General features: G+C 45.6%; 1 protein-coding gene across 1 annotated transcript; it reads right to left on the reverse strand.

Moving 5' to 3' along the window:
- Window positions 1-30,134: 30,134 nt before the first annotated feature.
- TFAP2C (transcription factor AP-2 gamma) lies at window positions 30,135-39,775 on the reverse strand. Its single transcript, XM_055814756.1, has 7 exons — window positions 39,134-39,775; window positions 37,261-37,737; window positions 36,973-37,024; window positions 35,229-35,451; window positions 34,438-34,556; window positions 32,858-32,999; window positions 30,135-31,025 (listed from the first exon to the last, which is right to left on the reverse strand). The coding sequence occupies exons 1-7, from the start codon at window positions 39,179-39,181 to the stop codon at window positions 30,740-30,742; spliced, it is 1,347 nt and encodes a 448-aa protein (XP_055670731.1). The 5' UTR covers window positions 39,182-39,775; the 3' UTR covers window positions 30,135-30,739.
- Between the last annotated feature and the right edge of the window lie 21,173 nt (window positions 39,776-60,948).

Raw genomic sequence — 60,948 nt, forward strand, 5'->3', positions numbered from 1 at the left:
CACTATGCTGTCCTCCATTTGTGGGAATTTTAACAATTTGCTGGTAAATCCAACTCTTAAAAAGTTGCAGTGATGACTAATCACTAACAGACATGTAGTCACAGCTGCTCAGGTAAATTTTTCTTGTCTAAACCCAACTCTGAATAACTTAAGCACCTTAATAGAAGTAGAATAATAAATACAGTCCAAATATAGGCAGCAATCCAACTCAACCATCACCGCTCTCTCTTAAATCCCCCATCTTTCAACAGTGCTCACTGCAATAGCTCTTACTATTGTATAACAAGAATGTAACAGAAAAGCAAACTAGGAAAGACTGGCATAGTTACCATATTTACTGCTTTCACCTAGGGTTTTTTGGGGGTTTTTTGTTTGTTTGTTTTTTTTTAACTGAGCACATTCAGGTTTGTCACAGATTCTTTCCCCATACAAAGCAATAACCTCCCTCTGCTCTAACAGACTTGCACAGAGATAAATCAAACATGTGAGTCTGCTGGACAGGATGGGGGAAGGGAACTTCACTGATTACCTGGGCTTTGGTTTTCATCTCGCTTTGAAGAGGAGAATCCCAACCATGTCTGCATTACTCGGGTTAGGACATACTGTCCAAGGTTTCCCAGGTGTGAAAGAGCCTAGCCAACATGCTCCCTGTGAGCAAAAGGCCTTGGAGCCAAGTACTCGCCCAAGGAACAGCCAGTACAGGCACCTGGGCTTCTTGTTCCCAAGGGAATTGCAGTGGGGAAAGAAAAAAAAAAAAAAAAATCAGCTGTTAAACAAACAGCTTTGGTTCAACTGGCAGGGTAACTGCTTCATTAATGATGGCATCAAGCATCAAAAATAAATATTGGTTGTGCATCCTAAGGATCCCAAGAATTACCCATAGGGAAATGAAAACAAAAAGAATATATTTTTAAGCTACATTTTAGGGTTTCTTATAGGCTTTTTCCATATACTTGGTCTGGTTTTTCCCTGCAACTACAACGTTTATAAACTCTTTTGAATTCAAAACGTTTTTTAGATAATCATTAGATTACAGCTTTACAAAGATGAAAAATCTACAAAATATCAGTCTCCAAGTTAAAAAAAAAACAACAAACAAGTTGACAGACTATTGATTTTACCTCATATGGCACCATTTATTTTGCTTAGGTTGAGTTTGCAAAGTATAAACTCAACAGAACCCAAATTATTTTGTCTCAATACCAACATCTATGTAGCAATTCCAGTAGCTATCTGCTTTGAGTTTTCTTTCACAAGGTATGGATTCTCAAAATGCAGAGTAGCACTTAGGTAATATTTGCAAACTTTGGGGGGAAAAAAAGGCTCGTACATACCACTATACATATAGTTAGATGTATCTGTGTGTATCAGTTGACTTCATTTAGAAATTCGGTATGAACTAAAAATCTGCCTTTCGGGGGTTTTCCGCTCTTTGGTTTACTTTGATAGACAAAACCCCTTGTTCTTGACCTGATGTCTCTCATAAAGGTTGGCTCTTTTCACTTAGACATACATAGAAGGTAAGTCCTGCTGTTGCAGTCCATCAAATAAGTTTCTGTCTCCTCTAACCTATAATTGAGGTTGTAACAGATGGCTTTGCATTTTGCAAGACCAAAGGTTGTGTAACAGCAGGAGCTTTATTTAAAGGGAAAGATTTATCAGAGCACAGAGTATGGTAGGATCTTGTAGAAAATAAAACTTCTTTCTTTGAAGGAAGACTCAGTGGTACAATGTTTAAAAGCTCATCTCCCTGCATCTTCTCCATTCTTGTTAGTGCTTTTAGTGAAAATAATAAAACATCCATGCACCCCTGTGTGATTAAGGACTTCCATCTTCTGCCGTAATATTGTCAACACCTCTGTTGCCAATGGCACAGGCGTTATTGTACTGTGTGTGGTCAGGTGGAACGGCTGTACAACCACCTGAGGTGAGGGCTGCTCTGATAGTCTCAAAACTTCATCAGGAGAAGCAACATTTTGTGTTATGATGCTCCTGGCTTACTGTGAGATTCTTTGTGCAGGACTAGAAAAGCAGGAGCAGAATATTTGGAGGCAAGACAACAGGAGGGCTCAGCAAGACAGCCTCCAGCAAACACCACCCGGTCTGGTACAAAACCCAGTCTTTGAGCCACAAAGCTCCTTCAAATCAGTGACAACCTGTGCTTTCCAGAGGGATCTCAGCTGTCAGTAGGCTCAAGCCCAACTATATTGGGATCACACCCAACAATTTGTCTGGGGACAGCTTCCTGAACCAGTTACTTGCCAAGGTTTTGTTTATTTGGTAACAGGGATAGGGAAGAGTCCCTTATGGCCCCAAGAGAGGTTATTTCAGTGCTGCACCTGGGCACGTCTCAGAGCAGCTCTGCTGTATCACTCACCCAGAGTGTTTCTCCCTGTTTTACATAGCTCCCTTGTTTTAAGCCTGTTAAGTGAGTCCAGCCCCCCAGGCAGAAGGGTGGTACCTTCCAACTTTCTGGCTTGCCATGGTCTGTTTATCAGATCTAATGAAGACATTTATGGGTTGATGGTCTGACAGCTGCTCAATTTTCTTGACTGGATGAGGAAGTCAAACTGTTATATAAGAAGCCAATAAGTACCATTCATTTCTAAAGCAATAAAAACCTGCTGCATTTCCAAGTTAATTGGCACAAGTAGCTAGTTTGCGGGGAGTGTATTTAATCAAATTTAATCTTTAGTTAGGGGCTTCTGTAGCACCCTGCACTATACTATCTGAGGATCTAGAACAGTGATGATTGCTATTACGATGCAATGCTTTCCGTAGCTGTTCCAGGGTCAAAACATATTGCTAACACAGCAAAACATTCTTAGAGACATTTACACCTTTCACCATTTGCATACATAGTAGGGGTTAACACAGAGGTTTGCTGACAAGTTGAAGTTCAGAAGGTTTTTCCTCTTCTTTACCCAGAACACTTCAGTATTCTTAAAAATTCTGAAAGTAGTTGAAGTTTATTAAAAAAAAAATCCATCCCCTAATAAGGTTCTTTCAGCACCAGCTAACCTAGATGTTTACTAGAGGCACCACTTGGCCATCCACCATACGTTAAATTCAAGTGTTTTGTGCTAAAGCATTAAGGCTTGATGGGGCACGTTTTATGGGTTCATTACAGTGTGCCTCTGGAGTATTGCAAGGCATGAGAGCAAAGGCTATGTCCCATTGGCTGCCTGAGTCATTTATTAATGGTCCCATTAAACACTCCCTCAAGCTTTCGATTGCATTTATCCAGTTTTCTTTTAAATTGTTTCTTTCCTTTTGTGTTATGCTTCCACAGCTGAAGAGTATCCTTAGAGTATCCAAGGCACCCAGGTCTGGTGTCTGAAAAGCCCTAAGCCCAGGACCTTGGTGTGGAGGTATCACAACTTCACTGTGGGGCTCGAGGCCTCCTGCCATCTGCCCTCCTGCCTTTGATCCTGGTCCACGAGCCACAAGAGGGGCACAGAGGCTTGCCCTGCCTTACAGAAACACACTATGTGGGTCAAGCAAGGGACAGCCAGGCCACCCTCCTCCTTCCAAAATCTCTCCCTTCAAAGACCAAGGAGCCTCCTTTTTTCTTGCTTAGCATCAGCATTCACACTCCCATGCACAGCAGAAATAAAACATGATTATTAATTGCTTTAAATGAGTGTATAGGAAATCCAGTTCAGGAGTAATTCACCTTTCTTACTGCCATGAACTAGCAATGCTGAGATGCACAGACACCAAGCCAAACTCCACCACACTGACCTTCAAGGCCAACTTCCCCTCCAGAAGATCTCCATGATCTCTGCCACTGGATTAATTACATTCAACGGACAAGAATTAATAGCAGTTCTGAGCTTTGTGCTACCTCAGGAGATAAACAACACTACTTGGAAGTGACAGAATAAAAGGAAAACTCATAGACCCCTAAATCACTCCCTCATCATTTACCCTGTTGCTGCTGCATTAGGAAATGTCAAGCTACATCTTTAAGAATGGACCTGTCTCTGCAGCAAAAGCACAGAAAGCTGGCAGTTGAGAAAGCAGAACGGACGACAGTTTTTGGCAGCGGCTTCAGCTGTCTTGTTGGGTTTTTCAGATTAATCAGCCCCTTTGGAACACTGAACAGATCATCAGGACAATCCCTCAATCCAAGATGTTTTGCAGTGGAAAAAAAAAAAAAGTCATAAACTGGGACAGCAGCATAACAGTGGCAGCTTTCTGAAAGGGACTCGGTCTTGGCTCTGAGAGGTCCTTATCAAGACAGTGTCTAAAGCCAATGGCATGTCTGCACCGTCATCCCTCTGCATGTGCTCACACACGGTATGGTTTTTTCAGTGTGAATCTCAGGAAGTCATGAACTGAAAAAAAGCTTCTCTCCATGCCCCCAGTCCTACCATTTCAAACTTTGTTAAACACATCTTGGTTTTGTCAAATGCCAAAAATATTGACCGTTTCCTTTCAAGGAAAAATCTTCCTTCCCAAATATCTAAGACTACGTGCATATGCTAAAAACATTTTGTTTGAAACATTCCGTTTTAGTTTATATAGGAGACAAATAATCAAGAACCATGTATTGTCTTAAAAATCCATTCACAACAGCAAAATTTAAGAGTCTTAGTTTCCCCCCCCATGAATTCCGAGTTAAAGATACTTACATGCTTAACCACCCCTGCCAAAAGGAAAAAAAAAATCCATTGGCATTAGGAGTTACTTTACATGTTCCACATTTTTACTTCTTCAGCACTACTGTTGCTGTTTAAACAGACTTCAGCTTTCCTCTCTCCTCAAAAGGCATCTGCATTTCAAACAAGGAACCCACATAGATAGGCCTTAGTTCTACTATTTACTTGTGCAAGTCCTTTGCACCTGGATGACTATCTACCAAAGCCAGTGAGTGTTAAGGGCTGCCTGTTCTTACCTGGATGCAGGACAAGGTCTACATTTTACAGATCAGAAAAGTTTATGCAATTAATTATCACATAAGCTATTTAATAGATAATGCAAACAATATTTTCTTGTCTGCCTTGCTGGCAGGAAGAGAATTCTGTAGTGTAAGAGTAGCAGAGTTTATTATATCAGTTGAAACCCTGGATAATCTGGTGTAGCACTTTATAGCACCTCACAGTGTTGGCCCACAGTATTTGAAGTTGGGGGGGGGGGGGGGGGGGGGGGGCGTGAAAGCAACTTTGCCAAAGAGTTTCACTCTTCTTCCATTACACAACAAACTAACAATTAGCTGTTATGCAAGTTTCTGCTCACCATGAAGCATGCACTGCTTTCAGTTTGCCTAAGATAGCAAGCATGCAGAAGCCAAGAGTGAAATTCTATTAATACATTGTGCTCTTGACCTGAAGGCTGAGCTCCCTGTACTGATCACCACTGATTCAACAAGGATTTTGTATCATCTGTGAAACTGCTGTACATCTGAAGATAATGCTTCAGTTTACCCCCATGTGTCTCTGTGGCTTTCACTTCCACACCACACCCACCGAGCGCTTTAACTCAGTTCAGAGTGGAGATGGCCAGGTCCGGGCCATGGTGCCTCCCAGCAGGATCTGCCTTCACCCTGACCCTGCGCAACTGCTTCCTGTATTACTGCGATAGGGGCAGCCAGGGCCAAATCCCCAGACATTCTCAAACCACACTGGCATTCTGCCTATAGAGCTGATTACCCCCCAAAAAATGGTTCCACAAGCTGTTTCAAGCTCTTTCACTGGAACGAGGGGTTTATTTCCAGTAGGAACAGGCACAAGTGACTCAAGTGTCAGCCCAATGAACCAGAACTACCAAACTGCCTTATTCTCTGTCAGACTTTCCTGGTGTGACTATAATCCCACTGCTCCCACCAATTCCATCTGCACATGCCCTCCGTTGAGTGCAGCAGTCTCTGCCCAGTGCAGTAGCTCACCAGCAGCAGGCTAAGCCACATAGGTTCTATTCCTATGCTAGTACAATTCTGCCACTTCTGCCTAATCAGTATGAGCTTGGCCTGCACACAGCTCCCCTGCAACCCATGGTGGTGGCTTAGTAAGATCATCAGGCAAAAGCAGGAGCTATGTCCAGTCACCCACCTGTAGTCTGTGATGCGCTGTGGCCACCGCCAGGGAGCTAGGTGATTCAAATAGGACATGCCAGGGTTGTAAAACACATTACCAGGAAGATGTTCTTATCACAAGCAGTTTTTACAGCAGTAGCCCTGAGAAATTCCATCAGAGAAGAAGAGATGACTCAGTCTCGTACAGACACTTTACACATCCAGACAGTCTTGCATATGAGAATCTACTGCATATAAAAAATGACCTCTGACTTTTTGTGCCTCTCCTCTACACTGTCATAAACAAGACTATCATTTCAAGAGATGCTGTCAACTTATGTTTAGCCCAGTTTTCTATTTTGTTTAAAAATAAAAGTCTTCCGTAAAGCGTAAGATGAATAGAATTAAGAAAACAGTTCCTTAAAACAAAATAAAAAATTGTGCTGTTGCCTTTCAAACCTTTACCCTGTAGCACTGAAAACTTGGAATTGTCCACAAATGAATATGAGACCGACATGATATTTATTATCCAAGCTTAAAATAGCACAGAACAAACAGAATACAAATCATGGCAAGTAAAAATTAATTTAAAAATTCAGTTTAATAATCTAACAGTTTAGAGGCAATATGTGGTTTCTATTGGCAGTGGCCTTTTAATCTTGCAAATCATATAATTAAGAAAATTTAATTAGTAAAAGCAGTGTTTGAATATTAGAGCTGTGAAAATATCTCGGGAAAAAAACTGCAAGTATTGGCTTGAACTTTTTTTAAGCCTCAGTTCTGTGTCTGCATGCACTGCTATTAATATAAATAAAAGGCAGGAATAAATAAATTGGAAGAAGTATTCAGGATACTGTGAAGTTAGAAAATTCACAAAAAACCAAAATTGTAATTGTTTGCGCAAGGACTCAAGGCAGAGCACAACGAGAAGCAGCAACGCAGCGTGTCCTGCTTCTCCACAAGATCTCCCCATCACAGCCAGGCCAGCAATAAGAACAGTGATTCCTTGAGCAAGCACAGGCCTTCCTCACTTCCCACCACTCATCTCAAAAAGCATGCAAACTACTCAGCCATGAAGAGAAACTAAATAAAGACAGCTGCCTGATTAAGAAAAGTTGCATGCATGTCTATTTAGAGAAAGACCTAACTTGTTTCATACACCCAAAGGAGAACAACAACAACAACAACAGAAAGGGAGGGGGGGAAGGTTTCTGGCAATTTTCAATCTTAGAAACCCAAGTTAGCTTCAGACCTGCATTTGAATTAAAAGGCACCAACATGCCATCATGCCTCAGCAGGGATACATGAGATTCTCCCAAGCTGCAAGTCCTCAGAGCAAAGACATTTATCTCCAGCCCAGCCCAGCCAGCTTTTAACAGTTAAAAAACAAACAAAACCAAAAAAACCCCACAACTATTAAACTCACATTTCCTTTCTCAGCCAGGTAGTCAAAGAGAATCTATACAACGTGGAAACTCCAAAGACTTTGTGCATGCAGATAATACAGGCACTGAAATAACATCCACAGGCAATATTGACGCCATCCTTGCAGCTTTAGACAGAAGGAAAAAAACAAAACAAGAAAATTGTAAGGCCGTTAAGGGCCAAAATATTCTCATTTATAAAATCCCAGGGAGATGTTTCTCTGCCTCAGAAAAAAAGAAGTCTGGTTCATTTACTACTGGGCCACTCTAACATTGCAGAAAAGTTAAGAGTTTGCAGCAAAACATTTACAAAAGATAGAGGGTTTGACTACATTTAAAGTTTCTTTTGCAATATTTGCTCAAAAGAGCTTTTATTGTTGCTCTTCTGCTTTGGGACATGCACTGTACTTTTCTGAAGAGATGATTTATCATTGCTTTCACAAAAAAAAAAAGAATCTTAAATTGATCCAATTGCTTTGTTTCTGGGGGACAATTCAGTGATTTTTATTTGCTTTATGGACAATTTCCAGTATGGGAACGAAGTTAGGAACCCAAAGCCAATCCAAGTTTTCCCCAAAAAGCCCCAGGACCTTAAAGTGTTTCAAGTCTCTCTTCTGCCCTTCAAGCTGCATACTACTTAGTTTGCACAGAACAAGGGTCCTCAAAACTCACATGTAATCCAGGGTTTTAACCCTGCACCTATCCTGCCCCATTCAAGTTCTTTTTATCTGCACCTTTGGAAGGAAATCAGCAGCAACTACAATAAACTGTATTTTTGTAAAAAAAATAAAGACAGAAAATAGTGTTCTTGGATGCCTGGTTTTTGTTCATGTAAACCAGAAGTCATTTCAAGTAAATGTAACGGAGACAAACTTCTGCTGTAAGTCATACCACTGGGTTATTAATTGTAGCAGAAATCAAGACTGACTGCTAGGTACCATTAGATATATTTACTGTACAATGTGGCATTTTTAGGTCTCTAACGGTTGTGGGATGTTCGTATATTGGTGGTTAAACCAGCACAGAGAAGCCCTTAGCTTTGCCACTCACTCAGCCCCCACGTGCCTTTGCAGCATGGGCACATCAGGGCTTTCCCACATATCTTACAACCCTCTCGCATAAGGAGCTAATCAGCAGCAGTTATTCTGTGTGTCAAACACACGTTTTCAATGAGCTCCTTTTTTTGATTTGTTATCTGAAGAGTGCAGTGGTACTTGGCAGTTGACATCCAGCCTTAAATAATGACATATTAAAGGTTTTAATCTCCTATAATTGGGAATGGTTTCCAAAGAAAACAGAGGTGTACAAATAGCACCTCCTCATCTTGAATGCATATTAGCCAAACAGATGTCACCAAGTTAATCCACCTGAGCCACTTTGTTCTGCAGCCAGAAAGCCAGGTAAAGTTGTCTGCTTCTCAGACAGACCCTGCTTTATCTATCTGTGCAGACATCTGTGCTAAAAGTGTATCCTGTTCACTTAACCTTTTTCTTTTCCTACAAGTGCACCACGTTTTACAAAGCAAACAAAAAAGTCTAGGTAGTTTTTAGCCTTTACACCCATGCAAGACACCCCAATATTAGCTGAAGTATAAACACCAGGTACATGCACAAATCTAGCAAGATTTAAGCATGGATTTATTCTGTCAGCTGCAAAACTATCCACATGCCAGGGAACACTACAGAAAGGAGAAGCATAGATCTGGTCCTTACTTGTACCTGTCTGAGGACTTGAGGAAGGAGGCTGACCAACAAAGGAAATTAACATTTGTTTCTGACAGGGATGTATGCAAAGCAACAGGGTTTTAATTTAGGGCTTTTTTCATCAGAATGATAACAGCTGTCATCTACTGTGTGAGTGCAGTAATTACTGAATCTCCTAGGTGGAAAATGAATACCTGATGTTTCATTTACACAATAATATCTCAATCTGCAGTCCCAGGGACAGCCAGCAACATTCCCGCAGAACGACACACATGTACCCCACCTCTAAATTCCTGCAATTTTACAACCAGCTCCCCCTCAAGACCTCAATAGTTTTCACGTTCCTTTCAAAGGGCAAAAGAGTCCGTGATAGTATTTATGACCCAAAAGTTTCAAAACCCAGCCTGATTTATCCTATTGTTTCACAAGCAAATTGAAAGAAATCAAATTTTATTAAGTAGCATAAATATCCTGTCTCACCTACTTATTATTTTGTCTTGTCTACCACACACATGGAGAAGGGATTTTTGTTCCATTTGCCATTACCACACCAGCACAAGAAAATAAATAGGAAGCCACAGACACAGAATTCAGACATCTTTTTGTTTTAAACAGAAACATTTGAATACATTTATCAATCCAATTGTAACTGACCTGAAAACAGAGCTTGGTTATAGATCCAATTTCTCCAAAATTGAGGAACTTCCTTTTTTGTCCTTTTTAAAAGGATCAGTTCTAATTCAGTTTCTTAATACACATGAAAATGGATTTTGAAAGCTAAGCAGCCTGACGAAAAATGCAATGCTTTTTTTTGCCTACTAATAGAACAGTCTAGCTAGCATCATTATGGGAATGAAACTAATTAAAAAAAGAAGTATTTCCATCAAAACACATGTAATTGCACAGTAGAGATCAGTTTAAAAGTATATGTTTCCTAATCATTAAAACAAGTGAAATAAAATTATATGTTTTGCAGAACTGCTTGTACCAGCCTGGGCTGTATTATGAGGCAGGGGGCCAAGAGCTAAGTGCTTCCAACCACTGAAAAGTACCAGTAATTCTTGTATAACCTCACACCTTGGAGAGCAAAATGGTTTCAGTGTATTGTGTTGGGTTTTTTCATCAGTTGAAGAGGATGTGGAAAATAACTTTGGATTAGATAAATCACTTGGAAACCTATTTCAATCAATCATTTCCCCCTTTCTAGCCATGCCCTGAAGATGTTTTGCCTACAACTGGTTTGCATTCAAATGAGTAAGCATGTATCTTGTTTGCATACACTACCATGCAGCAGCATGCTTCGATTTGACAAAAGGTACCTACCACTCCAAATTGCCATCATACAACTGCTTTCCTGCTTAAAACTATCATGTAGTAGTTTCTAATTTTAGAGTTTAATTAATTGTCAACACAAAAGCAAGGAGGTGGGACCATAAATGATCTTGTTTTGATAAAATCTAATTAGTTCCATGTTAGGCAGCAGATAAATATGAAGTGCCCAATTTATCTAAGTATTTTGGGGCATGTGCTTAAACCCTACTAATTCCAATGACTTTTCAGCCAGCTTTTCTCTGTCTTGGTTAACATACAGCTTGGGTTTTCAAAGCAGCAAAGGAATTGGGGGATTCATATTTTTCAGAAATCAAATGAAGCCTGGACGTGTAGAAAAGAGTTTCTATGAAGAACAGCCAAAAGTCAGCCTGAACGAGATGTTCAAAACAGACAGTCAGAAAAAGGTTTTCTGTTTGCAAAATAAACTCAAGGTTCAATAAGAGTGACTGAGAGACACAATTCTTTTCCATATCTGCATAATTCAAGATCTAATATTTTTTCTTCCCTCCTTCAGGACAGTGTGTTCTGTTGAAAGTTTTTTCTATTTACCAGTAGTTTTTCTGGAGAAGTTGCCAGGGAACTGCCAAAGAATTTCTTGACCATATTTTGTTTAAAGGAAGACGCTTCTGTAGAAGAAAAGCTTGCAATCCAAGACAGAAAAATTAAGCTGACAGGCTTGCTTGAAATAAGGAATAATTTTTCAGTAACTGAAGTTACAACCTTTTAAAACTACTTATTCTAACTCATGGTGCAAGAGTGCTTAGAGCAGTTACTAAAAAAATATAACCATAAAAATCAGAAGAACGGGGCTGAAAGGGATCTCAAGCAATCTTCCAGCTATTTTCTTTTGCATTCCAGACTGATGTTTGCCTAATTTTTTCTTCAGCAGAAACTCACAACCCATTACAAATATCCTCTTACTACTAAAAATGTTTTTCTGATGTCTAACTTTATATTCAAGAAATTGCGTCTTGTGGATGAATGGATGCCGAGAACAAATTGTCTTCCTCCTTTTGGAAGGTTTGTAATGCCTTCCTGGCCTTGCCTGCAAGCAAAGCAACCCCAAGATCAAGCTTTTTTTGTAAACCCTTTCCCAAAATGTATTTTTTCCCCTCATCTCTAGACACTTTTCATCTGGTCCATAACTTTCCCAAAGTGCAGCACCTAAATCTGGGTATAGTTCTTCCTACTAATGCTTTACTAGCACCAAGAGTGGAAGATTATCTTTGATCTCTTCTGCATGGTTTAGTCCATGTATAATGTTTTACTTTTTTCTTTTGGTAACAGCATAACATCAATTCATGTTCAGCAGGTACAGGTATAGCCATTGCATCTGTCTTTCAAAACACAGACACAGGTTTTCCTGCTGGGATCCCCCAAGAATAAGATCTGTACTTCAGAAAGCCTTGTCTCCAAAAACTAAGCTGAAAAGTCTGAATGGATAAAGAATATCTTTACAAATGAACATAAAACTATGCATCCACACCTAGAAGATGGTTTCCAAGTGTTCTGTAGAGATGCAGTTGAGAGGGTTGGTTTGTTTTAAATATAGCCCATAACTATTAACATTTTGTTCCATATTACCTGGTAGTTGCACTTTGAGTAAAACACGTGGTCAGTGTGCTGCTAAATCATCAGTCACTGCTGGTTGATTTAAGTCTGCACTGAGGTCTCAAACTTAATAAACAACGCCACACACTTCAAATACACAAAACAGTAATACAAGCGGGATACGATTTTCTAGATTAATTTGCAATGTTAAAAATAATATCTTTGCTATTACAAAACAGTGATTTAAGCAACTAAATTTAGATTGTCATCTATGTGCAAATTTACCTCTGAAAGCACACCTTAAGTACTAGTCATCCTTCAATTTGGAGACTTGGAACTATTTCATCAGCAAATGGTTTTGTTAGAAGCACCACTGAGTAACTGCTGAGCCTTCATAATGCTGTACCATGATACTTGGATATTGCCATGCAATTTATTTACTATCACACCTAGGTGATCTGCAAGATGGACATCTCAAAAGCAGAACTTTTGTCCTTTCTACAACCACAGTCAACACTGTCAATTCTGTCTCATTCACTCAAGATGTAAGATTAGGAAGGCTGATGGTAAAGAATGAAGAGTAAGCAGAAGAAATAAGCATGTTTGTCAGCTGCATGAGGAGTTCTATGCTCCACTTACTGTTTTGAAACCCAGGACAAAGGGTGTCCTGTGCAGTGTTGCATAGTCCATGTTATGCTCCTCCAAAACATAGAGTTCAGTTTAAACAAGAAAAAATTGACTTACGATGTCACATAAACATTAACAGCAAGTAGCAAGTGTTTTAAACAGTTACTCCTTCAGTTCTCCAAAACAGGAATTTTTATCGATGCAGATTTCTGAAGTTTAGAAAATGACACAGCCCTGCTTTGACACCTGTCCTCCCACACTACAGCACACAAGGGACATTCCCATGTCCTGTTGCCAAACCCACCACTACCAACATATTTACAAGCAAAAAAATTTTCAACATAAAACATAGCATATGACAAGTTGGTTCACTTGCTTAGGAAATGTCAATTTTCCCGTTTGACATACAGTTGAGGAATGATCCCACATGCAAAGAGAAGGCAATTGCTCAACTGCGCACGCACTGTGGCAATTTTTGCCTAATTAGCAGAATGCATTTAGTCTTAACCTTCTTCTGATGAATTCAGTCACACCTGTTTACGTGAAATCAATTAAGAGACCTTAATCTTCTTAGACAGTTTCCAGCACTCCATCCACAGGTTCAGGCCTGTTTCTTGTATTGCAAAGTTTAAATTATATTAAAAAGAAGCAATTATCCTATAAACGTGAAGACCTAAATTATGCTTTAATAATTAAAACCAGTTACACTCTTAGTCTGCAGCCTTTTGGTGGCCAGACACATATCAAACAGTGCTGTCCACTTAGACTCTATAGTGAGTGGATGGGCGAGTAGAATAACCCCAAAGCAAGGTCAGTACAAACGTGTCTATATACCTGCCCTGTGCGGGCGTGTGCCAGGATACACATTCCTGTGCCTGAATCTGCTGAGAACTTGCGGAGTGATGTAAGGGTAAAGTCTGGTAATGGGGTCATCCAAGGAAAGGGAGCCCAAACTGCCTCCCCACAGCATCCGAAATCCCCCTTCTTACAGAAGAATTTTTGGGAAAGGACTTGATTTCACCTTTAGGCATGTCCCTAAAATAGACATTGACAGCAAGTCAGATGAATCATACTTCAGAAGCACCTGTATTTCTTCACAATGAATGGAGCTTCCACAAGAAGCTCGGTTGGACATCTAGAGTTTGACGATACAAATCCAGCCTTTAGCGGGGATGTATAAACACCACCGACATCTAGTGAAAGAACAAGGTGTATGAATCCCTGCTCACCTGTGAAGTCAGAAGCTACCCGATTAGTTGAAGCTAAAAAAGGAATAGTTACTAGTCTGCACCGGGCATAGTTTGTGGTTTATAACATGAAGAGTCCTGGCAGTGTTTTATGCCAACAGAGAATTTAAATCTCCCATCTGTGTTTGTTTCTTGGATCTACTATGCCGGTAAGTGAGTCATGCTAAGAAACTTTAAATTACTTTTCATCATACAACTAACATTATAAAAACCATTGAATTAGTGTCCAGAAATAGTTCAAACTGAAATAGAAGTATGGTCTTAGGACACTCACAAGACTATCTAGGACGCACATGGAAGGTGCTTGGAGTACCTCAAAGATTTTGGAGCCAAACCTCTCCTTAACCTACAGAGCTGCACAAGACTGCATTGAGGTGAAACAAAAACAAGGAAGATAATGGCTTTAACTGAGGAAACCCTGCTGTTTAGTATGTGTCATGTGTGACAATGGACCCACTCCACTAGGCCTTCTTGGAAGCCGAGATCCTGCTCAGTGTAAATAAGGAATTTCTGTTCCACTAGCATACATGTTATCTTTCAAGCCATGTTCTTTACACTGTTTTTAGAAACATGAAAGAAAGATTTAGAAAAAAAATGAAAGAAAGGGGGAAGAAGAAGGAGGGGGAAAAGAGGCTCCTCACAGCCTCTGGAAAGGGAAAATATCAAGTAGCAGCTAAAATCTGTTTGAGATCAGCTTTTGTTTTATAAACTTTGGGTTTCATTCAAATTTTTAGGGAGACACATAATAACTGGCTTTAACATAATTTTCTTTGGACTATCTCCCCAAAGCCACAATTAATGTAAATACCAGTGTCTTGTTAGTAATTTCCTTTCATCGGTAAATGCTGAAATGCAATGATCCAACCACAAATCACAAAGCAAATAAGCTTGTAGTGCTGTTCAAGCTACATTGTTATTATGCAGTTTGTACATGAGACTTGATAAGGGAGATGTTTTGGGAACAGAATTCTTCAATTACTTGGAAGAGTTTCATTACCTGAGAATAGAGTAACTCTTGCACCCTTCCAAGCGATAGACATAGCAGCTTCTAGGGGCAATTACACATGAACTGGCTTGAAGGGGTAAAAGCAGAGTCAGGTCTCAGGAAGTAGAGAGAAACCTGGTAGAGATGTGGGATCAAAGACCAGACTGCAGTCTCCTCTGTTCACTGACCTGAAGGGATTACTCTTGTTCATGCATTTTCTTCAGTTGCTTTGAGGGGCCTCTAGTGATAGACAGTATACACCCACAGCAAGAATTGACTACAAGCCTTTCTGTCTCCCTTCAGTGTGCTGAGAAACTGAAAGCGGAGGAAGAAGGACCTCTGGCATGCATGTCTCATTCTTCCTAATTTTGCTATAATGCCCTATTTTCACTTTATAACTGGATACATGTTTAACAGCCAAAAACACACATCTCCAGTCAAACAAACAAAAGATTGGACATTCAAACAACTGAAATAGATTTCAGTCTCCCATCTCTGCCAAACAGCCACAGACAGAGAGAGATATGCTACTACAATATGCAACAGTAGAAGTTGTTTTCCAGGGGAAAAAAATGAAAATCTTTGCCTGAAATAATTGGCACACACAACTGGCAAAATAGAATCTGACTCCATGACCAGACTACCATACTTGGTGTGGCAAGACCATTCACAGCAATACATACCAGGAACGTGTTTCCAACACAGTTCCGCCTTTGTACAACTGCGGCCAACACCACTCTGATGAAGGAGTAATCCTTGGTTTTAGTTTAGCATTTTATAAAGGAACAGTTCTGTCCCTGTTCTTCCGTGCAGCTCTATCAGTCTCTCAAGAGTGGCTACAGAGCCATCACTTACCAGCAGAGCAGAGCTGTCATTCTCCCGACATGGCCTCAGGAGTCTGTTCCCAGGCAGGAAAAGCTGTCAATAATAGCTGTGAGGAAGAAGATGGAGGGATAAGGAAATTAATCCCTTTGCCTCTCTAAGCAACCTAAGCAATATCCTCCCATATCTGAGCATCTTGCAGTTCAGTCTACCTCTCTTCAGGGTAAGCATGCAAAATAGGCACGATACCTTGTTTTCAATGCTAAGGCTACATGCCAAGATGAGAAATAATTTGCTTGTGGCCATGCAAGACAATTGGACATGAGGCAATAAGGTGCACCGCCTGTATTGTAGGCTACAGTTTTCTACCAAGATACCTTCTGGACTCTCTAACATTGATCTCTGCATGAGTTAACTTATTCTGCTGGTGGAAGAGAAATTTGCTTCCCATGCCTCAAAGCGCAGAGCTAGGTTATTCTGCCAAATAAGCTAGTTACAACCAGCTCAGGTATCTCTGTGCTGCATTAGTCCGCAGTGTAGACGTTCATCACACCTGCTCAGGTCACAGATTAGCACCTAATTTCTTTGCCATGTTTCCCTGTAGGACCTTCACAGTACTAAAGCTTTACTCATCTCTACAGCCCCAACAGTTTTGCAAGGCCCAAACTACTTTGCAAGGATTGCAAAACATGTTTGAACTTGTACATTTTCCCAGTCACAACGGGTTGCTCCGCCCCTCCCCAAGTCCCACAGCAAGCTGGCACAAGGGCTGGAAAATAAGCCAATCCTCCTGCCTGCCCCAAACCCCACACCATCTTGGAGATCAACAGTGTCTCAAGAACTGATCAGATACGTGTGGATGCAGACACACAGAACATGAATTTATCATCCTCATGTATTCTTACATTCCCTTTCCCCTGTCACTTTTTCCTCTAGGCTATTTCTATATTCTAACTCTGCCTCTAATTTCTACTCTGGGTTTTCATTATGCTCCTGGTATAAGAGACACACATCCCTTTCCATCTTGTTCTTGCCACGTAGTTAGAAGTAACTATAGATGATTCCTAAAGGCTTGCGACCTTGCTGCAGTACATTTCTCAACATTAAGCTCCTCCAGCTCCCTGTTGATCCAAATCACTCTGAATTTTATTACCCTTCTCTGTATTGCCTGACTCCCTGACCCTGTACTTTATGGTTAGTCCAACCTTTGCATTCCCATCAGAAGACACTTCTCAGCTAACATTAGATTCAAGCCTTTTAGAGCTGCTGATACAAGAGAAACCCCTAAGAAGTCCTGAAGGGTGGAACCAGGGGTACTAACAGCACAGGAGCAATAAGCTTGCTCCCTAGCCAGCATGATCAAAATGATGGATCTTGCCAAAAGTGTCAGTTGCCCAATTTTTTTCTTACCAAAGCTATAGGGTTTCCTTCACGCCCTTTAATTACTCAAACCTTACTTAAGGAACGTGGTTCAAACAAACAAACATAAAAAAAAAAGTTACAACAACGTGGCATGATCTTGACATACAAGATGTCAGAACCATTATAAACCCCTTTATTCCAGAATGATGTCTTTTGTGCTTAGAGGCATGCTTGCTATTCATAGATCTACTGCTCAGCTGTTCCAGTTTTTAGTTCTGCATAAATGCCCACTCATTATGTCCAGAGGGTTTTGCCTGTAGCTTTGTGTTTGTAGCCTTGAGGCAAATGTCTTGATGGCTTAGGGAACTCATAGCGAATGACCAAATAACATCGGATTTTCCACAGCAACGAAGCCATTATGGGACAGCATTTCTATGTAACAGCACCCTTCAGTGTGCAATCATTATAACTAAGGATTTAACCAGGCTCTGGGGACACAACAAAATCACTTTGAAGCCAAAAATCCACAGTGAAATCTTAAGCATTAGATTTCTGAAATGCTTCTCAGAACTGTTTGAGTCAGGCAGCTTTGTCAGTTACAGTAAAACCAAGCAAAGGGGAAGGAGTTTTATGCACATCTTAAGAACAAATCCAAGCATTCAGACCGGTGTATGCAGAGCTGGGAGTGCAGCATGCATTCGCTGTACACAGGTTTTTTCAGTTGCATGCAGAGCCACCATAAGCGCACACACAAGTCCTAGTTAACATTAATATCAAGAACAGAATTTTAGCTGTTGCTAAAATGTAAGCATCTTGCTCACAATTTTAAGGAAAATCTGTAGTTAGGCTGCAGGAGATTACAACAAGCCTCTGTAAATCTTCATAGCCTAGGGAATCCAGAGCCTGAAACCTGTCCCATTTCAGCTGTGATACTCCCCACCGACTGACCAAAGAATTCATCTGGTGGGTTCCTGCTGAATTAGAGGTCTGTGCAGATCAGGTTTACGATGGAGAAGGGAGGAAAGTTTATGATAGAAAGGATCAAGGATACAGCATAAGCACTGGGTGAAAAAAAAGTGTGCAAGTATGGTGGGTTGACCTTGGACTGCAGCCAGGCAGCCACCCACCCAGCCGCTCTCTCAACCCCCTTCCTCAACAAGAGAGAAGGCAAGATGAAAATATTCATGGGCCAAGAAAAAAAAAAAAAAACACACCACAAAAAACAGTGAGATCCCATACCAAGTACTGTCATGAGAAAAACAGGCTTGATCTGAGGAAAACTAATTTAATTTATATCCAATTCAAATAGATATGGATAGTGAGAAACAAAGACAACATTAAAACACTGCTTCATTCCCTACTTCTTCCCAAGCTTAACCTTACTCCTTCATTCCCAACTCCTCTACCTCATACCCACCGCCACGGGCGGCAGGGAGGGCATGGGGAACAGGCATCCCACCCTGCAGCTGCCTCCCCTCACATCCCCTCCTGCTCCAGCCCGGCTCCGCCATGGGAGGCCTCTGCTCCAGCACTCTCAGCCCCTCGGGGACAGCAGGGCTGTTCCACACACTTTTTCCCCCTCACTCTTGGGCAGCATTTTGCCCTTTCTTACACCTGTGTGCCCAGGGATGGCCCCAGCGTCACTGACAGGCTCAGCTGTGGCTGCAGGGGGCCGCTGAGGAACCAGCTGGAACCAGCCAGAACCGGCTGGAGCTGGCACAGGGCAGCACCTCACCTCTCCTCACAGAGGCCCCTGCAGCCCCACCACCAGAGCCTGGGCACGGACACCCATACAGCAAGCAAAAAAACACACAAAAAAAATTTTTGAGAAGCCATAAAGGAAGCCTCCCGGGTCTCCAATGAGAGAATCTCTCAAACTAGAAACAAAATTACAGCTGAAACCTGTCAAAACTGCCTCCCCACTCTGCTCTGAGGGCCAGGCTGCACCTACAATACCTGCAGATTTGCAGCAGGAGAGTCCCAGTGCCATCGGGGTGGGTGCAGAGGGAGCTGGAAAAGGAGCTCATGTGGAAAAAGCAGCTGTTTTGATGGGGAAGGTGTGGAAATAACGATATGCAGAGCAATCTGTGTGAGGCAGCCTGCTCCCCTCACCCACAGGCCTCATGCAGGGCTGTAGTTAACGAGCTCCCTGTCGTGGCACATGAGAAACTCCACCGGTGCTTCAAGGAGAGAAGGCAGGACACCTGCCTGCTGCACATATGGCCACTTTCCCCCCCAACAAATAAATTCAGGCGAGGACAGAACATGGAGCGGTGTAGTTCAGAGAGCACAGTGCCCTGGTTCTGCTATTAGTGAGACAGCAAGAACAAGGCACAAGCTTCTGGCTGGTTCCTTCTACCCCTTAATAGAAAGCACCCCAAAAAGGCAGCATTTTACCCAGCACACATCTCCAAGGATGAAGCTGTGTTTTGGTAAATCTTCAGAGATGCTAAGGGTTGGATAAGGGCTGCATTGATGAGGCAGGAAGTTGAAGCATGGATCAGAAATGTATGACCGTATGGAAAAATCGGAGGTGTACTGAGACAAGTGACCCTCTTGTATAAAAAGGTGATGTGGTCCTGCACTGGAATGCCATGGAAAAGGGGCACCCAGTCACATCCCTCCCCAGTTTGTAACCCTTGCACACGAGGGCTATCGTATTTTGACGTGACTCAGAACAGCTAACTACAGAGCAGGGATTAGTCTGACTGTGCATCTCACTCCAGATACAGCATGATTTTTGCATCTCCAAGGAGGCTGGATTAATAGCAGCAGCTAGCAACATCACTGTCACAACAAGTTAGCGCTGCCAAAAGAAGTAACAGGAAGAATAACCTCTATATTACAAAGGCTTACAAAATGGTTCAACCCAGCAGTACTGCTAGACAGTGTTTTAGCCCAGCAGTGACTCACCATAAATGCTCTCATGCTCCTTGTGCTGGAAAACACTGTGGAAGTCTCCCCTTGGCAAGTCCTGCAACAGCCCCACCGTGGCCAGGCTGCAGTCAGCACAGCCTGGAAGAGTCGTGCCTTTTACCCTCACCTTCTTCCCTCTCCAGGGATGCAATTTCCTACCTGTCTGGTGGCTATGGATTTTAGCCCTGACGGAAGAGTTTGGGCCCCAGGAGTTTTTTTAGGTACATATTTTTGAGAAATATATACATTCTTTAATGCTTTTCCCTTGTATCATAAGGGTCAGCTGACACACGCCAGAGGGAACAGTCTCCATTCACAGTGATTCAAAACAAAACAAAAAAAGTTTAGTTCTTGCCATTATATGCCCACTTTGGACTTCACAAGTTTTCAGATTTCTTCCTCAGACACAAGAACCTTCTTTCCTTCAAACTGCTCTTTTGGATAAGCTAGGAACCACAACTTTTGTTGTGTATGAAGTACTTGGGACACAGCCCCAAAGTTGCCTGCATATGACAGTCTTTCAAGCCCTCTGAAATAAGTACAGGACACAAGAGTCCACTAAAGAGATTTTCAGCAGCCAGACATCAAATTACCAGCTCCAAGAATCAGCTCTCACACCCAGCAGCACGAACTGGTTTGCTTGACTTGTTATTGTAATGTGGCTCATTAAATTCTCAGGAGAGGATATTCCACAAGATCCCAGATCCAGCGCATCACATAATAACCGTTTCCACCTTTCTAAGTGGAAGGTATGTTGACACCCCAAAACACTGATCCAGGTCATATTTAGGGTTCAGGGGAAATGTGTGTAGGAACCATGAGAAGAATTAGCTTTTCTTGTGTCAACCTGGATCTGTGCAGGGATGCACTTATAAACCCTAGGGAAGAAGGGAAGAATGGGAGGAAAGAAGCAGAAAAACTTCCAGAGATGCAGGATGTTGCAAGTTAAATAAGCCATATTAGCACAGATACGGAGCTATTTCTCTGTGCAACCCTTTCTTTCAATATGTTTATTTCCTTTTTTTCCTGGTTTTAAATTTGCACCCTGGTACAAGGCAGGAAATTTCCCCCTCTCCCTGGCTAGTAATTTTATGAGGCTTATTTCATCAGAGATGTGAAAGGGGAGGGGGAGGAGAAAAAATACAGTAAAAAGTTTTAAAAGTTACAGTTTTTCACCAGACACAAGTCCATTTCCTTGTACAATCACTTCATATTGGCCATGCTGACAGTATAGATTGCCTGTCCAATGGCACTTTTCACCTCAGGACCACAGTGCAGGCCCATCCACACCCCTCACAACTCTCCTATGACAAGCAGCTATTTGCCTTTTTAGACGTGTCTTCTTGATCTGCAAAGAGCTTATTTCACTGCTGTTTATTTCAGTAACAGTAAGGGGCCTTAAATATGTGCCTGATCTGATCAGAGATACTTCAGATGTAGCTCACAGAAACAAGACGCAAGTTTATATTGCCTGCATCCAGAGCAAGCAGCTGCCACTGCCTTTCCCTCTGCACAAACAGATGAATGCACCCATGTACACGGGCATAGCCATGGACACCATTGCCAAGTCCTGGGGAAAAGCTGAAGACCACAACTTTGGGAGTCCTGCAGGGAGTGGTTGAGCGAGGGATTAGTAAACCAAACCCTGCTAAAACAAAGCCTCTCAGGAAATCCAATACTGCCTCTCATTCAAGTCTCTTCATCACCTACAAGTACAGGGCTGTGCTGGAAGCAGTTTGGTTGGTTCAGTTAAACCAACTATTAAAATTGTAGCCAGTTCCTTAAGCAACAGCTGAAAATAACTTCCAGCCAGCTCTGCTGCTCAGCCTAGCCATCCCATTCCCCGAGAGGGAACTGGGCATCTGTCCTACCACAGTCTGGGAGCCCCACGTGCCCCCAAGTTCCACACTCTTCTAGGAGCACAGATGAATGAATTTCAAGCCCACATTAGCATCCAGCCGGGCAGGACATTTTCCACTTTCTTCTATCCCCAAAGCAGCAGATTTCTCCACTCTTTTTTGGATGCAGCAGCTGTAGCTACAGAGGTTCATGGCCATAGCTACGCTTTGGGATGTTCATCAGACTTTCACAAGCACGAGCCAGCATTTCCTAATGCATCACACAGCAGACACAATGTCCAAACTTCACAATTTCCCAAGATATTTTCCCCTCACCTCCACATATTTTTCCACTAAGGAACTTGTGCAGGATTAGCCCCTACGGGAAGCAGTAAGCCCCGCACAGGAGGCATGTACAGCTGAGCAACAAGTCATTGGCAGCCTGATCCACACAGTGCCATTTGCATGAAACCCACTCACTCTCAGTGAGCCAGTACTGGCCAAGGCTGTAAGTAAGGTGCATTTCTGGAGATCATAGGCCACATACTGACCTCTGCATTAGCATCAGAGTCACCTACCGCAATTAAGCAAAGTAAGAACGCCTTGGTTTTGTGACTCGACAAGCTTTGGCAACCCTCTCCACACCACAGCCTTGCTGCAGAAGGAGGGGTTTCTCCTACGTGTGGCAGCCAACACATTTGGAGAAACAGCTCCTTCAGAAGGGATGAGTTTCCCCATCACTGGTCCAATATTCACTCTGTTTATGGCCCTACCTCTGGGTTGTTGTTTTCCCCATGTACAGTATGACAGATTTCCAAAATAGACAGTCACCCCTGAAATAATTTCAAGCCCAGTTACTGACACTGTCATTTTGGAAACCACAGGTTTCCGACAGCCCATTTTTGTAAAGCTCTTTCACCTATTTTCTTCCCTTTTATGCAAAAAGGAAACAAAATTTCTCAGTTTTAATCTTGTAAAACATATTATGCAAATGTATGGGGTTTATGTAAGATGATGGCCTGTGGCCATATCACCCCTGGCCCCGGCTGTGATCTCGTTAGATCTCCCAGCCCGAGCAGGCTGGGGCCTGCTCGGCGTTGGCTGCGAGACCTCCGGAGCAAGCCAGGTGCTGCCGCGGCCCGGGCGGCGGTTCAGTAGGTGGCCCCGCCGCTGTGAGTCAGCGCCCACGGGTGCTCAGCACCACCCACCCGGGCTACGCACGCAGTGGCCGAGGCACGGCCCGGGTCCCCACGCGAAGCTTTGGAGCATCCCCGCGCCCAGCACAGCCTGCACACACAGCTCAAAGCGCAAAGCGCTTTCCAGGGGAAAACCTCCAGGTTTTCGAGAAAGCGGCAAGGGAGAACACTTACGGGGTCCCGACCAACCCAGATAGACAGTGAGTAGTGTTTGAAGCAATCCGGAAGGCAGCTGATCATGCTTCCCCCACCCCCACCATGCCTTTAACTACCCGAAAAAAATGAATGGAAAGGAAATCCCGCAATTGATTTAACACGTTTCTCTCACCTTTTTAACTGGCACCCAACGACTCATTCTCATCTTTACCTTTCTGATGCAATTCGCTACACCGTGCTTTGCCAGCAAATATGAAAAAAAAGAATTGATTTTAGCTATGCTTATGTTACTTGTTAACATCACAATCACACAAGTCCTGAAGAATACCAGACAGAAATCGGTTTGACTTAGGCCGTTAACAAAGAACACTGACCACTCTGAATCCTTCCCCCAGTCTAACAGGTTTTCTGGAGTCAGTCCCTGGAAATACTCTCTGCAGGGAAGTTAACACGAGTACCTCACAACAGCATTACCAGGATCTTATCAACTTTTATCTTCCACCAGACAAAGCCACTAAGTACAAGACGTTTATTTGCCAGACAATACAAAGATTTCCTACTATTGGAGCTAGAAAACAGTACTTGAGGCTCTGAAGGGGAGACCCTACTGTTTACATAGAAGCATGCATACTTTTTCTCCTCCTTTTAACGTCTTCACAACGACCTCATACACATGCAGATGTTCCCTGCCTACAGCCACTGTACGCACTGTTACCAGACACTCAGCAGACAAAGAAGCCTTACCTTTGCTGAAGCGATGGTGCTGGCAAGTTCTAAGGAAGAAGCTGCAGCCCAGCAGTGCTGGAAGAGAAGTGTTTCTGATATCTGCTGCACAGCTGAAGTCACTCAGCCCAAACCCCAGCTGATTCCCCTCACTTAATCAGGCGACCTCATAGCCTAATTCCCAAACGTGCTTTAGTCTGGGCTTTTAGGAACTTGTGTGTGAGGTCTGGAAAACAGGAACCTCTGTAGTAAGGCAAAAATGGTAGCCCTAAGTAATGCCTCTGTCCACGTTACCTCTTTGTCTGCATCACATTAACTGGTTACAGCCTAGTTAAAAGCTATACATTTTTAACTTAATATAATAAGACCTCAACTGTAAAAGGCCTTTTCCCTCTTATGATTGCAGGGCCAGAACCCATCTGCACTGATGTTTTCAGTACTATCCACACTGGGGTTTCTTGTTCAAGGTTGTAAAGAACCAGAGCCTCATCCAATATGCTTCTGGTATAGAAAAGACCCAGACTTGGGCTTAAATGCCAAAGGTTACTTGGCTTTGGGTCTCTGAGGTAAGAACCACCTGCTGAGAGGTTTGGTGGTCATTTCTTTCTTAAGGACACAAGGACAGATGTCCAAATACTGGACAGTGGTTTCTGGCAATTTAGGACCTGCCCCAGGTCTCACTGACACATTGAGCCATCTGGCTTCCTTTGCACATTTGTGCACCTTGATCTCTGAAAACCCAGTTTCCTGGCATCTCCAGCTCTGAACATTCTCCAGCTTCTCATGTTTTCTCTGGATTTCACCACACCTTAACCTTAAATATAGAGCATCAGTTTGGGGTAATTGGAGATTCTTAATTAATTAGAGTTATAGATTTAAGGAGTCAAAGCTTGACAAATGAGCTCAGGTAAATTTTGCTGCAAGAGCTGGAGAAAATTACCAATCCCAGGTACCTGCCCTACCCTTCTGCTGGAGGTTAATTACTGTTTCTCTTGTACAGCCAAAAACACATGTGCCTCTATCCTAGCTGCTCCAGCTCACAGTCCAGCACCCAGCTCAGCTCAAGCATCATCCAGTGCCAGGCTACACCAAGGCACAGGCTGTGCTTTGCATCTGCCCCTGTCCTCCAGCAGGCATGGTGGAGGATGACCCTACACCTGCAGCCCTGGCAGCAGGGCTCATGGCTGCAGGTCTTTTCCTTCGCTCCTTGTGGCTTTTTCAGGTCTGTGGTCTTCCAGCAACAAGCAGAGGGTACAACAGCCTGACACAACATAAAGAGCATCTTACTACCTTACAGAGACAAAATAATGTTTCACTAAATACAACTTAAAACCTGCACTGTTCATGTGGTTTGGGCTCTGGTTTTGGTTGGGTTTTGTGTTTTTGGTTTTTTCTTTCTCTGTGGAATTGATGTGATGTAAAGGAGGAAGGACAGGAGGAGGACCTGACAGAAGTGATTTCCACCTGCCAGAGGGTTGCAATCAAACATTTTCCCTTATCTCTGCTTTAGCATCCCTGTCTATAACAAATGAGCTGGAATCATTTGAATCCATTTTCTGTTGTTAGTGAAGAACTCTTTCAATTAACTAGAAATCATTTTTTATTGCAGTGATCAGCTGAAGAACACTACCTTTCAGATCCTCCTAGTTTAAACTGATACTTTCCCCTCAGTTTTATGCTGAATGACCTGGAAATATAAGCTCTAAAACTCACCTAAAACAGGATTTCTGTTATTTTGTTTATTGTAGATCTCTGAACTTCTATATTCACAAACAAGTGTTTTAAGTTTTGTGGCAGAGAGTGTCTGTATGTTTATGTGGGTTTAATTTTAAATTGTGAGTAAAACTGTAGATCACATTCAGGGAACATGTCACGGAATAGTAGTAGCCTGTGAGCAAGGCCTTCACAAGAACCGGTTAAAAAGGGCTGTTTAGCCAAAAGAGAGGAAAAATGGAATATTTGTGGCCAGCCCTTACACAACAAGGACACACGGAATCCAGCTGGAACATACTTGTAAGACATGCAAGAGCACCCAATGAGTGTGAAATGGCATCTGAAACTGGGAGAAAGCTTATTTTATATCACCCTATGAAAGTGAAAATGAAAGAGGGAGAAGGCCACAAATGATACAGAACAGAATTTAACAATTTGTTAAAAATATGGTCCCAGCATAGACCCCATGTAATTTTGACAGAGATGGTCATCCATGCAGCTACATGGATAATGTGTCATTAGGCAACAGGCAGCAGCAATAGCCAGGCACCATAGAAATGTTACAACAGACCACAACTGGTTTGGACAACACACAGATTTTGCAAAGACATGGTATCTCTGGCTGTGGCCAGGGTTTAGGAACAAATTCTCATTTGCATGGTTCCATCTGCATTTCCTGTGGCTCACCACCAAGCCTCGGGTCACAACCCCAACAGGACCCCAGAGCACTCAGCAAAACTGGCCTCAGGTTTCCTGTACAAAAACCTGCAAATATCAATAAACAGAAACATTATAGTTTGGAGATTTATTTTAGTGAGAGGGAAGCATCTTTGTCCCCAGCCTTATAATGTTCTTTTAGTGGAGTAACGGTTCTGGGACAAAACCTTAACAGCACTCTATTTTTTTCATTAAAAAAATTTAAAATTTAGAAAATAATCAAGCTCTTATTGCAGAACGTGTCCCAGAAGGCAGCCCAAGCCCACTGCCAGGACCATGGCTGCACACCAATAGGACAAAATAGCTACAAAGATGTACATAAACATCACGTGGGGCAAAACAGAGAAGAAAGGGCTACAGCAAATAAGCACAGCAGGCTGTCACCATAAGTTAGACCCATTTCAAGATCCAACACTGGGTTTATGCGTATTGCAAAAGTCTGAGGGAGCAGAGGGATAGACAGTAGTAAGGCTGCAGCCAAAAGTGACAAGGTGGGACAAACCATTTGTAAATAACAGTGAAACAAGTGAAAAGTAAAAACTAAGTTAAAAAATGAAGTTAACTGTAACCAGTTACTAAATTAAGACAGAAGCTAATTCTTTTTCCTTATTTTCTTATAAATTACTAGCTTTTCACTCTGAAGCTGTGAACACTAGAAAAAAAAAAATCTTTAAACTGAAAACAACACAGCCATGAATGAAGTCAGATTATTTCCTGAGCAAGGGTCTTGAATAATCATCAGGTTTGCAATTAACAATCTGTAACAATCAGGTTGCCTGTCAGGTAGTAGCGTTGCAAAGGTCATGCTCTCAGCTGCTGCAGGTGAAAGCAGCAGTGTTGATGCCTGCCGTGGCTCTAACACTGCTGGGAAAGATCCCAGCATCCTCCAATGCCCAGCTGCTGCTGATGGCCAAGTGAAAGATGGTTGAGATTTTTCCTTTTTCCACAAGCTATTTTTATATTGAGTGACATGAATTCAACTATTTTGTGGGTATGTGTCAAAAAACATTTTTGCAGAAGGGCAATACTTAAACCTGTCCATTTCAGCTTCAGAGTTTTTACTTTCAGATCCTAATAGTTTTAAGTAATTTCCCATTATAAAAAGACCAAACCCATTATTTTTCTGGGAGAATGACAAGGGACAAGATTGGACAGAGTCATTTGAACATCCATTTTCAAAGGACATGACAAATGAAACTTCGGAAGAGTTTTACATTAGAACTTTTATTTTCTTCTAGCCAGCCTGGAAATATAGTATGTAAAAGCAGCAAAAAGCATGAAACATTGAGGATCAGAAAAAACAATTAAATACTTTCCTGCGTGTTCAGATAACTTTGTGCTTTTTAGATTTCCCAAGAAGTTACTAGCCTATTGACATCTACCTTAAGATTAATAATTTTGGATGACAGACAAGTTCAGGTCAGAGTTTAACCGTTCTCTTCAGTGAATGGAGCAGAAGACATTGTTCTTGTTGCGTATTACTGACACAACTTATAAGGTAGTTGAGCCTTAGAATAATGCAACATCTAAAATACACAGTAGAGAAAAAGCATTAAGGTAATGGAAACTCAACATTTCTCATGTTCCAAACATATAAATAGAACCCGAGTCAGTACATTAAACAATTGACTGGCTTTGCTTGAATGCATGCAGGAATAAATGGAAACATCCTTATTTCCTATCCCAAGGGGCAATTATTTCAGAGCCTGGTTTTGTGCATTAATAAAAAGCAAGATTCCATTGTCTGGTAGCTAAAATATCTTACTATATATGCTGTATAAGCAGTCCAGCAGCAGAAACAGGAAAAAAAAATATCCCCAGAACCCTAGGACTGCATTCTCTAAACAAGTTGTGACCGCACCTAGCAAGTTTATGTTTGTATATATAAAAAATCAGTAAAAATATTATCAGAATGGTATATTGTTTTTCTATTTTAGAAGTTCTGTTAGTCATCACGTGTGCTGGCTGCACTGTGTCTACAGATGGTCCAAAATGCTTATTTCTCAAATGCTCTAACAAATGCAAAGGGTGGAATTTCACACCTCTTTAGGAGAGAGGGGAACTAGATTGCAACACAAAAACCAGCTTTCTCCCAGCTCACCACTGATACATCCATTTCTTTGAGCTTCCCTTTCTTCTCCCTGCAACCTTCAGTAGTTTGCCTTTATCCTTTAAAGGAAAAATAAGAACATAAAAATAAACTAAAAACAAAGTATTCCAAAATCATACATATTGCCTCTTCTGCACATCTGTGAAAGAAACAGATTGCCACGATGTGAACCAAATTCTTACTTGAGGTTATTGGCCGGTGTCACTGCTCACGTTTGCTCCGGCCACATGGCTGACTGATCAGGTGTTGAAAAGCCAAGGACAGACTAAAACCCAGGTGCATATTATTCCTTTTATCATTAAGCATTGGGAAAGGGTGGGGTGGGGTGGAGTTTCTCTTCAGGAAGGTTTGTTTGGCTGTTTGTGGCACCCAAGACACTGAATGCTACTGAAAGCCTGAGATCCTGCCTCACCCCTACCACACAGAATACATTGGGGACTTCCTGGAAAATGCTGTAAACTTCCTCAAATAAGTAAAACTGGGCTGAAGCCAGATGTGAGACCTATCAAATTTCACACACAAGGATTTTGCAAATATTTGTCATTAGAGACAGATTATTCTGATAAGGTCAGATTCACTAGAAGGCAAAGCTGGGGGGATTGATTTTTATTTTGAGGAAGACTGGCGCTTTGTGTTTAAGCTGCCTATGATAATGACATCTTAGGAAGAAAAAAAAAAAAAAAGATTCTTGGAGATACGTAACGTGTTTAATTGAAACCATTAGTTTTACTGGCAAACAGCTTCATATTTCTGTTCTGTTAATCCGAACAAAGTGCTGCAATTATGACTCAATACATAGTGTCCTCTAGTGCTACTCGCCCCACATTCCCGAAGTATAGAAAGAAAACAAAACTATTTTCAGTTAATAAAATATTCCATGCTTCTATCCAGAATACTTTTATTATATGGTTATCATATACATCAGCATTATATTGGGAACATTTACAAATATGTAAAGATAGTTCAGAACCTCCATTATTCACATACACACTAACTCACACACTCATTTTGCATGTCTAGTCAGTTATCAGGTGAATGATGCACAAAATTATTGCTTTGTGAACATACACCTCAGATTAAATCTAATCTTCAGTGGCAAGAATTGAGATATTTAAAACAAAACAAAAACAAACCAAGTCTTAAATACCCTGTATAACATACCTGTGCATAAACCTAAAGATATGTTTAGATTACCCATTACCTTTGACATACTTACCAAAATTAAAATTTGAAACCCATTTATAAAAAAAAAAGTATTAAAAAGTTCACCATTATTTACAAGTCCGATTAAATTACACATAAATAAATATTTACATTCAACAGACTGCTTCCCTTAATACACATAAAGCCTCCCTGGAAATATTTTTTGGCCTTAATAGGCCAAAAAAAAAAAAAAAAAATTATGTGCCTATTCTTTCAAGTTTCCCCCCAATTTAAAAAAAAAGACAATATAAATATGTGAACAAAGCTGCAATATCCTTAGACACAGAAAAGTGAATTTTCTAAAAGCAATTCCATTTTGAACTATCCCTTGTTTAAAAAAAAAAAATTCAAGGTAATATTTACTGTAGCCAACATTACTGCAGTTTGTGAAAGCCTGAACATTTCCATAAAAATAAGCATGTCAAATACCATCAGATAAGGTTCTAGTACTCTCTTATGGTAATCTGAGGGGGGGGGGGGGGGGGGGCGGGGAGAACACAAAAAACAACCCACACAATAATCTTACTATTTTGAGGTGTTTATAAAAAAATTTTAATGTATATAAATCTATAAATCATTGTTTAATACTGCTTTATTGTTACTGTTGCATTTAGAGAGAATAAAACCCTGAAACTGTACCAGAAAACAAATAGGCTTCCATCTAAAATCTGTATCTTAAAAACTATACATTAAGCTGGTCACCACTAGATACTTAGATATGGAAAAGAAATCTGTATCTCTGTGTATTTCCATCAAAACCCCTTTGTAGCACCACTTTCACAACAAAGTATTTCAGTACACTTGTACAAGTACTTATCTTCTGGTATTTGCTTCCACAGATAAGGGATACTGCAGCTTTTAGAGAGACTTGTCTCATGGATCCAGGAGGAGTGAAGATCCCGAATAAGATGATTTTTTTAATCCTTTTTCCCCCTCCTTTCTTTAAAGGAAAAAAAAAAAACCAAACCCCAAAACAGTAACAAACAAACAAAAAAAACCCACCCCAAACAAAAAAAAAACAAATTTCTATGTTCCCCCCAGCAAGAAGATCCCAGTCTGTGTTTAGGAGGAAGAGTTTAAAGTCTGGTTTCTCTCCTTTTACTTCCTGTGCTTATCCATTTTATCAATGGTTTTGTTGGTTTCTGCAGGGCTCTGGTCGCCAGCGTTCATGTATGTCTTGTCTGCTATTTTTAATGCTTCATTTAGGTAGTTCTGGACGGATGTCATGGCAGCACAGATGGCAGCACTCCCAAAGCCATGTGTGATCAGGCTAAAATGAGTCAAACAGCCCTGGATGCCAGGGTCCAAGATGGGACTAGGTCTCGTGTTTCCAAGAGGAGTTCTGTCCTGAGTGAGGAGGTCTGTGAATTCCTTACAAATCTGTCTGCAAGACACAAAGTGGATCACACTTTACACCATGGTGGGAATTTATGCAAAAGCAAATAAATAAATAAAAATAACATTAAAAGTCCGTATCAAATATTTAGCAGTTATGTGGGAATTAGAGTTTTCAGAAATCTATTACTCCAGCAGCAGCATCTAAAATTAAAGCCTATTTATTAGCACCAGTTTCCGATTAACTTTCTGTTAATATCTATGTCACAAAAACTCATACACATTCTGCAAAATGACCTCTCCACCTCTGGTGTCTGGCTGGCTCTGCATCATTTGCTCTGCATTTTAAGGGGAGAGTGGGAATTTTGAGCTAGTTTCTATGAGAACTTCCACAGCTGCAGTTAAGTGATTTAGAAAGACTAAAGCAGCTGAATAGACGATTCAGTTTAGTTGTGCATATTATATGTATATGCCCTCTTTAAGAGAGATTCAGGCCCTGATCCTGCAAACTAACACATATGCCTAGCAAAACATGAGTGGTTAATAATGCTCAAACATATGTTGTTTGCTGCTTGTAAATCTGTCCCATTGATGGGATTTCACGGGAGCTGAGGATATCTTAACAGAATCAATTTATCAGAATTTCTCGATCACACACATCTTCCAAAAAGATTATTGTTCTTAGTGCCCCTAACAATACCAATAGTGAAAACACTGAAGAGGGGCAGAGCAGTGCTCAGTAAAAAGCGTAAGGTTCCAGTTAAAGGAAAGAGAGACACTATATTTCTAGAAGATATATACTTGTAAAAGGAGGTCTCTCTCAGAAAGGCTGGATTAACAAGTAAGTAAGGAGTAAGTTTTGCATAACTGATCTGAGCCCAAAGTCAGGGCAACCCTTCTCAGCAGTTTAAACAGGATTTTGTCAGATCTTCTGCAGACTGAGGGTGCTTTCAAAAGCAAGGAATTACCTCGATCCCAAACCAGAAAACACCTCAGACCAGAACAGATCGTGAGGCTTTGTTAAATCTCAGCCTGGGAAGGGCAGGGCAGGGCAAAGGGGACAGCAAGCACTCCAGCCACCAGTTAAGTGTGACTCAACACAGGTATATCCTACCAAAGGCCTGTTCGGTACGTTGTTCATTTACAGGTACAAGTACAGGTCTGCAGAACACCCATTAACAAAGCTTCTCTTCTTTACCCTTCCTTTCTTATCAAGGTTTGTAATAGGAATTGAGTCAAGTACAGGGACTTTTCACATCTGCCAAAGGTTGGCTTTCACTGAAATATTAAAATCTTCACCCATAATAGTGAAAACGAACTACCCACAATTCTTGACTCCTAGTGTTCCACGGGGGAAACCTGTGTGCTGCTATTGCCAAAAGCAGTTACAAGGACATAGTGGCTGAGCTTCCCTTGCACTCAACATGCCCACCAGCAGCTCTTTTTGGAGATGGCCCCTCTGCATGTACACAGGGGTAGATGAATTATCTCCTGCTCAGAGTCCTGGCACTGGTTCACATTCACATTCCCAGGCCACACCTGCTCTCCGGGTCTTCAGCCCCATCAGACCTAGAGACATCTTTTTCTTAGAGATATAGCTGTCCCAGTATAGGACTTTTTTCTGAGTTTTTTACTACGGTATAAAAAACAGAACAAGTCTAAACTGCTTTAGAGCTATCATACAGGGTTGTTGATATTATTATTATTGGTTCAGACTAAAATAACTGCTGTCATATTTGGAATTTGAACCAAAACCAAATAAAAAGAATTGCTTCGTCTCTCTGATTAAAGTTATACATGAAAATGTACCAAACTGTCCCCAGCCAGATACTCATGGTCAGAAAAAAGAAGGAAAAAAAAAAATCCAAACCCAAAACTTACTTTGCAGCAAGAAGCATGTTCTTCCTGTTTGCCATTTCATTGCGGCCCATATGTGGTCTAGTTAAATATTCGGCCACTGCTTTGGAAGGAAACTCTGTCTCACATACATAGCCAAAGTCACGAGCAAGATGCACAGCTTCACCTGGCGCGGGTAAAAGGGAATGCTTATTAAATGTAGTAATACCAATTTGTTGTAAGGAGATCAGGGAAACGAAGGAAAGAGTTCTGAATTTTTGAAGTGTATTGCTGTTTCAGAAAGGGACACTGCTATGTTACCACTATACCACTCATTACCATGTTCTAATTGATAAATCAGGGTTTCTTTGCAAGTTTGCATCAAGAAAAAAAAAAAAGACCTACCTAGTGACTGCTACAAATAAAAAGTATTATCTTGGCTTTAAACTAGGAAGAAAAACTCCTGTCTCTATCTAGATGAACTGTGCAGCACAGACTTCAGTCTAGATAAACTGTCCACTGAAGATTTAAAAAAAAGCTGGCAACTAAATTCCACTTACACAATAAAGTGTTTATCAGTTTAGTATATTTTCAAATTGCTTTCTAATAAGCATTTTCATATAGAAAATAAAATTGCAAGGTACACTTTTTTTCATAAAGGCAATTTGATCAGGCTTTAAAAACATGGATTGGCATGATCAGTGTGTTACCTGTAACATACATGCATGCATGCATGTGCACACACGTAAGCTCTCTTAAACCCATATTCCAAAGGAAGGTTTTAAATGGAAGTTGCTGTATTATTTGAGCTGATATAGAATTGAAATAGCAGTAAGGTATCGTTAGATCATTTTTCACTTTTCAATTGCTACTTCTATGCCTATTAAACTGTACTACTACCAGGAGCTGCTTTAAACAGAAACACAAAACATAACCACACACATACAGATATATATACACACACCCTTCAAGTCAGCTCAACTGATAGAGGGTCCACGTAACATGTTACAGATTAAAGGGGCTCCAGTTTCCTATCAGGAAGTCAAAAGCTATAAATCTCACTTTATATGCTTGTTTATTAGAAAAGCTTCTGAGGATACCACTGAGGTAGGGCCAGGCACTGGAGTCAGCTGCCCCAGATTTTAAAGTTTCCTAATAAGGGACCAAACCCACTAATGTGATGAGTTTCACCCCTTTTGCCTTCCCTGCCTGTCCTGCACACACACTTACAAAACCCAAAGCAACCTACACACCACCACCACCCTCAAGAAACACAGACTGGACAAACATGCATTTTGAGCATCTTGGCATGTAGGAACTACTGCACCTCTGCCAGCATCCATGCGATGCAGCCGTGAGGAAAAGGAGTATTAGCTGGGTTTGTGCGGGTAGGACTCTGAGGCCAGGGACTTAGCAACCAGATTTGGAGGGAGAATATGGGGGAGAGGAGCACCTCAGAGGCCACACAGCTATTAGTTGCTGCAATGTCCTCATCATGCTCACTTTAAAATAAACAAAAAACTATTATGTTGATGGACTTTCTAGTATTTCCATGCTTTGCCTAGAGGGTAAAAGCTGTATAGAAGGGGGGAAAAGTTTCTTTTTAAGACACATACAAGACTGACCTTCCACCAAAGATGTCAATAGTGTCACATTTGCAGCTTTCCTTCTACCAGCAGGAAGATTCAAGCCAATTTTATCCAGTTTTTCCCTTAATGATCTGCCACCATTTTTAGATTTGGCTCTGTAATTAAAGAAAGAAAAAAAAAATGGCCTTATTTATCTTCAGGGAACACTTCTTTTTAAAGATGAGAAATTCCAGTCGCTGACATTCAATAGGGTTCTAGTTGGGGTTGGGGGGGGGGGGGGAGATAAAAAACAGGCTCTTTTCAAGTGACCTACTTTTTAAATGCTCTACTACAAACCAGCCAGGATGAAGCACAGCAGAGGTCAAAAACAGAACGTTTCAAACTGCACCATCGAAACCAACAGCTGTATAATAATCAGAAGCTGAATTAAAGTGCATGCAAAAAAGGACATATAAAGTGCCCTTGTAATGATTAATCAAGAACAGATTTAATTCAAAAATTATTCCGTGGGGAAATAGTTTATCACAGGAATAAGAAAGCTCCATAAGCCATTTTTGAGATAAAACTTTCAACGGAGAATGGGAACTGCTGCCAGAGCTGTTAATAGCACTTCTCGAAAAGTAGCAGAAGTGCAAAGTTTTGTTTCCAAAGCCTATTAGGATTCAGTGTTGTTGGGCTTCTTAAAAATCAGAAATTTGCTAAAAGGCTTTCTTAGCTCCTCGTTATGCTAATCTGGCTGCTCACACACACACACACACACAAAAGCACAAGAAAAATCACAAACAATAGACACGATGGGGGTGGCTGTAAGGGGAGCAGCAGCCTACCTTCGGAGTACTCCTCCGAGCAAAGAGGCATTGAGACACTCAGGGGGCGAGAGCCGTCTCTGCACCTCTGCTACTGTCACTTTGTATTTCGATGTGGAGCTCAGAAGGGAAAGCCTTCCCGGAACCGAACAAAACACTTCGTTGGGGTTTATGACCACTCCAATTAATCCATCCTTTTGGCAGGGGAGACTCAGAGCACTGTTTTTCGTTAAGGAAATAGGACCTGCGGGAGGAGGAGGGAAAGCAGGTATTTTTATAAAAGGGAAAAATAAATAGGAAGTGGCAAGTGAATTTCCTTTCTACAAAAAAAGACCAGGAGACAGGATTTCGTTTTGCATTAAATGCTCACACCACTGACCCCCGTCCCCACCATCCATCTGAACAGCTATATTTTGCCACACTAAATTTCAAGGAGCTGCCGAACACAACTAATACTTTTTAAAAAACGCACAGAAAAAACATCCCTGAAGCAGCATGCTGCAAGTTAGCAAATCCACGCTTATAAAAAGCCCGACACAACTACAGGCTCCAAATTAGCATCCTACAGCTACTGCCAAAAACTCTTTCTGAGCCGGGGCAGGGAGAAGCCTCCCAGTTCGTGCTGGGTTCATCTTCCACCTCGCACACGCGGATTTACGAATCCGCCTTTGGAATTTAATCCCAAACTCATAACAGACAGAACGACAGAGGATGGAGCCCACAAGAGAACTGAAAGTAAAACCTTGCTCGTTAATGGCTTCAGCCTTGAGGTGAATAGGGATAACAAAGGCTTTGCAAGGAGCAAGCCAGAGATCCAGATTTTCCATCCCCTTGCGAATCCACCCAGTTAACCCCAGCGGCGTGCTGCCGGCTCAGCACCGATCGGAAAGGGTTAAAGAGCCGAGGTCGGCCCCGCTCCCCGGAGGGGGAGAGATTTTTCAGTGGTGCATCTGACAGCGAAATTATTCTCCCATGAGCTAAACGCAGCAATCAGCGCTCTGACAAACACTTCTGCTTTTCCTCAGTTAGGTATTTGTTTGAAGTCTTCCGAAGAAACTTCCACAGAATTTTTTTTAAGCACAAATTTGTTTTTTAAACAAAAGCGGGGGGGGGGGGGGGGGGGCGAAAACCCTAAATGACTAAATTGAGTCAATACGCCTTTCTCCTTAAAACCTCAGCTACAAAACCATTTCGATTAAGATAAAGCCGAACAGGCTTATGCCAGTGAACTCACTCCCTTCTCAAGTCTTGCAAAAAAGTTGAAGAAAAAAGAAAGGGAAAAAACGACCACAAAAAGATACAAAACTCCAAACTGTCTTTGAATGCTAGCAACAGAAAAGCCCCCAAAAAACCAAACCAAAAAACACACACACACAAAAACACCACAAGCCACACCAAAAAAAAAAAGCCCCGTGTCACTTCACACACACGCATTCCAGGGCATCATTACAGTCGATCCAAGGTCCTGCTTTCGGTTAAAGCCATCCAGAGGAGCGGGCTCGTCCCCGCCGGTGTCCCCGGGGGAGGCCGGCAGCCGCCACACGCCTGTCCGCGGCTCAGGGGACGGGGCAGTCCCCGCCGCCACCACCTTCCCTCGGGTGGCGGTAGAAAACCCCAGTGACCGAGGGTGTAACAAAAACTCCTGCGCCCGCCCGATCCGAAAGGCTCCGTCTCTTAAAAGATAATAAGGCATCAATTCACCGGTGCGTCATTAAACTTTTAACTATTGACAAGGGAAAGTAAACTGCAGTGCCACCTTACTGACCTTTTCTAATGACTGTCTGGTCATGCATTAGTAAGTGCTGATCTTCCACGTTCTGGAAAGAGAAACGGGAGAAAGTTTTGCACCTTGAAAGGCTGAGGGAACGAGCCGGGGACTTCTGGGGGACCCCCACACACTCCTCCCCGCGCTCCCCCATTTTAAGGGCAGAAAAGGGGGGTTTCGCTCCAAGGACGGGGATGGGGCACGTCAAGCAGGGATGCGCGGGAGGGGGCAGTGCCCGGATGCCGCCCGTCCCCCGGGGTGCTCGGGGGGCTCCGGGGGGGGCCTTACCTGCACCTCCTCCATCTGGTGGGCCATGTCGTGCAGGCCCAGGTTATCGGCCAGCGCGGAGGCGTCCAGCCCGTGCCCGTGGGGCAGGAGGAGCTCGGAGCGTCGGTACGTTTCCCTGCGGCCGCCGGCGGAGCCGCTCTCCAGCGCCGAGAGGTGGGGGACGAGGCCGGGGCGGCCGTGGGGGGCGAGGCCGGCCGGGTCCTGGCTCTGCCGGTTGGGCCAGGCGCTCTGCTGCTGGCTGGGGGGCGGCGGCGGCGGCTGGTGGAGAGGGTTGATGGAGAAGGGGTCCCCGAGGTGGGAGTAGGGGTCGCTGGACTGGGAGTAAGGCAGCGGCTGGTACGGGGGGGGGAAGTAGGGGGGCTGGAAGTCTGAGGCGCCCGAGTGGGAGAGCGGCGGAGCCGGGCTGTACAGGTGCTGGCTGACCGCCGAGAGGTGCGGGAGCCGCGGGTTCCCGTTGCTGCTCCCATCGTGCCGGTCCTGGAAAGCACAGAAGGGTGGGGGAGAAGGGGGGCGGCAGTCAGCGGGGGGCTGTCGGGCAGCCCAGGCTCAGGGGGACGCTCCGGGCGGCGGCACTTGCTGGCCCCGGGTAAGCGGGGAGCAGAGAGCCGCCCTGGAGCCTTCTCTTGGAAGGCACTTGGCTACGAAACCTGCCCCCCTCCCAGGGAAGAGATTACAAACCCGTTCTCGCTGCCCTCCTCACCCACCGCCACTGCAACACGCTAATCCTCACGCTTGTGCGAGTCAAGGAAAAGTCAAACCAGCGACGCAGCCCGAATCCCGCCGCGCTGCCCGGCTGGGCGGGGGACTCCGAGGCCGGGGGCTGCAGACCCTCTGCCCTTGGAGAGGGGGGGCGCTGGGCAGCGCAGGCCGGGCGGCCCCGGCCCCCCCACAGTCCCGAGGCCCCGGGGCCAGCCGGGGCGGCAGCTCTGGCCCGACGGCTGCCGGCGCGGCAGGGAAGGGCGGCGTGTTTCCCTCCGGTCGCCCCATCTCTGCTGCTTCCCCCATTTCAGACCTCAGCAGTCAAAGCTTAAAACGTCTACATTGAGCTGATCCAGGAGTTTAGCAGCTTCTGGCTTCACGGTCATTAAAATAACAGGGCTAGTTAGTAAGAGGTGAATGGGGTCCCAATGGAGCGTGAAGCGGGGACTGCAGCTTATCTGTAGGAGCCAAGCAGGCGGACCGCGACCCGGGGGACACACAGACGCTTTCGGAGGGATCAAAACCCGTGAGCACCTCACGGGGCGTGAGAGACGCTCCCGCGGAGGGGAACGGCCGCTCGGGGCGGGCGCCCGAGGAGTGCCCGGCTCATCCCCGCGGCAGCAGCTCCCTCCCCGCCGGCCGGCTCCTCCGCACCTCCCGGCACTCTCCCACCCGGAGCGGGGCCCCGCAGCCCGGACCGGTCCGACAAGCTGGGGCACTCGGCACCGCGCCCCGCCGGCGGGCTGGGGGCTGCCCGCTCCTGCCGCCGGCCCCGGTTGCCGCTGCTCCTGCCCGCTGCCGTGCGGCGCTGCTCCAGCGGGCGGGCGGCGGGCGCGGGGTGCGAGCTCCTTCTGCCAGCCGCGACTTTCACCCCGCTAAACTTTAGAGTTCAAAAGACTGGGGGAGGTAGGGGATTAAAATTCGCACCTCCAAAAAAAAAAAAGAAAAAAAAAAAAAAGAGGAAAAAAGAAAAAAAAAAGTCAAACCGGAGGTCTTCGGGAAGGGATAAATCCCGCCCGGCAGGGAGGCGAGAGCGGGGCGCCGGCTGGAAGCGAGCGGAGGGAGGGCAGCGTGGCTCGGGGGGCAGCGGAGCTCCGCTCTGCCCCATGCCGGACCCCCTCCCCCCCCCCCCCCCCCCCCTTCCCCACTCCCGACCCCTCCCCGCGCTTCTCACCTCGCAGTCCTCTTCATACTTGACATTATCTGCTAGTTTCCACAACATGGCGTCCAGCGTCCAAACCAGGTGTGTGGTGCCGAAAATAGACGAGAGCTCAGCTCCCCCCCCACGGGCGGTAAATCCACGTCGGCGCTGGGGAAGAGGAGCTGCCCCCCGGACGGAGCTCAGTTGGCAGGCATGAAGACAGATGACGGACTAAACCTCCGCGCTTATGGTCACTTGGGTTTTTTTCCCTGCCCAGACGCCCTTAATGGCAATAGGATTATCATAACTCCTCCCCAGGGATGGCTTGGGAGCCGCGGCCGCCAGCCACTCAGGAGGGAGCGCGCAGCCTCAAGCCACTCCTTCCGCGCTGTGCTCCGCGCCCGCGGAGGGGTGGGGAAGCAGCACGGAGCGGGGCAGCCCCCCCACCCCAGCGCCCCAGAGCGCTCAGGGAGCGCGGGGGGGGGCAGGCCTGGCCCGCGAGGAAGGGGTCATGCGTGGGCATCCTCTCCCCGGACCCACGCTGCAACGAGGCTGCCCCAACCCCCCTCCCCCCCACGTGTTGGATGGGGGGGTGGGGGGGACCAGTGTCGGGTGTCCCCCCCATGCGCGGAGGGACTTTGCTGAGACCCGCGTAGGGAGGCACAGCGGCGGTGCCCCCACACGCGGTGGGTCCGGCGGCTTCTGGGCGAAATAAACTCGGGAAAAGTCCTCGTTACAAAAGCGAGAAAGTCCGAGCGCCAGCCTGAGCTCGATTTGCATAATTGTCAAGTTTGAATTACTGATTACAACTTGTAAGCTACCAATGTTTAAGGTATAATTTACTTAATTATCCGACAAGATTATTGCAGTTGTGTTGAATCCCTGGTAGGTAAAGCAGCACTGATTCAGCGTCCCCGATCCGGGGCTGTGTGAATTGTGCCACTGGTTCCTCGCATGATTATTTTTTTTTTTTTTTTAACGAAAATCCCGCCTGTCTAATCTTTTACGCGCAAACTTGGGGCTGGGGCAGCAGGTGGGAGGTGAGACAGGCATTTTCGGACGCCGGGAGCACACTTTCATCTAAGCTTAGAAAATACTTGCCTGCCAAATTGCTACCTTTCTGCAGCCATTTGATCTATGCAGTTATGTGTGTCAGACAAAATGAACATCGTTTTCAAAAGCAACGACTTCTCCCAGTGTTTTAAGGTGCATCCGGATCACTGCTCATTTACATGAGAGGAGCAAGTGTTTGTTTATTGTGGCAGGGACAAAAGATGACCCTGGACAGTGCTGGCTGCCGAGATCTCGGTTATCTCGGTGCCCGGGGACGCGCCGCCTGAGCTGCTATTAAAGGCCCGAGATAGACCCACGTCTCGAGATTTAAACCAGTTCACACTTCGCTCGCTTTTTTCCCTAAGGAGCAGGGAAGAAAAATAACAAGAATATTAATTAAAAAAAAAAAAACAACAACAACACAAAAACCGAAACCAAACAACCACCAAACACACACACACACACAAATCAACCCTATCCATCCGACTAAATGAATGATCAAAAAAAAACCCGAGGACGGGGGTGCTGGAAGTAACTGTTGGAGGTGTTATCTGCCTTATCTAGCACGCAGGTGCTGATCTGCAGCAGCTGCATTAAGCCCATCATCATCAGGGACTCCGCATTATCATTTTTGGTGGAGTCTCTATTTATTTTTTTTTAAACGACGGTGTTTTTCTTCCAGGGATGTTTCTTTGAAATGCAGTTCGCGACGATTATTAGCGAGTGTGCTTGCGCTGCTCCTGGCGTCATTAAGACTAGGAATCTAAATAATAAAAGACAGGGGGAGCTTAAAGTTCATTTGTTTTAAAGGGACAAGATGGATTTATAAAGAAACGAGGACGGGAACCGTCGAGCTTCCCAGGTTTAGGATCAGCTCTTCTTCCTTCCAAAGAGACCCTATTGTAGCAACGCTGATCATTTTTATCATACCCTTGGAAGCCAGATGTACTTTCTGCTCAGAAATGTCACACCGAGAGGCGACCGTGATTTTCTCATTCTTTAGAATTGTCAAGGTCTGAGCACCTTCGTCTTGTTTCTTTTGGTGGCCAAATTACAGAAGATTAATTCAGTTTATTATTATTTCTTGCATATATATAAATAATATTTATAAATAGAGGCGTGGAAGAGGACGAGGGATTTATAAGAAATCACCCAAACAGGCGACCAGAATATGCATGTGGCTTTCTAGAAAACAAGCCCGGAACGCAGAGACGAGGCTAAAGGCAGGGAAGTTGGAGACAAACTTTTCCCAACACCCACTTGCTCCTCGGTCTCTGCCCGCAGCAGCGGCGGCTGCCACGGACCGGCACAGGGCTCTGGGCTCCGCGGGGCGCAGGCAGCTGGGCACGGCACGGCACGGCACAGCCCGTCGCCTCCCGCGGTGTGTCTGGCCCGAGAGCGGCGGGCCCCGCGCCCCGGCCGCCGCCGCGCAGCTGATCCTGCCCCGCTGCTTCTCTCGAGGGATGCTTTGACCAAATAAACGGCCCGGCACCAGGGCGGCTTAGCGGCCCGAGGAGCCTTTTCGGGGTGGGGGGGCATAACCCCTTCTGAGCCGCTCCCCCGCAGCTTTCCGCAGCCCTCGACGTGCACACGCGGGCCGGGGCCACCTGCAAAGCGCCCCTGCGGCAGCGCCCGGCTGTGCCCGCCCACGGGCGGCCAAAGTGTCCCTTTCCAGGGAACTCCCGGGCACTGGGAGGGCGCAGGCAGCCAGGGCTGCCGCAAGGGCACGGTACCTCCCCGGACACTCCCTCTGAGACACGGGGCAGAGCCGTGCAGGAACCAAGGAGCAGTCAGGAAGGTGGCTTCTGACAGGTGGCACCTTTATTTACTTATTAATAATAATAATTTAAAAAATTATGCCCTTACTTTGGGGACATCCCCTGTTTCCAAGGAGAAATGGTTTCTTGCTTCCTGGGGGCTTAGTTCCCCCCCAACATCTCTCTTACGAGGATGCAGTTTCCCATGGGGGACCATTGAGCCCCCCCAGGTGCGAACACGCTCTTGGGAGGGAAGCCAGAGCCTACCGCGGAGCCTCTGTCACATTCAGGAGTTTTCCTATTTGGCAGCAATTAAAAGAGAGCGTGGGGATGCTAATTAGTTACATCCCTTTTCCTCTAAAATATATTTAAACACACACATATCCGTGTCATTAATGAGACTGCAGCAACCTGTCCGGATTGTCGCCTCGGTTCCTGCAGAGCTTCCCAAAGAGAGCTGCTGCCCCGCGGCCCCAGGACACTTTCCGCGTAACTTCCACGCAGAGTGCGCGGGGAGGGGCGGAAAGCGGGGTGTCCCCCGCAGCGGAGCCCAAAGCCGGGGGTAGAGGGGTGGGTGCAGAGCCGCCCTCCGCCCCGAAAGGGCTGCGGGGGGCGTCCTGCTCGGGGGGCGCCCCGGGGGCCGGGACAAGTGCAGCGGTACGTACTTGCCAGTCGATCCTCCCCAGCAGAGCCATGCGGCGTGCGGCGCCGGCAGCTGCCTCCGTGGCGGAGCCGCGGACACCTGGGCGCGGAGTAGCGCGCCTGCGCACCGCATCCGCGCCCCCTCCCCGGCCTGTCCTCCTCCGGCCCCGGCAGCCCCCCGCGCCGGCAGGGCGGCTGAGAGACGGTCCCGCCGCCGCGGGGCTTCGGTCTCGGTGGCTGCCTCGCACGGTCCTTCCCCGCTCTGGACGGACCCCGCCGGGGCGCGGCAGAGCCAGGACGATCAAGGGAGGCTCTTGCCGCTGCTCCGCCGCTTCTCCTCCCTTTGCGGTGCCCCGGGAGATGGGGGGTGCGCATCTTTGCCCGCGGCTGCTCGCACCGGCGCATCTCCGGCCGGCGGCAGCCTCTGCCCGCCCCGGGAGGGCAGCGGCCCCTCGGCAGGCGCTGGCTCAGCCGCACCGCCCCCGAGGCCCGGGCTGCCGCCCCCCCAGGGCTCCCGCCGCCCCGGGGGCTGGCAACGTCGGGCTCCCGCAGGCTCTGGGCTCCCGCACCAGCACGCGCCGGTGTTTGAGGTCACACCGGCGGGGCTGTGAGCGTGCCGGCCCCAGCCCGCGTCCCACCCCCCCAGCCTGCCCCCCAGCACAGAAGGCGAAGATGATGGGGAGGGCAGAGGGGATGCGCCGGAGCGCTCATCGCCCGGCCTCTGCAGGAGGCGAGAGAAAAGCGTGCCCACACCGCGGCTAGTTTTTTTTTTCCCCGACCTACTAATTTGCTTAATAAACACGATTCCATCTCTGTTTTCTTCCTGCTCCTTCCCGACGGAGCTGGAGGAGCAGTGTCCCCTGGCCATAGCATACCGTGAGCCTGCAGCAGAGGATGTGTTTAGCAATTCACGGGCAGAAGTGACACTTTGACACCAGGTGCTTTCGGGCCCTGGGTTAGATGCTGCATGGCATGTGGCAGAGGTTCAGCAGCGATGCGCAGCTGCCTCAGGCTCCTGCAGAGGAGTTTCTCTGGCTTTTGTACACAAGAAGTTTTGCCGACCTGGATGGTTTGTGGCAGGAGACGGATACCTTGGAAGGAGCTCAAATGAGCCTGCCTGCAGCCACAGCATGAGACAGGGGAGAGGAAGACCCAAGTTCCCAGCCTGTCCCTATCCTTGAGGCAGGGGATGACCACACATGTGACTGCAGCTGCGTTTACCTTGGTCTCATTCATAAAACAAGGGTAATAATCCCAGTGCTGGTGAGAACTGGATTCTTATCAGGTAGGAGCAAGGGATAAGTGGGAGCCATGGTCCCCAGGACCCTTGCATCTCTGCCCAGTGATCCTGAGGTACCTCCTCAGGGCTCTGACATTTTGCCTGCAGTGGTGTGGTCACTCCATTCTGGAGGGATGCTCAGATATTTTTTTTATTCCTCCCATGTTATGTCCATTAGGAGCAGCAGTGCCATGAACTTCATCGCTCTTAGCCAGAGTGCTGCTCCAAAGCACGTTGTTGCTGGGCTGTGCGTAGTTGAACTGTTTGCTAGTGCAGGAAGCAGTCTCCACATCAAAAAAAAAAACAACCCAAGATCAAAACCCCAAAATAGTCAAAACACCACAATGCTAAATGTGAAATCAAGATTCATACATTTATGAATTATGAAAAAAGCCCCAGTACAACAGGAAGAATCTCATAGGCTAACACAGCAGAAAAGCAAGTATTTCAAATACGGACACAGAAATGAGCTGAAAAAACATTGCTCAGCCCAATTCATGCTGTAGCTAACACAAGTCCTTCACTACGAGCCTCCCATTCCTCTTGCCCTTTTAGAAAAAGGGCCAGGCACTGTCACTGAGATGTACTTGCACTGTAAAAACATCTGCCATGAGATGCTCTCTTTATCCTTTCCTCTGCTTTCAGGATATATGCAGCCTATGTGATACCTTAAATGATGCACCGTGTTTTAAGAAAACAACTGCTGAGGCACAATGGTGATGGTTCAGGGAAGTTTCCTCCACTGACGGAGATACACACCAGGTACCAAAGCTCTTTTCTGTCCCCAGCACTGAGGGGTCCTGCAGCCTGTGCACCTTCAGGGAATCAATCAAGTGTGTTAAATGTGTTTTTTTAAAAAATATCCTCTTCTCCATGTACATACACACATACACACAAGTTTAAAACCCTAATGGACAAATAACCTAAACACTTCCAAAGATGCTTTGAGCACAATATAAAGGAGTTCAGCAAAGATGCAGACAGTACCCGTGCAGCAGGAATTTACAGAACAGTCAGATGCCTTATTTCTTGTTACCTTTTACTCTTCAGTCATCTTAAAGGGGTGATGAGATCAGTATACTGACCTCAGTGTCGGGAAAATGGGTCATGTGAGTTGAAGCTGATGCTTCTCCCTGTAGGCAATTTAAATAAGCAAAGGAAACAAATTCAGTTGCTTTTTTACTTCCACAGTCCAGTTTCTTGAAAACTCCTAATCCTTCTAAATAGCTGAGTCCTCCATCACAGCTTGGCTGGACAAAACCTGAAACATAGCTATATGGGGGAAAAGTTCAGAGGTACAAAAAAATTTAGAGACAAACACAAAACTTTCAAACTCTTTGGCCTTTTCATCACTTAGCAGCAAAGCAGAGCACAAGGGCACTCTCTTCCCTTCCATATCCCTGTTAATAGATTGCCACAGGTGTTTACTTAATTGTGATGCACTGGAAAATACAGAGGGTTTGGTGGCACCACATTTCTTCCTTCGTGGTGTTTCTCTGTTGCTGATAAGCTGCAGCTCCATTACATGGTAAGATGAAGCAGAGCTGTGTGAGGGGAAAACAACTGAACCGCTGGCAAAAATTACATCTGTCAAAACTCTACACTTAATGCACTCTGTCATTTATAATCACGCTAATATGGCACCAGTGAAGGGCTGGCAGCATTATAAAATATCAGGTGCCAGCAAACACCTCCAAATTCTTCCAAACCTGCTCCAAGCTGCATTCTCAAGAACTTGATTTTGCAGGTGTATCTGCAAAGACAAGAATCCAGGATGATGCATGGTTACTGTAGCAAATATATGCAGGGTCTAGGGTTGTAGGTTTTTTGATACATCTATTTTTTTCTGTGCAAAATTATTTGTAAAACTTCATACAGCACTACTGCTGCAAAGGCACAAAGCCAATACTCCAAGGTGGAAGAATTCACACTACTTAGAGACCTTTTATCTGTGTTCAGCTAATTGCATGCAGGTATGATTGCAGAAGGGTGCAGACTTGGGATGTCCAGACAATTTTTCTTGTATTAAAAAACTCTTTGCCACTGAGTAGTAAAATGGAAGCAATACAACCCAGGGTGCTTCAGTTCAAATCTCAATTCAGGAATCTTAATTTTTGGGCTTCCAACTTTTTCTTTGCCATCTTTTCCCCTCTGCCTGCACCCCCACCCCACCCCCACGCCCCCCATGCTCCAAGATGTCCCATCACTGCTGTTGTTAAGATAATTTTGCACAGGGACACCACTGTGATCAGGGAGTTCTGGCTCCCCATGCCTGATCCCCTGCTTTTTCTTTGCCTGTGCTACATTTCTAGCTGCTGGAGTAGTGAAAAGTGTGCAGTACATACCAGTCCAGAGAAGTTGCAGTGCTGAAACAAAGGTATTTGCTGGATTTCCAACTTCTGACACAGTGGTTTCAGGAGAGCCAAGAGTTCCCATCACATGGGATTTAGGAGCCACAGTCGAGATACCATTGAGCAACACAGTGCTCCTACTACTAGTAAGAAAATCCGTCACTGGAAAGTACTAATGCAGTATAAATTCACCCTACCAATGCAAATGTATTAAAAAAGAGGCTGACATTAACTTGGCATCAGCAGTTTTATGCTACATAAATGTCTTTTGCCCACACTATTTCAGCCAGACCCAGTCTATCATCCTGTCAGCGAAACAAATCCACGAAAACTCCAAAGCTGACCCTAACCGTGTGCCTTGACTGACTCAGCAGAAAGGCAGCCCTGGGTCCACACCTGATCCAGACCAAATTTATACTGTTAGATGACTTGGTGATCCAGAGAGCTGAGATTAATGACTCCAGGAGCATGGCTTCGGACAGCAGCTGAGGGAAGCCTAGGAGGGGATGTGGGAAGAGCTGCTCTCTCTCTCTAAGCATGGGGAAGTTCTGCTTTGGGGACTTGTGGGACAAGGGTTCGTCAAGGAATGAGAAGGAACTTGGAGGGCAAGGAAGACAGTTTTTACGGTTGAGAGTTATATCGGTAAAAGGTGGATGGTTGCCTTTGAAAAAGCCAGCCCTGATGCTGAGAGAAGAATGAGGCCACCACTTCCTTGTGCTGGGCTGCATTAGAATTGAAAACAATCACAGCAGTGAAACAAAACCAGCTCAGCTGAACAGATGCAAATCCAGCGGCAGACACGGGCTCAAACCAGGTCAAGCTGCACCCATGCAAATTACGGGTTACCCCAGAGCGCACCGTGTCCGCACCGAGGGTGTGTGCTAGTGCGCTGCCAGAATGACCTCAGCTCCAGCCTGGGCCCAGGCTGTCAGGCAGTGCTTGCCCCAGGGGGCAAGCCTGGCAAACTGCCCTGCGCAGGCATGGCCAGGCTCTCTCGCAAGTCCCCTCGCCAAGTGCCGGATGCTCCCTCCTCGGAGACTCTGCCCATGCAGCTCCACAGCAAAGCTGCAGAGAGAAGACTAACTAGCCCGAGGGGAGATTTGCCAGTATAGCTAGACCGATAAAGCACTCCTCTTGTGTAAACACAGAATACACCAGCTAAAGTGCTCTTCTGTCAGCATAGCTTATCCCAGCATAGTTTTGCCAAAGGAATCCTCGCTTGTGTTTCAGTGAGACTGTAAATCTGTTGTAGCGTGGTTAGGAGCCGCGCAGTCACCACAAACAGCACAAATCTCTCAGTCGGTTCAAGTTTGTTCCCAGGTTTCCAAGTCACAGTGTTGTTCTCTAGTGGGGCAGGTGTTGTCTGCTCTTTCCCAGCCAGCACATAAAGCCACTGCAGCCACCATGGTGGCTGGTGAAATACAGCCATAAGGCCAGGGTCCTCCAGAACCCCCAGTGACCTGGGAACACCCAGGCTCCCTGTCCGTGCCCAGGGCATCACTTGCCACTTTGGCCTGTGGCTTCTTCCAGCAAAGCAAGCCAAACCTCATCAAGCCCACAGTGCCTTCTGGAGCCCAAACCTGGCCCTGATTAATGATGGTGGCATGTAAATGGTCACAGGGAGGCTTTGCAATGAATGGGAGGGAGGGATGAGTTCACGCTTCTGCTGCCACAGCTGTTGGCCTGTGGTGGCTTCCTGGGAGACTGGGCAAAAGAGCCCCAGCCTACTGACTTGTCTCTATAAAAACCTGAACTAACCGGGGAAGGGAAGGGTCTGAGTACTTGCTTTTTGAAATCCTTAGCTCTCCCTTCCTGAAAGCCATGCCTCAGCTTCCCTGGAGAGCATGTTGAGCCCATAAGCCCTGTCAGAAGCGAGAACCACATCTGCACACAAGCAGGGGAGAATTTACATCTTCAGCAGTCTTAGACTGGCTGAATGTCTGCCACGTTCTGCTGGTCTTCGCCAGCTCTGCACTACCTACACACGTAGGCAGCATGCTGTCTTCCTGTCCCAAAAGTCTGGGGACGGAGTATTTCTTTGTTTATAGTGGGGAAGCAGGAAACACGGAAATGTAAAGCATGTCTTCAAGCTACAAACACCTCCAGCTCGCCCTGCCCCTGCCCCAAGCTGGCCAGATGTGATCAGGGAGCTCCAGGAGCCCTTGCAGCACCTGAGACACCAATTCCCTACCCGAGCAGGCACACTGGCTCCGGCAGAGCAGTGGCTGGCTACCTCCCAAACCTGCTGACACATGGAGCCGGTTCAGAGCAGGCACAGAGAGAGCTCCGGTCTCTGCAGACATGCCCACAGGGTCTTGCTCAACGCAGGAAGACTGTGATGGCAAAGAGCTGATGCTGGCTCTGCCAAGATCTGGGCTGTGACCACAGCCTCATCTCACCCCACAGACACGGGAAGTCCCTTGGCGGAGGCTCTGGGCTGTATCACCCTGTTTAAGCTCTGCAAGTGGATGTGGCACATGGCTTCCCCCCCACCTCACTGGTGGGGCTGGACCATGGCAGAGACCTTTAGGCTCCAGTCTCAGGACAGTCTACCTGAAGCATGCAATTGATGCTCCTTGTAATTTTACCAGAGCTGGTGCCATTGCAAATGCCATTCTTATCTACCTAAGTACAGATCCTCTCTTGAATTGTTAACAATGTCATGTAGCAATTTGTTACATAAGCTCATTAAGTTTTTTAATGTATCTATGTTAATAAGGACATAAATATGGAAATCTTAATTTCAAACCTGTTTCTGAAAGCATTAGCTGGGAATCTAGTCTGAGAAAAAGCAAACATGACCCAGGAATACCCAGGGATTTATGCAGGGTTTAGGTATCACTGTGACGAATAGAGCAGGAATGGGGCTGTCAGGATGCCCCAGTTACACTCCTCGCTGATCAGCTCCATCACCCTTGAAAAGCACAGTTCCAGCCGAAAAACTTCAGTAACTTTGCATTGTTCTCCCTATCCTTAGCTATGATAAGTTGACAGGCTACTTTTCTTTCTTTTTTATTTCTTCTCTTATTGCAGGTGGATGATTAACACAAATCAAAGGAGTCCTGTTCTCCAAAGGAAACAGTGACATTAACTGCAGCCCAAGTGTTCCCAATGAACAAATGTAAATAGCAAATGCATTAAAAAAGGGTTCAGCTGGATTTCATCCACATTAATTTTCATCATCATTTATAGTAATACATACTTTTTCAGGCGTATTCGTGTTTGGCTTGACCCCTTTCATTTGGTGGTTTAACATGGGAGAACGTTGACAAGACCTCGCAGTCCTTCCCTGAAAGGAGCAGGGCAGTTACTGAGCTCATCTGCTCTGGTCCCTCCGTGAGGGCTTCCCCAGGAGCAGCTGTATAAGCTGTATTCATTATATAGGCACATGAGATACGCTTATACTGCTGTTGATACATCACCACACCACTGCCAGTGCCTGCAGATGGAAATGAATGTTAAATCACAATGCAATGAAGTTACCTGCTCCATATTAATTCTCTGTGTAAGGCTGTGCTGCCAGAAGATGCCAAATGCAGTCTGAAGGCATCTGGGTGCCAGACAAGCATTATTTTGTGTCCACGTTGAAGCAAATTCCCTCTGTTGGTTCAATGTCATTATATTTTTTTAAGGGGTGCATTACTAGAGCAGGACAAAGCATTGTGCTGGTGTACATGCTACACCATGGGCTCCATCTCAGCAGAGATAAACGTGTCCTTGCACTCCTGATGCTCATCGGATGCATGATGCTGTAGCAGTGTCCAGATTCACTTGCAGCAAATGTGGCCTCAGGCTGCTTTTCTGTGGGCAGCTGCACCAGTACAGAAGGACAACCCCCCCCCATCTCTTCCTTCTCCTTTCTTTGGGCTCCCAGCAGCAGGATCCAAGTCCTGGCACTTGGATCCCTCCATGAATTGCTTCTGTTGCATGAATTTTCTGCCAGATTAGTGACTTCAAGTGGCCCATGGAGGACTGCCACGGAGACCAGACACCCAGCAGCTAGCTCTAGCCAGCAAGCCTTCTTACTGCACAGCAGCTTCTGCATTGCTTTTCCATGTCAGCCACCAAGGACATTCAAACACACTTCCCTCTCCCATCACCTTCCTTGTCAGGTGGGGAGGGAGGCTGTTTCTAAAACTCTGCTTTCTCAACAAACCTTTCAACGTGCCACAAACCCTGTAAAACCCCTTGCACAGGCAGCACCCCTCACAAAAGGGACTATATCTATATTTTTATATCTATAGGGCACATCATTGGTGGCAGACTGTCCTGAGTGGCAGGTGAAGGGCCGGGAATCACTCCTGCTCTCACGGCCCCGGCCAGGCCAAGCAGACACCTTGGCTCAGCCCAGCCTGGTGGTGATTCAAGCCAAGGGTCCATAGTCTGAGGCCAGCACGGGCAGCAGGGAGGGAAGGGGCTCTTCTGAGCACCCTTCAGCATCCTCAGCTTTTGTAAGCTCTTCCTGACACCGTGCCCTTGGTTGGAAATACCCGACCTTAAACCCAGCCAGTTCCAGCCATTGTATTTGTGAAAAAATTTCTTCTGGGTGGCAGGGAGACGGGGGCAAGCACTGGCCTCTGCATCTCACTGCAGGGCTTTCACCTGCAAATGCTGCCCAGCGCGTCGCAGCTCCATCCCTGGCACTGCCACCTCCTCTCATTGTGAAATACTGCAAGTTGTTAATTAGGCAATAATGACCAACGGGAAGGGCATTTCCTGGCTCTTAGCTGGAGACTCCTGACCTCGAGGTCAGTATCAGTCACCCAGGAATTATTAAAACTAAAACGTGGAGGAGGGGGGGGGAGAGGATCACGCCAAGAAGAGCAAACCTTGTAAGGTGGTGAGTGCTGACCCACTGCACAGCCCAAGGACCCGCTGCAGGGACCCACTGCAGGGACCTGCTCCTCACCTGCACCCCAGCTCAGGCTGCAGCTCCCGATGGTGCTCTCCTCTGTCCCTCTCTTCCAGTTACTTTCATTTCCCAATTAATCTCTGTGGTCATGAAGAAATGGGATATTAAATATTCAAGATTATATATATTTTTTTTTACATGTGGCTAAAATATGGAGACACAATTAGCAATAAACCGGGCTCCTGCTGGGCCTGTGTGTACTAATCCTTCCCCACTTCTAAAGGGAAGATTTACACCTACTCTACTGGTTTAAAATTGGGACCTTTCTCCCATTTAACCCTGGTGCCTGCTTTGCTCTCCCTTACAGGTGGCTGCATTTCAGTACAATGGTTTCTCTACGTTAATTAAACTAATGTGAATTACTGTATTTCCTAAGGGGTGACCATATGAAATACCGTGTTTGTATTTCTACAGAGAAGCGCCCGATGGTTAGAGGGCTTCCAGCAACGCTTTAACCTCTTCAGCCTGGCCCGGGGCCAGGACTCACGGGCCACGTCTGAAGGACAAGTAGCAACAAAAATTAACATCGCTATGCCCTACTTATCCACGCAGAATCTGGCAAATGGACACCACACCAAATATACTTAGGAGTGAATGAAGAGCCAGAAGGGAGCAAAGAATCAGTCAAACTGACACGGGGTGCCCCCCGGCCCCCAACCTTTTCCTTGTGGGGAGGATGCTGTTGCTGCCTGGGTGGTGGCCCAGTAGCCTGTACCAACACCAGTGTCACCAGCTCATACAACAGCAAAGGGTCACCAGCCTGAATCTCTGGCTGGGGGACTTTGCCACCCTCCTCCAAATTCTGCATATGTATTTCTTCAAACTTTTCTAGACAAAACTCCTTATGATTGTACCTTGGTAAATGCAGACAGTAAAAAGAAATACTAAAAGTTTATGAGAAAGTATGCAATTGTTTAGTGTGAAGAGTTGCTGCAGCTGTTCTTGTGTGGATGGAGATGTCCGGAAAGGTTTGCCAGTTCCTGAGGATCTCCATGGGTGACTGCTTTGAGACCTCTTCAGACTACTAGTAGTAAGTGGTTATACACAGGCTGTTGAGGACTAGATAGGATGTTTGAAATTCACATCCTTAATCCAAGGTAACTTTCATGGTCAACATTAGCTTTTGGCTAAAGAAACAGTGGTAAGATAATAATACAGAGGAAATTGTCAGGTTCAGAGCTTTGAAAGTTCAGACTTCTGGGGAAAAAAAACCACCCAAAACCAACCCAAACTAAAAGCTTTGCCCAAAGCTTGCAGTCTTTTCTTTTACTGTCCTTGGCAGATCTGCAAATAGGCAAAAAATTACTGCACCTTGCTAGAAGCAGGTAGAGTTAGGCAGCACAGAAACCACCCTCAGCAGCTTTGGTGAGAAGATGAGGATCCTGCAGCACTCTCAGCTTTGGCATGCAGCCTTAGCTGCAACAGTCCTGGACGTTATCCATCCTCCCAAACCAAGCTACGAGGGCAAAGATATACGAACACACAGAAAGTCTCACCCCCATTACAAAAGAAGAAACAAGTGGGTTAGCACTGGGTACCACAGCTGCTCCCTACCTGTGGACAATAGGACAACTCTCCCTAGAATGCTTCCCATCAACCAGTGGCCGAAAATAATACTGAAAAATTAACCCAATCAAGCAAACAGGCTTTTTTTTTTTTATTTTTAAACATGATATTTCCCATTCCTTTTCACCTGAGGGATGGTCTGAACAGTCCTTTTTAATACGCATCGTATCCAAATGATCTGTGAGATCATCTCACCTGTATGAGGACTCGAGTCAGGGTGTTCCTCTCCTTCCCCGTCCAGCTTCGTCTCCCACTCCCAGAAAAAGCAGGTAAGTCCTGTTACCCTGTCTGGGGAACCCTGATTATTTACTGTGATTTATCAAGCCAATCATGATATGTTGGCCCCAGAAGTACCAGAATATGAGTGGCTTTTCTGAAACACTTCTTGGGGATCAAAACTCACTCACCTTTTTTCCCTGGGTGATATTACTCCCTTGGGGGGGTGTGTTAAACCAGCAGTACCAGCAGAAGAATGAAAGGACCTGTTACACTCTGGTGCAAAGAGGTTTTCCCATTCTTCATGAGGAGCATAAAGCCCTTGAATTTATTAGGAATCATACAAAGCAGGATTTATATGCAGTCTAGATTGATGAGCTATGTTATGCTACCTTTTAAAAAAAAATCACAAAGCGATCCACACCCAGCACAAATCAGGGGAATAAAGACTTTTAACAGACAGTTGCTGCTTGTGAATTCTTTAAAAAAAATATTCCATCCTGTCTCTACAAAAGGTTGGTGAGGAATTTACAAACTTCCTAATCCCCCTCTAATCCTTTAAAATGCTGAGCTGTGATCGCACATGCTGTTTTGTGATTATGTGTCTTCAAGGGCTTGCTTAGATACTTATTAAAAGATACCAACTCACTTTTGTCACAGAAAGCCAAAATTGCTTGATATGTTTTCCTTGCGCTTTACAATCTTCTGAAGACTCGAGATCTGCTTGGCAAGGCAAGCCATCCCCATCCTGTCTGGTGCCACTGCCGCGGCTTTTGGGGACAAGCAGGAGCTCTTCTCCACAGAGGGCACCAAGTATTTCAAGTTTGTTGAAGGTGCAAGCAGAGAAACGCTCCTCTCCTTGCTCTCTGCCTCAGCTGCTGCTTCTTTGCAAGTGGGGATAGCAATGGCTCGACTAATGTTTTAAAACATTTTAGGACCTACATAGAAAAGCTCTAGAGAAAGGCACAGCCTATTATTACATTGTTTGGTGGTGCCTTTAGCGAGCACTTAATGGAGACTATGGCTGTTTTAAGTTGTGTGTGATACTTCTATGTGCACAGATAACCAGGGCAGAGCTGACTTTTAAGGGCTCATATGTGTTTAATTAGAGCTGCATTTTTAATCTTTTTAATTTGTATCTCTTTCTTAATAACCTCAGCTTGGCAAAGGTTGAAAAGGAAGATGTTTCATTTGAATATTGGGTAAAACTTGGTAACAGCCGAGCAGATTGTTTAGCAAAAAGGTTGCAGCATGTTCTTTAGAGACTATGGGTAACAGTTTGGCTCCATTAAACGCTGTAGCCAGCTAAGCCTAGGTTTTCATCCTTTGAAAATCATTTCAGAGAAGCTTAATAAAAATGCACGGGAGCTCAGTATATCATCCCCGCTTGCTGTGGGAAGTTTAGCTATATCAATGGGGTGTTGTTATTTGCCTGTAATCTCAAGGCAAGTAAGATCACAGCAATGTCGGTTAGTTTTTGCAGCACAGTTCTGAAATCTTAATGCAATCATGTTACAATTCCATATTTGACTTTTGCCCAAAAGCAGAAAATGTCATTGCAGACTATTGCAATACCTGCTGATGAAAGGAAACATCCACAGAACTTTAAAAATCCTACAGGAATGCTCCAAGCTGAATTAGTGAAAGCGGTTTCAATAATCTCCAAATCTTGAACCCGGAGCTAAAAGAGAGGAATGAACCTATTTCACAAGCACTTGCTGCTTTATTTCAGATAAACTTGAAATTTCATTTCAGAAAAAAGACTCATTGTTAAATGCAGTGTAACTTTACAAGAAGAACAGATAAAATCAGCAAGTTTTAGTTTTAAGTACTATCGTGAATTTTACCTGACATACTGGTAGACCTCAGCCCCTGCCGATGCCACAGGAAGACGGACGTGATTCCTCAGCCAGGTGGCTTCTGGTTTAGAAGAAACAAGGCAAAGAGTTCACATAAAAACACACTGACTTTCAAAGTGACATTTCAGATGTATTGTGTCGCATAATCTGTTTCTTGACAGTTTTGCTGTGCCATCAAAATCCAACATTTTGGTGTTAAAAATCACCACACTGGAAAATTGTCTGTGCCCCTCAGACAACAACCATTCAAACTCCATTTAGAACACACAAATAGAAATTTGCTGGTTTTGGTGCCTCTGACTAACTACTAATGGAGGCCAGTTCTCAGCATGTTTAATTTTGGTTATCTCCAGACACTTTCCAGAGGGTGCTAGGGATCACCATATAGTGAATAAAAGTTTATTTTTCTTTATTATCATGCACAGGTCATTTGGAAATAGCCCATGAACACCAGAGGCTGCTGTAGCTGGCTGGAAAGCAGCAGTGTAGATTAAATAAAGACCAAGTGTAAAAGCAATGGCTTAATTTGTGCTCTGGCAAATCACAGCATCCTTATCCTCAGGACAGCTATCATGCTGACAGCAGCAACACAAGCTTACAAAGAACCTCGTTTTTCATTTCTGAAGATGCAAGGAGATAGCCCAGTTCACAGGCGATCCCCCCAAAGCGCTGCGCTGAAGCTGCTCACCACTCCTTCGTTCTTGATCCGATTCAATATGAATTCTTGTTCCAGATGCAGAAAGCTCCCTGTTACTTTCAGACAGCATTCCTTCCCTTACGAGTGCCGATACCTATACTTAAATTAAATATAAAGGCATGTCTCTGCCTGAAACTCGTTGAAGCTCTTGCATATCTGCATTAAGTGATCTTCAACAGTCATTGTGTGAGCAGCATGTCTGCACCACTTTGATTCTCTCTGACTACTCCAATTTTGCCTCGGATTGTTGTGGCCACATAGCACTGGGATGTTTTGAAATCAATAATCGGTGCTCTGGTCAAACTTCTTGCTCAACATTGCTCCGTGTCTGCGCTGTCCGTGTTTGATGGGATATTTCATGCTGGGTATTATATGATACTTCCCAGAAGGCATCAGAGTTCTCAGACAAAATTATATAGTTTTCATAATTCCTTTTGTTCATCCCATCACTCAGTTGTTTTCATATGGACCATTTTCTGACACTGTTGAAGAACAAGAATAATCCTTGTGATCATGAAATGCCACCATCCTAGAAAAGCATGCAAAGCTTGCCACACCAGCGGAGGGTGGCAATGCCTTTGTGCAGAGGGATATATGTCTATGGATGCTTGCAAATACACCGCTTCCACTTCTACCAGGAAAGAGCCAACTACTGTGATACTGAGAGTTCACCTGTTATCGAAGAGATAAATCTCAGAGGGGGCTTTTCACAATAAGACACACTGCTACAAGACGGATAGGGGCTGGGCCAATGTATATAATGTTCTTAAAGGGTAGCAGGTTGCATGATCCCACCTGATGTTCTTGCACTGAGGTGCAAAATAGTGTGTGTCAGACACAGCACCCTCAAAATTACACACTTGTGCAGGGGGCTCAGAGTTGTGTTCTGCCTTTCTCAGTACGGGTGGTGGTAGTGCAGTGGAACAGCAAAGGATTTCATTTTTCTGGTTGCTTGGCAGTGGAGAAGTCCTTCTCTGGCACAGCTGCACTGCCAAGCGTATCCCCCAGAGCAGTATCCAGTGGGAGGTAAACTGGTGGCACCACAGGCTGTCCCTCCACCACACCGGCAGTTACTCACAAGAACCTGCCTATGTCCCTTCTGATGTTCATCTTTTCCACTGGACTTCTAAAATCTGAACTGCACCTACCTCCCCTTGTTAGAGATACAAATTCTGTGAACACCTGCCTGCCTTGAATTCCTTTTCTAGCGATATTATTTAGACTAGCCTTGAGCCCACACGACCACACACCTGAGTCAGAGCACGACGGCAGATGGCAGCTGTTAGGAAAGAAACATGAAGGGGTGACATCCACTCACTTGCCCACCAACAGTGCTAACCCACCGGCTGGGCTTAGTTTTTTAAGTGTTCTTTTAAAATCACTCAGTGCTGAGTGCTGGAATCTCTTGCAGCCACAGCCCAGCTTCTCCTGGTAACAGCAAATTCTGCAAACTTCCCAAAGTCTGACCTGGAGGCGCCCTGCCAGCGCAGCTCCTCTGCTGCCTTGCCAGCACCGCGGAGCAGGGGCAGGCACAGCTCTGGCGAGCCAGCAAAGCTGCCCGAGCATCCACGGGGAGGGATCTGCAAGTGCTGCTCATCTCCAGGAGATACACATGCCTCTGCTTTACTGCTAAACCATCACACCCGACGCGCATTTCCGAAGCAGCTGGTAACAGGTACTCAAATACGAGCGGGTTCACATCAAGCGTTGCTTCCAGAGGCAAACAGCTTTAGTTTGAGTGAACCCAAAACCACCACAAGGCTGGGAACAGGAACACGGAGATAATCACCACTGATGAGGGAGCTATGGGCAGCCCCACCAAACACCTGCTTTCAGTGGCAACCTGACTTGTACCAGGACAGCAGCTGCTAGAGCACACTGCCCTTCCAGGATTGCACCGTGCTGCCTCTCAGCGAAAGGCCGTTTGCTCCGACCTCTAACGCCAAGAGAAGATGGAAGCAAAATTCACCAGGCTGTGCCACGAGTGTATCACATGTGGTCAGTGTGAAGGAACACAAGAAAAGCAGAGCAAGTGCCACCCAAATGCCCTGCTGCCTGAAATGGTCTGAAACTACAGAGATGCCAACAGATTTAGTAAGATGTCAACCCAGCAAGCGAGCCACATCGTTGTGCCATCTTCCCAAAAAATCCTTCTCTGCCTTTGATATGTTAATCCAGCATAAGGCAAATTCTCCCATTAGAATATAGTCCATTCTGGTCTCCATGCAATCTGCATTATCCAGTTCAAAGTTAAATTAAAAATCCCAACCTGTGTGAATGTTGCAATCACATTATGAAATCTGTAAATCTATTTTTAATGTCTTAATGTTGCTTTAGTTGAACAAGGCAAATAGACTGCTGCATTGCATTTGCTTTACACTTTTTTTAGATTCTCATGCACTAGTTAAATATTCACTCTGCAGTGTTTGCATTTCCAGTACTGCAAGACCCTAAAATAGAAGACAAGTTTTTCCTTCCCTCTTTTGTTTTTAAAATTCCAACTATGGGCAACTTGACTTGGGGATCTCTCCAAATCAAATGTGGAGTATAAACATTGCAAGGAGAGCTGCTGAAAATGTTTCAGTGTAATACAGGTGCCAGAAAATAGGATTTAGATGCCAAACGGCTATTTGCAGTGGCTTTAGGGGGTGACAAACCGAAATATTTTATTTAATTTAAAACTTAAGATATATTAAATGTTAGCTCTGTGAGTAGCTTGTTTTTAAGAAAGAAAATACTTGAACATCACTGGAATAACTCGAGCACTGGGCCCAGCTCAGCTGTCCCTGATCAACATTTTATAGAACATTACTTTGGGGAGTAGTTTGTGCTTTTTATTCTGATCTGGAACGGGGACTAGCTCCGAGGCACTGGAATTTTCTGCGGAACAGAACCTCTGCTTTCTGAGCAGCTCTCTTTGAAAAATCAGGGCATTAAACAGTCGAATAAACCCTGCTGCTTCCACTTGAGAGTCACCGTAGTAAAAGACGGGTGCTGTCTCTCCGCCACCTTCTCCCCCTGCAGATGTTTCCCCACTTTGTGTCGTCCATCTCTTTACTACTAGTAGTATTTCTCCACTCGCAGTTACGCCGCGCTCCCCGGTAGAGCACCGGGCTACACGCGTGTGAGAGCGAGCGCGGAGGGGGGGGGGGCAGGACAGCGGGGACGGTGCATTTACCCCGGCGTCCGGACCGCTCAGCGCAGCCCCCTCGGCCCGAGGCAGCCGGAGCGTCACCCACCGGCTGCGACACGGGGCGCGGGGGGGCACGTGCCGGCGGGTGGCCGCGGTGACCGCGCTGGGGCCGGGCGGTGGCGGGCGGGCGGCCCGGGGGCTCACACGCTGCGGGGGGAAGGGGGAGCTCGGCCCCGGCTGCGCCACGGGGCTCCGCTGCGCCCGGCCGCGCTGCCTCTGCCCCGGCGGCAGCTCCGGCAGCTCCGCACCCGCGGCTGCGGCCCCGCCGCTCCCCGCGCCGCGGGCGCCACCGCGCGGCACCGGCACCTGCGGGCGGGCACCGGCACCTACGGGCGGGCACCCACCGCGCGGCACCGGCACCTGCGGGCGGGCACCGGCACCTGCGGGCGGGCACCCACCGCGCGGCACCGGCACCTGCGGGCGGGCACCGGCACCTGCGGGCGGGCACCCACCGCGCGGCACCGGCACCTGCGGGCGGGCACCGGCACCTGCGGGCGGGCACCCACCGGACGGGCGGGCGCCCATCGCAGGGGCACCGCCCCCCAGCGCGACCCTCCGGCGCGGAGCGAAGGGACGCGCCGCGCGGAGCAGCCGGTGACCCGCGGGCTCGGCCGGGCACCCCGCGCCTCCGCACCTGCGGCCGCTGCCGGGGGTCCCCACGCACACGCAGGGGCCGGGCCCGGGTGCCTGCCCGGTGCTGCCCCCCCTCCCACCCACCCCCCGCTCGGGCACGGCGGCGGCGGGAGCCGGGAGCGCTGGTGGCCGCCCCTGCCCCGCGCAGCCGGCGGCAGCCGCTGCAGCCAGTCGGACGGGTACGTTGGGGCTGTTTGATGATTCCTCGCAGAAGGGAGCCATGCAAACCAGATGAGCTGGGAGCCGCTTACATCTCAATGGGGAAGTAAATGGCTACAGCTTAAGAGATCCAACCAGCCCAGCATGCCCGCTGCTGACCACAATTCAAATGCAAGCAGGTTCTGTGTCACTGAATTAAACAAGAGGGCTTGTTCAAATATTAGGAAAGCCAAGAAAAAACGTTCTTGGAGAAACAAATCCTGCTGTGCTGGATAAGCTCCATGGACTAACTAAGCTGGGATTCTGTCCCAGGAGTCACCAGCACCAAATAAAGTGCAAGAAACAGACACCTCATCTCATCTCTGAACTGTTGGGGCATTAATAGCCAAGGGAAACGTTTACAATAAATATTTTAGAACTAGGTAGTCTTAAGTGGCCCCCATGGCAGATCAGAATTTGACTTCCTAAGCTCGAACAGACCATGCAGTTTTAATGACTGAGTTTTCATCTGTGCTGGTGTAATTTATTGGTCTCAGATCCCAGCAGGGAAGAGGAGAGCCAGCTTCAAAGGACAGTGATGGGCTTACTTAAAATACACATAATCACATTAGGAGCGCCACATTGTCACCGATAAGGTGTAAGACCAAGCCTGACCAGCAGCTGCTGCTGGGACGGGCAGGGTGGGAGCTGGGACGTGGCACTGGGTGCTGGCTCGTTGCGGGGGGAGAAGAGCACGTGCAGGTGCCGGGTTGGCCTCGGCCAGTGCTAATAATCATTTCCATCCATAACTATACGAGAGTCAAGTATTCCCACCCCGCCATTGCCATTTAAAAAGTATCTGACCTAATTATTTCTATCCCTGTTGTGTAAATTCAGCACTTTGTCAGTCTGAATAAATGTACATTAGCCTTAACATGAGTTAAACAAGTTTAAACAATGAAGGAAGCTTTGTAAAGCTCCCTCGCTTTTTAACTTACTTGACACCACACTAAAGAGCCCGTTTAGACTAAAGAGTTCAGCACATTTTGGGACCCATTAAATACCCAGGTTGAGACTAGATATTCCCTTTTTCTTTTTTTAATTTGTCCTACCTAGTTGCTAAAGTCAGCACAATTGAGCAATAAGCTGCTTTGCATTTCTTTAGCTTTGTAGGCAAGTTGAAGAAAGCTGCATCCATGCGCTCAGTGCAGCCCTTTCGTGCTAATACGGCAACCCCCACTTATCATTGCCAAGTGGGTCCTAAGTGATTCCTCAGAATTACTTTTAATTAAAAAAAAGAGGAAACTCCTGGCATAAAAATGTGACTGTTAGGAAAACTCACACTGTCAAATTGGTTCTATTTTAGGCTAACAACATATTCCTTTCCAGAGTGAAGTCAGCCTTTGACTGCCCACGGAAAAGCACTCCTTGTCTTCTGTTTACAAATTACACCGTACCCTGACACGGCCGTCTTCCGTCCTCTAAACGTAATAATTAAGTCTTAAGACATCCTCAGACAGTGGGGAAATAACTTCCACGGGAGAGAAGGGAG

The sequence above is a fragment of the Falco peregrinus genome, chromosome 9, assembly GCF_023634155.1.
Source record: "Falco peregrinus isolate bFalPer1 chromosome 9, bFalPer1.pri, whole genome shotgun sequence".
In the NCBI taxonomy this organism is placed as follows: Eukaryota; Metazoa; Chordata; class Aves; order Falconiformes; family Falconidae; genus Falco; species Falco peregrinus.

What these genes read in the sequence shown, in the direction of transcription:
- TFAP2C (XM_055814756.1), bottom strand. Translation starts at nt 39,181, where the DNA reads ATGTTGTGGAAACTAGCAGATAATGTCAAGTATGAAGAGGACTGCGAG. An exon ending in CTCGGAGGAGTACTCCGAAG is followed by an intron (nt 34,557 to 35,228) that starts GTAGGCTGCTGC and finishes CTTTAATTACAG; the next exon opens with AGCCAAATCTAAAAATGGTG. An exon ending in ATTGACATCTTTGGTGGAAG is followed by an intron (nt 33,000 to 34,437) that starts GTCAGTCTTGTA and finishes TACCCGCGCCAG; the next exon opens with GTGAAGCTGTGCATCTTGCT.